This window comes from Mastigoproctus giganteus, chromosome 5 (assembly GCF_048544385.1).
Source record: "Mastigoproctus giganteus isolate SK-2022 chromosome 5, ASM4854438v1, whole genome shotgun sequence".
In the NCBI taxonomy this organism is placed as follows: domain Eukaryota; kingdom Metazoa; phylum Arthropoda; class Arachnida; order Uropygi; family Thelyphonidae; genus Mastigoproctus; species Mastigoproctus giganteus.
In genome coordinates this window covers 155,315,351-155,387,439 of record NC_143579.1, presented here as the reverse complement: position 1 = coordinate 155,387,439, position 72,089 = coordinate 155,315,351, and positions in this window count along the sequence as shown.

Sequence of the window (72,089 nt, the reverse complement as noted above, 5' to 3'; positions counted from 1 at the left end):
GAATCATTTTATTTCACCGATTTTAATAATAATTAAACAGTCAGTATTCTTCACATATTGGGAAAACTAATGGGATCGGGAATTATAGCCACCGACTAGTAGATAATGTAGGTCCCCAGTGGTTGACAAACACTAGTACTACTTGAGAAAAACGGAAAGAAATGTAGCTTAAGCCGTCCCAAAGCGCTTCCTACGATATGAGGAGACAAACAAGCTAAAAAAATATATAATAAATGAAAATATAATTGCATGAGAAAAAAAGTTTTTCCGGGGGATTTTAAGTTCCATAACTCCTGTTCGGAATGTTTTATTTACAACATTACAAAGTTTTTGAAGGCTGGCAGCAGCAAGAAACATTAGAGCAGGATCAATACAAGATGATACCCAGACAGGAAATGTTTGGTTTAAGGAAGAAACTGGCAAATAACACACGGACTGGGGAACAGCCATAAAATACAAAAGGTAGGAGAGCCATCACGAGAGTGATGGACACGAGTGCTTCCTGAAGTATGCAATCAATGAGATTGTAGGTAACTGGCATGCGGAAGTGAATGGATGAATTGTAGGGAATGAAGTTAGAAGACAATTAGGTACACGGACTGTTAAAACAACGCTGCAGCACGGGAAGTATTTGAGGTCACTGACTTGTTGAGAATTACTCTTCCGCCCCTGACAAAGAAATGGTTTTGTTTTCTGACTGTGGTCTTACACTTACTTTTTTATCCTTGTCTTTTATGCTGCATTTTCCCTCATCAGTGTCTTACGAAAAGGAAATGTTTGTTTCAACTGTGTGACGTCTCATCAGTCGAATAACAGGAGTGTTTTCCTTTTGCACCTGCTAGAAATGTCCTTGTTTTATTCGACCACGACCACCGGGTCAGAGAATTTACAATAAATCATGAATGCGATCCTTACTCGCATTTAGTAGTTTATGGGCTTAAACCACAGTCCACTCAAAGAGCGTATGCTCTTTGAGTGGACTAGGATCCATCCATCCTTTTTATTGATGGATTCCAGCTCACTGGAACCCATCAGTCCTTTTTATGCATGATTCATGGCGCCATCAATCCTTTTTTATCCATGATCCATAATACCATCAATCCTTTTTATCCCCGATCCATGATCTTAATCCAAGTCGTGGATATCGACTTTGTGTGTGAGATACCACCTTAAAGACTCAAATAAAAATACCACTACATTCAGGACTACAGAAATAGGAATGGGACCTCTTGCATGAAGATTATAGACTCTATAATTGTCTCCTCATGGCTTTAGCTACTTCGGCGCTTCAACAATCAAAGTCCAATTGATGAGAGACTTTCTGTCGGGTGTCGTGTTCAGTGAGAGAAGCGTGAACTAGGAGAAATTAAATTAAAGGCGCTTTTCCGTATCCCGTTCATATTCTGTGTGCTTTTATTGCAGATCTCCCTCTGCTTATCTGTTTCCTCATGGCTGAGCTAATTAACTGCCCCGCTAATATCAGAGTACATTCCGGAGTAACAGACATCTTGCAGAATAACGAGACACCAACAGGAGGAGACAAATAGTCAGCAATTCCACGAGGGAGTCGGTAATAAACGTGATATCTACCTGGGGTTGTTGCTCCGAGTATCTCAGTGCAAAATCCGGGAGGTTGGAAGTGGGGGGAGTTGCAATGACGAAGCAACTGCTGGTGTCTGATACGGCAAAGCGTCAAATTTTCCAGATGGTCTACTTTTAGCAAGCGGGCTTGCCTTGCCCGTCACGCGAGTGTTGCGGGTCTCCGAGAGAGTAATATTGCCGCTGATCTATTGCCCCGACGAACTGATTAGCCAGGTAATAAAGCAGCTAAATGACCTCTCGCTGCAGTTAAGAAACGACCTTCCGAGGCGTATTGTTTTAAATGACAATAACGAAATAGTGTCGAGCGCTCGAATTTCTTCAAGGATCACGCGAGACTCGCGGCTTAATTTGTCTCTCACGCGCTGCGATGACATCCCTGCTCCGTAGAATAATATACGCTGGGGTCGCCGAATAGAAAGAATGAATTTGCAGCAGCAGCAGCAGCAGGCCGCTCTCTGTAATTATCCGCTAATTCAGAAACACAGCTCGGCGGATTACATAATGAAACCTTTGAGAGTATTTTGGCCCAAGGTGCGACCACTACACCAGATAACCGAATTACCGATTCCTACTCTGCTGTCGGCCTGCTGGTACCGATACTTAGTCTAATTAGCACGCGCTGGATCCGCTGGCATAAGTAATAACATTAGGGCATTCGCTCTCAGGATGACATCTTACAGATAAGTAAATACAGCAGCCCTGTCTCTGCCAGTCCAGCTTAATTATCAGCACTAAGTGTGTATCCTGTACTCGCTATAAATCCCTTGCCTCTATATGTATATGCTTGTACACTGATTACCCAAAAAATTAGAGGCAGTTTCAGAGAAACTTTTAAATACTTTGAGAAAGCGCTCAAATGAATGCAATTTTGTAAAGTAGCAGCTCGGATGCAAAAGGGCTAATTGCTGTAAGGGTAATGGGGAAGGCGACTTTCCACTTGTCTGTGAAGGTCAGGCTGACCAATAGCAGGACTACGCTAGCCAAGAACCTGTGTGGCCAAAAGGGAAAAACCAAAAGTGCGCGACAGTGAGGTTTTCGGTGCTTAGTTGAGAGAAGCAACAGAAATGTGGTCATCAAAATGAGGCCTCGTAAACGTCTTGGGAGAAAGAGCCGAGTGGACCAATCAGGTAAAAGCACATTTACAATGCTTTTACTTGATTGTAAGCCATTTATAGATAGCCATGGGATTTTTTGTGGGAGGGAGAATAGGGTTTTGATTACGTATATATATATACAGGCATTCTGGATACTGAAAGAAAACTGGTTTCGTTTTGTATCATCCGTGTTTAACAAGAGCTCGTGAGGAAGACATAAATACAGCTTTAAAGGAATTCTCACCAACTGACCAGGCCTTTACTTCATTATCTTTAGCGCTCTGGTGTCCTGGTCATCTATAACCGAAGGACAGCACAGAGGACCAGACTTGCCTCGTCAACGTGTTGTCATGTTCAGCCATGTAGGCTGAGTAGACGTGGGTGTTGAGTGTCTTAACTGCTTGGTCAAAATACTGAATATACCGCAGTCGAGCCGCTCGCACATTTTCTCTCACAACACTTAAAAACGTCTTTGTGGTCTAGTGCTGTGTGATGTTCAAGCCATGGGCTGCAGAGCAGTGTGAAATCTGCAATGATGTGGTGTAGCTTGATAAATTACCCTTCACCATGTTTTCGACGAAAGGACACGCATGTGTGACATTGACTAACGGAACTCCTCCAGCTCTTGTGCCAGAAATTAGATGTTCATAATGATGGGGAGGCACATTTTTTAGCATGACTTGGGTGGCTTTAAGGATCATCGTGTTGTCTAAAGACAACACATATAATGTCATCTGTTGAGAGGATACGTCTTGTCATCAGATTTTCTCAATCACCCACCAAACTCCAATACCATGGAGAAATTTCGTAACTGTTGGGCAACATCTACCACATCAAATATAGAGGATTTCAATGTGTAAGAAAGGTGGCAGGAATTGAATTTGTAGAACACTTTTGGACTTTATCTGTCCCCTATACGATGTTGTATCCAATTTACTTTAGTTTGCTGCAATGTTTTATGCTGGTGTTGTCATTTTTATATTAACTACCTGTAGGTGCATGCGTAATTAGTTACATGTGTAATGAATGTTAATTAAATACTAGAGAGTAAGCGATTCATTCGCCATAAAGATTTAGGTGAAGGTCTTCAGGTTTCCAAGGTGTTCTATGAGGCCTTAACCTACTCTGACGTTAGTGAGCATCGTGACGTTAAAAGGTTCCTAATAGAGCATTTATCGCGAAATACTTTGCAAGGTTAAGAAGAAAAACTCAACTCAGAAGAATATCGATCGATGATCGATCTGTGAAAAACTAAATGGTACCAGCGTGGGGGATCCATGCCCAACAGTGCCATGAATGCTACAGTCTCTAGTGTAAGTTATTCCTACAGTTGTGCTTTTAATGTGCAGCCAGTTTCCAGTATGGAGAGTTCAAGCGTCAGAGCACATGTAGACATATATAGTGTCTTATGTAAGGCGCCTCTCAGACGCTAGTTCAACTCCGCCGTGGTACACTGCGATGTTACAAAAACTCTGCAGAAATGTGTGTGTAATGCTATGTTTGTACCGTGTATGTGTTTGTTATGTTGTTTCTGGCCGCTTTGCTATCAGGAAGCAACAAACACCAGGATGATGCGTCCTGATACCGGTCTACGCCGCGAGGAGGCGGGCCACAACTGAGCGCGAACTGCAGCAAACCTCGAGTATCACGTACTGAATGTCGAAATCATTCAAAGTATGAGCAAATAAAGTTAATTTTAACAATAAATTTAAAAAATAATAATAATAAAATAATAATAAGAAAAATTAAACATAAAAATAAATAAAAAATAATTAAATAAAATAAAAATAAATAAAAAATAATTAAATAAAATAAAAATAAAATTCAGTAAAAATAAAGATAAAAATAAGTTAATAAAATGGGAAAAAAATTATAAAAATAAATAAAAAAATCACCCTGCACCAGTGTAAGGATGGAGACCCCGCCTTAGGACCAGCCTGAGGTTTGCAGGAAACAGAAGTCAAGAAGACAGTGATGTCACTCGGCGTCATACACGTTTGTTAACCAACTGTCCAAGTCGAAGATGGCGGTGAAGATGGTACTTGAGTTTAAAAAAATGGTGGTATCACGAGATGGCGATGATAGAGATGCTGGTCTGGACTGGAGGTAGAGCTGGAATAGGAGTAGTTCCTGAAATTGGGGCACTACTGATTTGTTCACGTCGGGCAAAGGCTTTATGTGCAAAATCTTGCAGAAGATGAAATTTTTCTTTGGAGTCCAAGAGAGAAGACATTGCCTGGGGAGAATGGTTGACACAGAGTAGACAGAGGCTGATGAAGATCCAAGTAATATGGACAGGTGAAAAGAACATGCTGCCAGTCTTCTGGGCTGCCACAGTTACAGAGGGATGAATCAGACAGGTTAAACCTAGCAAGTTTAGCACGAAGGGAACCATCACCAGAAAAAGAGTGCGGAGACTCGGACTGAACCATTTTAGAATAGACTTTTGTAAGGCAAAGGACAAAGATGGAATAAATTTTCTTGTGACCATACCTTTTGAAAAAGACCACCGGTCTTGCCAGAGTTGAACCAGGTGGTTCCAGCAACGAGTTTTTTCGGTTTTAAGATTGCAGTGGATATTAACAGTGAAGTCTAAAAAGTCGACTGGAATGGCATGTCTAAGGTAATAGCAAAAACCTCGATAAGCGATTTGGAGATCCAGAGGTAGGCAATCGTTTAAAACCTGGAGCGCAGCTGTCGAGACAGTGCGACAGGTACGACTCATCATTAAGAGCATACGTCTTTGGATAGAGGAGTGTTTCTTTTGGATGGCAATCTTCTTAGTATACCAAAACCAGGCACCAGCGCCATAGGTACAAATCGGAACAAACACCACTTTGTACAAAAGATGAAGGGTATGATGGTTAATACACCAGGATTGATGCGAAAGACGGACGAGCATAGATGTATACTTGGCTATTTTATCATGAAGGTGCAAGAAAGTTTAATTTGCGATCTAGAATAATACCCAAAAATTTATGCGAGTCAACCGTGGAGAGAGAACGAACAAAAAGTTTATCAATAGGAGGCCTGAAAATGTTGAGGTTGCCCTTAAGATAAAGAAGCTTAATCTTGTTAGGAGAAATGGAAAGTTAATAATAGCGGACCAAGAGCACAGATCATTCATAATGCTACTGGCTGTACTTTCCAAATAAGCACGAGAATTACCAAGGACAAGAAGGGTTAGATCATCGGCATATTTTAGAAGCATTGGGAGTTGAACGTAGAAGCCACTCATCTAGAACCAAATCCCAGACGAGTGGACCAAGCACCGAACCTTGTGGGCATCCTCGAGAGACAGAACGACTAAGTTGCTCAGTTCCAGAAATGACTTGTACAGAACGGTTGCGAAAGTAGTTGCAGGTTAAGTTGTAGAGTTGTGAGGAGCATCGAGGAGCCCTTGAGCCTAATCGAAAAAATTTATTTCTTTATTTGTTGAAATTTTTCCATCCTTACAACCTTAAAAAGTTTTGACCAAACTGTGCACGCCATCCACAACAAGCTAGAAACCTTTGAACAAATCATTCTGTTTGAAATGGTGGATGTCTGATCGAAAAATGGCTAGGGCATGACCAAGAATTACTCTTCCATTGCATCTTCTAATCCAGGGCAGACAGTGGAAAAGGAGAAGAAGAAGAAGGCGTTATTGTTATATAAGTAAGAAATCATAGAGGATTCATGCTGAAAGCAGCCGTCAGTCACTCCACTGTTTGAAGCAGCAGTAATTGTCATCTAGTAGACATTTGGTCCATAAACATCCTCCTCCTCCTCCGCTTGGAGCGCTGAGACAATTAATGATGCGGTTTATTGGCTCATGAATCAGCTCAGCCCTTCGGCCACTTATCTGATATACGGTGACTTCAACCTACCTCCACAGCTCACCCATCTGCAGGCGTTTAGTAATAAATAATAAAATAAAATAAATTTTCTATTTAATCCGTGGGATGGCCATATAGGGCCAGATAGTTTACAAGATAGAATCCAAGAGAATTACAGTATTTACAAGAGACATGGGTTCGAATCAGGGTTATCTCAAACGCGCGCAATGTTGTACCCTCGCATTTAAACACCACTTGCTGCGTGTCATCCTTCTTCAGCTTTCAGCAGTTAATTTTGCATACCAAAGCGAACAGAGAAAAAAACTTCTGATCTCTCCCACATTCTCCTTTGACCTTGATAAATGCATAAAAGTAGCTGAATGTATACCCTGAAATATACTGGAATATGTGACCTGTAACTTACAGTCGAGCTGATAACTAGATTATTCTGTACTTCCAAAACGGTTACTATTTCTCCTAAATCAGGAATATACAACGTACGTCCCAGGGATCACACGTGGTCCGTCGATGTCTTTAGTTCATTTTTACTTTCTAGTTTTGCGAACAAATTTTCTTGGCATCTTGGGGCAGCACAGTTGGTATAATCAGTCTTTCCCACAACGGGAATAATAGACTTCAATTCAAATCCCGTCAATGACGTGAGGAATTTTTATGGGTTTTTTCACAATGTGGCTGAGTTAGCTAGAATAGCATGGTTTTCATTCATCAAACAACAAATCGACCGCAGATTTACAGACTTATTATTATACGGCGTAATATGGCCTAAGTTGCCGATGCGCCTAAAATCCTACAACAACCATCCAATTTCTTCTACTTAATATTTTATACTTTTAAAAAAGAGCAACGCTCAAAAACATGCAAAATGAGGAAGAACTAATTTAAATTATAAAATAATGCTTAGCTTATCTAAATTGTGGCCGGAAAGGCCAACCTCAGAATCAAGTTTGATCTCAACTGACTTTGAGTTGTGCACCATTCCTAGACAAAGGGCTTGACAGATCCTGGTACTTAACCAGAGCTTGACGCAGAAACAAGATACATAAATATGTATACAACTTCAACCTAAAACAATTGCTGTGCTTCTTTAAGGGCGTCTCCGTGGCCAGGTGGGAAGGAGCAGCAGTGCGTAGCACACGCTTCTTGATTAGACCGGGGTTCGAGCCCGTCACCACCAAATACCGAGGATGCGGGAAGGTCAGAGAATGACCACCGCATATCCCGGAGCAATATGGCCTTAGTTGCTAATGCTCCTAAAAACCAAATAACGTAACAAGCTTCTTTAAGGCTAAAACGATCTTCAGTAGATTCAAATCACTGGTAATAAAAGTTACAGGAATTCTACATTATTTTGACGCTTTATTGCGAAATATTCCGAAATCAGGGCTTCCTAGACATTCGTATGGGCCCCTCTTTACGAAAAAGTCAGTATCTGGGGTCTAATGTATTTTGATACTGCAACCCCCCCCCCCACCAGCTTTAAAAAGTTGAGGACTTGATTTAGAAAGTTAATATTGTAAGGTGTTTTGATAGAACATTGTATTTGTTTTCTGTGCATTGGCCAGTTAGTGGTATTCTCCTGCAGACGACAAAGATCTTTTAACAGACAAACCAAACGGCCCACGAAATTTGAGCTGGATCACGTGACTGGTTCTGTTCCATTAGATCTTTTCTAGAATTGACCATTCATGTATGAAATTGAAATGGCACGTAATCAGCCTTCTTCGTGTAATTAATCCCGCTCTCTAGAAGATCGTGCGAGAGAGTTAATCAGTTACAAATGCCCCACTAATAGGCACGCGGTCGTCTCGTGCTCTACTTCATTTCGATTTTTGCATTTGCAGCCGGACACCACGAGGGGCTTGCCGTTTCTGCTATAACCTCCGCGATGTAGTTATTGTCGCCCCCCCCCCATTCCTCTTCCAATGGGGAATGTCGTTCGAAAGAGAATAACATATCACGTCACCTCGCGTGCTGCTGGCAAATATGAACATCGTATTGTTGACAGTCATTAGTGTTAACGTGACGTCCCCGACAAAACACATGCGGCTCCAGACATCAATTGTTTTGTGGCATGACGTGTGTCTCTTCGCAGCACCGTTGAGGGATGTGTGAGCAACGACTTGTGGTGCGGTATGAGCGGACACAAACACGTCTCCGACATCGCTTACGTGTTTCGCCCTGCGGGGAAGCTACACAAGGTAAAAGCGCGTGCCACCTCCGTTCACCGAATCTTACACGTCCCGACATTCGTGTGTGTGTGTGTGTACACTGCATCCTTTGAGTGTGACGTGCTGCGCAGCCTCCAAGAACGGAGGGGACGGGTTGACGAGACTGTAAATGTATACGGCAAAACAACGTTTTCTATTTTCTGTGAGACTTCTGACTTTGCGCTGGTGATTGGCAGCCTCTAGCTGGTACCGGGCCTGATTGTCATTGGGCCACCTGCCGCAGACAGAATGATAACACTAGTAGCGGTCTGCGCGAGTATTTTATGTGAGGAGGGAACGAAATACTCCCGGAAGGATAGAAAATACGAATTTTGTTTCTTCTTTATGTATAGAATGATCATAAATTAACTTAACGTAGAAGCACGTAAATATTTTGACGTGTTAATCTTCGCAGATAATTAATCATTAAACACAACCAAAAAGTTTCGTTGCGGGGGCATCCATCAAAATGTCGTCCCTCTGAATCAGTACAACTCTTTGGGTATTGAAGTTATGAACAGCGGAAGATTTAGGGACGTGGTCATTATCTCTCTTTGGATAGATAATCAGGGTTCGAATCTGGGCTGGGAGGTGGTCATTTGGTTTCAAACTCTATCGATATTTCATCCACCGAAATTTTCCCTTTCTAATGTAGTAACTCTTCAAGGAATATACGAGATGTGTCTCGACCTGTTGAAAGGTCATTTGGTCCAATACTCTCTCTGTCTCAAATCCGGAATGAGAACATCTTTCTTCGGCAAGATGCTAATGGGTATCATTTCAGTAACGAAGTCTCCATTAAGTTCCTTCAAAAAAATACGTCATTATGAAAGCAAATTTGAACCGCTCCATACTGTTACCCCCTCTTCATATGATGGTTTGTGAGTTACCGCGTATGAGTTTTCTTTAGCCCACAACAGACACGCGTACTAACAACTCCTAAGAAGGAAAAAGTGGGCTTCGGGGGACCAAAAAACACAATGGCCATCGTTGGTCATATTCTTGGCCACAGATATCACTGGTGTGCGGAATTCAGACGGAGTTCGGGTCGAGGACAGCAACTCCGTTTTTGTACTTATCTGTCGATTATTCCACAAAAGGTTGTGTTACAGATTGACCAGTTCTAGCTCATAAATTCGATTCTTTGTTTAGATTTTTTAAATGTCTCGATCATTGCATCAGCCACTCCTTCAAACAATACAGATTCGTTTGAGATAATTAAACGTCATTACTATTATCGAGTACACTGGAAAGCGCCGAAAAAATTGTCTTTTCTTTACATTGAGAGTAAATCTTCACTCGTAAACTCCCCTTGTTCTTCTGATAACTTCGAAAGCATCACAAAAGACAATTTCTTTTCAAGGAGCTCGTCTGCCACTTCAAAAATATATCCTCTGCCGAACTTCCCGTTGGTAAAAAGATTTCTCCACCCTCTTCTCTCAACTTAGCGACGTGGCAAGTAGTTTAGTATCATGAGAGTTGAGTTTTCTCTGCGTTCGCGTCTTGAAAATATGCTCTTGCAGATGGAGTTTAAGACTCAACTTTGTTAGTGCTGATACTTCTTTTCAGAAAGTTATTCAGGCACTTGTTTTATAATACTCCTCTTGCATCCTTTGAAATCTAAATGCTTTACTGGAAACATAAAGATCAGACTTATTGCTTAAAGAAGTGATCATCCCGAAAAACCATGCCTTATCCCAACGTTTCGTCATTGGTATTAATTTTCAATCATATATGTCCACGCAGTTTTGACAATCCGTTGATATTTCAGACATTTATCATGTCTTAAATGATTTTCTGAACTTGTATCTGCATTCTTCTTTCCGTAAGAATAACTTCATTACCACACATATCTTCCCTTTTTTTACGGTTTTGCTTGGTGAAACAGATTGGGAACCTGAGTACACTGGGATGTAGACTACGAGCAGTGCGTTAAGAGACTCATGAGCCCCACGCACAGCTCGTTTTAGACTCCCATTCTAAACAGTTCTTTCATTTGATGGAGACTACGTGAATTTGGTTGGCTGCAGTCCTATCATGCGGATACTGGACTACAACCGGAATTGGTGGAAGAAATAATGGATTTTGTTAACCACGATCCAAGTAAGGAGACAGTGGCAGCACGTGTGGAAAGAACAGACTCTCTTATGTGAAGGACTTTACAAGAACAAAAGATCGATCGCTTTCATTTTCGAACACCAACTGTACTGCTGAATTTGAGTTCGAATCCCGTCAAAGGCGCGTGGAATTTTTATAGGCCTTTTCCACCGCTTTGCTGATGAGTTAGTTTAGTTGGTCTCAAGCGAAGTTAGCACGGGCTTTTCTCCAGAGGTAAATCGACCAAAGAACACAAGCAATTTACAGACATAATACATACGCCGCAATATGTTCTAAGTTCCAAGGGGCTCATTGCTGTTCCATTACATGGAACAGCAATGAGCCCCTTGGATGACGAGATCCACTTTATTACAAAAAGTGGGGGTTCACAACATCTAGGACCATTTTCAAATATCTGCGCCATCTTTCTACAGATAAAATGCATGTACAGTATCCAGCAAATCAGCAGGTACATCGCGTGTTTTAAATCGTATATTTTGGATCCGTGTCGATTGTGCCATCTGCGTTTTATGTTATACAGATAGACACTATATTCCAAAGTAATTATGTCATTTTGCACCTATTTCTCTGATTCAGAGAGAGAAATGGGCAAACATAAATATAATCTTAATGTAATGTCAATAGAGTATTTGAAAATATGTAGTTTGTATTTCTTTGAGATTAGCTAACAGTGCAGTGACGTCAGATTAATCGATTTGAATTAAACTGTGTTAATATTTTCTTTCGAAGAATTTTCATCAACCACTTCTCCTTAAATTTCAGCATAGTAGACCGTTGAAACTTGTTTGTTTTGCACGAATGCGAACCCATTAATGTTTTAAAATGTTCCGTTTTTCCCTTGAGTGGCCACTGATGCCCAATATTTTATTTAAGATTTTTTGTGCACAACTTTGCAAGAATGTAGACCAACCCATAAACAGCCACTTCAAACATTTTATGTGACTACGGACAGTAACGGTTATTTATACGAGCTGTTATCACTACAAAAAAAAAAAAGAAAAAAAAGAAGAAGAAGAGCATAGAAGAACTATTAAAAATAGCCATTGTTCTGTGTTAGGTGCAATATTTTGCTAAGAAATAAACCGAGACGTTTTCTCCCTCTGCTTTTCTGTTGTAGTTCGGAGGAAGAACTATGGAATACAAGGTTGGGCATGAGAATTGAAAGCAGAAGGACAGCTGCCCTTAAAAATGCTTCAAAGTTACAAAAACTGCAGCCAGTTTAAATGGATTTCCACGCAATCAAGCCGTTAAGGATTCTGGAGGCTTCTGGTAGTAACTTTGTTACCATAGTTACTGCATCTCTGGACAGTGTTTTCAACTAGGGAACACTAATGTCATTCACGTCACAATAAAGTTGTCCAGTGTCCTTGGTTACATAAAGGTGTTCTCTTCTTTCAGGAAGGTAATGCGAGAGAAGAGGAAGAAATTCCCATTAAGTCCTTAATTACTTGGCAGCACACACTTAGAGGTAATTAGTCCTCATCAGAATATAGAGCGGCTTTCGCAGAGAGCTTCCTTTTGTTATAAACAACTCCGTATCTTGTAGCAGGCTTTAGCTCGTGCACTTAGCTCACGTGTCTCGGCTTCCCTCCGACATCCCAGTGTTGTTAGACAGCAGATGCATCATCAAACTCCCGCAATGTTGCACGGAGGAGTGATGGTTGCTAGGACAACGGAACATTCTCCTCCCTTTCATGCGGTGTTTGGTATATCTTGCAGGTAAGACGAAAGCTCCGCCTTTAATCCGTTTACACTAACTTAACGTTGGACTAATGTCTGTCGTCAATTAATATTCAGCAGTAATCCGTCGGCGTGATGGAGGATTATTCTAATGCACGGCTCTAAACCTCAATTAGATGGCTCTGCAAAAAGTAATGGTTGCGTTACCAGTAATTAAGACCTGTCGATGGTACTATGCGTGCTGTCTCTGTCTGACCGTAATGGTCATGGCCACACCCCCTCGGCATCGTATTCCTGACTTGGATGCTTTTGAAATACGATCTCATTTATCTTTTTATTGTCCTCTGCTCCCACCCCCTCACTCCACCTTTCAGCCCTCGGTGGTACTTTTTGTTCAACAGCGTTTTCATTCACGTCGTTCTTACCTCGTTGTTGGAGCAACCGAACCCTTCTTAAATGGGTCAGCTGATAATATAAATACCAACGTTGGGCTTATGTATACGTAAGCCCCACCTTCGCGGCGCCGTTTATCCACAAGAAAATCCCTCGGTTCGCCAGTGACCTAAATGCCGGGGGTGGATGCTCCAGACCTCTCCTCTTAAACCAATTCTCCATTCTTCAGTTTTCTTGAAGGCAGATGCTATTGTCATAGGGAACACTCCAGACAGTCCCACAAACGCTCAATGAGATTGAGATCTGGTGTTTAAGAGGACCTAGAAAGATGGGTAATTTTGTTCAACTTATGGAATGGAGCTTGTGTTTTCTGCCGCTCTTCTGTTTTGCCTGAGTCGGAAATAATGCCCACGCATCCTTTTCGAGTACGTGCAATCATCCACTGCTACCAGTTCCTCATGACATTAGCAATTTCTTTGGACTTTGTCTACAAAAAAGAAAAAAGGAACCAACATTTGCATCCGTTGGAAGTCGTGAGCTTTCTCTTGAAGCCACAGAAGCTTCATATACCAAACTCGTTAGGCAATCTACAGATACAGAATTATTCAATTAAAATGCAGCCTAGTTTCCAATAAAAAAAAAGACTTTTTATTAAAACCTATTACCGAATTTAATTAAAACTCCGCATGCACTCATTCTTCATTGTGTGTTTGAGAAACTTGTAAGAAGAATGTAGTCATCAGTGGTGCGAATGCGATTTTAGTGTCTTTCTTCAGTTCATCCATAGTATGCGGGTTTGCTTAAGCCTTATTCTTGAGTGTAACCACAAGTAACATTGCAAAACGTTTTTCTTGGAATGAAGAAGAAGAAAAAGAAGAAGAAAAAGTGTTAAACACCGCAATAATTAATTCTGTAATTGCCTTCTGCCATCTGTCTCATAATAACTTACTCCATATCCGATTACTTGTTGATCTGTCCATAATTACCTTGGTATACTGAGGTAACTATGAACAGATCTGGGCTGGGCGGATAATGATAGTAATATATTTATTGGACAAGTTCACTGCCGGGAATTATTCATCTTCGAAACTACCCTTATTCACTAAGACTCCTAAAGACAACAGTCAGGCGCCTCCGTAGCCAGGTGGGAAGGAGCAGTAGTGCGTAGCACACGCTTCTTGATTAGACCGGGGTTCGAGCCCGTCACCACCAAATACGGAGGATGCGGAAAGGTCAGGGAATGACCACCGCACATTCCCAGAGCAATATGGCCTTAGTTGCTAATGCTCCTAAAAACCAAATAACAAACAAACAACAACAGACAACAGTCTTGTAAAATTTCAAACACTCTGTTCTTCTTCGAATTACCTCTTTGTATTCTATGTTCGCTTCTTTAACCGTTTTAAAGATTAATCTTGACAATTTCAAGCATTCACTGGCAGTTGATTCAAATACTTCTCTGCTCCCTCACAAGCAATCCAAGAACGAATATTGAAAGACTAAATCGAACAACGGGAACAGTTTTCCCATTGAGAAAAAATCAACCCATTAAACAAAATTTTAATTTAGATATCTATTTACAATCACGAGCGAAAACAGTATGATCACCTGCCTGATAACGTGTTAAACCACGTCTCACCTTGATAACCATTTGCATCTCCACGAAACTGCAGATGGTGTGCTCAGATATCCTGTACAGAAGAATTGCCTCGAAGTTCGGTAATGAAAGGCAGTGGTGTGGACTGGCGAATGCTGAGTTCCACCGCATCCCACAAATGTCCGGCGTTTTTGATAATGGGGGAATTTGGCGACCAGGGGTGCACACGAAATAGTTGGACATGATCCTCGAACTATTCCTGCACAATGCGGGCCTTGTCGCTCGGGACATTGTCTTCTTGAAAGAGCCCAGTGGCATCTGGATGCATTGTCACCGTGTGGAGCAAAAGTTGGTCGAGGGTGTGTTCGGTGGGAATGAGTACACCCAGTGATGTCCATGTAGAGTGTATGTAGAGTGTGTTTAGTGTCAAACGGCACCAGGGGTTTCCCCCATCTCCGCGTGCTATACATTGTGGGTGTGAAACAGAACACTGTCAACGCCAGAGGTTTAAAAGTGTATGGATTTTGTACATGTGTAGTGTCGTGTACCGTTGTTCCTCTGGTCATTTAGCCGCTGGGCCACTAATGGGACCCAACGTTGTCCACACTCTGCCTCGTGGAGGCAGACTAGGTACACCACTATTATAGTTATTTACTCTGGCAGGTCCTGTCACCTAATTTCCTTAGATTTCAGTGGCTAGGACCTTAATGTGATGTCCATGTAAAAATCTCCCAACCTATGATGATCCCACCACTGTCTGCGAGTTTCGTCCAACCGTACAGTCAGGTTGCAACTGTTTACGTACTCACCGTCGAATACGCATCGGTCCATCGGCATGATGGAGGTGAAACTTTAATTCATCAGACTAGGCTACTCTTTTGCAGTCGTCCAGTGCTATCGTGTCCACTGCATGCTGAGATGTCGTAAAAATCGTTCAACGTGGGAAAATGGCCAGGTCACCTACTCGGTAGGCCTATCCTCAAGAGCGTGACCGGATGGTATGCTCGGAAACGATTCTCTGCGTGCCCTGGTTATAGTGTTCCATTAATTGAGGAATCGTGGCTGTCTGTTGTCAAATGTCCAGGGCAGCATGTGCCAACAGCTGTTCGCCTTGACTGTCAGCTAGTAGTTGTCTTCCCGTCCCAGCACATTGTATGGTTGTGTCTCTCTCTTTGGATAATTCCCGCCACACCTTCACTATTGCATCCTGAGAGAATGAGACAATGGTTCCCGGTTGCTGAGATGCTGGCCCCTGTCTCTGTAAAGAAGAACCTGAACTCTGTCAGGTTCTTCCCTTTCTCCATTGCATGGGCTTCGTACTGACCAACTGACAGGCACTATCGTGCCGTCACTGTATATGCTTCGCCGGCCGGTGACGTCACTCACAGGTGGTGCGGGATGCGCCCACTCTTAGAGAGAAGAGAAGTCATAATGTTTTTATTCATGGGTTTATATATATACGTTACTTTTTATAACGATGAATACCTAAACAAAAAGCCAAACCCTAAAAATAAACAATATAGACCCGGGTGGGTGTGTTTTAATTTAAAAACATCATTGAACGTGCTGTATGTTTAGTTATAAACGGCAATATTTTATTTTAATGCTGTACTGATGTAATGCTATATTTTTAATATTATTAAAATATACGGTGTGTAATAAATAAAAACAATATAATTTTAATTTATAATAAAAATAGTCTTGGAACAGTCAAATAACTTACACGGATGGAAAACGAAGAAAGGTGTATGTGTGGGTGGAAAGGCTCAAAAGTGGCAGAACCAGGGTAGTTGATGAAGACCGAATGGTCTTCGTCTACTGCCCACTCGACTTTTCTCTGCTTGATACAGGTCTTCCCCGTACTAAGGTAACTTCGTCTTTGAATCCCGGATTGTTTTACTCCCGCAGACTACAAAAAATCTAAATTGCACATTTCTCAACAGTTGAAATTCTAAATCGGAGCCAATGTGTTTCAAGAATAGCAGCACTTAAACTTACTGCAACCCCGTGCCATTTGCAGCCGACAAACGGGTTTTAGCGGCAGCGAATATGTTTGTTGTCGTTCGAGGAAGTTCCATCCCTATTCTGGTAACCGAATTCAGCTTGATGGTTAGACAGATTTAAGTCGAGATTCAAGTCGTTGAGTTCCACTTGAGCATTCCAATGAGGTTCATTCTCTTGGATTGATATATTTGCTCATCGTTCACAAGACGATATATCTTCATCTAAAGTCCACGTTTGAGGTGGCCTAGAAATTGGCATGTCATCAGAATGAGTTACTGGCCGTATTGCGGAAGGCAGGCTGGAACGTTGACTCTTCTTCTTACTTAACCCAGCTGGTCGGAACATGGCAAGGCGTGTTGCAGCCAGTCACACAGAAACGTGTCATCTGCAGTCACCTAAAATCTAATGATTTAAAGTCAACCAACATGTATCGCCAGTTTTCAGGAAAATTAAATGTTGAAATGCAGTTGGAATTCATTTTCTATTTCAAAAAAATTGTATCTTTTATTATAAAATAATGAAATTTTTCAAAAATCAGGCGTAGTAGGAGCGTTTTGATCTCATGATCTGTCGAGTTACTTCAAAAGTGTTATCGAAATAAGCAAAAAAAATCGGAACACTTGGTCTGAGTGAGCAGGGGTTAAGACAGCACTCTTTCGAAGAGACTGCCGTCGATTCTTATATAAGAAACACGTGACAGAATGAATTTGGCAAAAGCAGGGATGATTCGGCTTGCCTTTTGTCTTGTCGCCATTCCCATCAGTCGAACTTTAAGTATATCAGACACAAAATAAATCAAATATCCAGCCCAGGGTTGCGTTGCTATAGTGACTGCCGAAGCTGCAGATGCTGCTTCTGGCTTCCCCATGGTTGTCATCACTTGGAACAGCTTTTATCGTGTGTGTCCAATTAGTCATCATCAGTGTGAAACAGCAACGCGCTGTGGACATTGACACGAATGATAGTTGATGTGGCCATAAATATTAGGACGACGAGTGATGCAGAGATGGAGTGTCTCCAACCATACCCAACAACACTGGATGAATACATGTGTGTTGTACAAAGCATTTTCATCCTGATGGTGGGATATTTGTTGTGGACCCCGGACTGATATCAAAATGATTATTTTTGTTGTATTCACTTGAGCATATTAGAGGATTTATTAATGTATAAACATGCGATCAGCCGCAATATTGAGTTACTTATCCCGAGTTCGATACCACAAAATAGGGTAATATACTTGTAGTGTGTTTCGCAATCTCCTCCTCCCTTCCCATATGTGGCTGTCCCAGAGTATGAAGGGATTTTTTTTTTCTTTCTTTCTTACTGTGGATAAGGGTGGTTTGACTTGGTCTTTTGTAATCGTCATTGGGAGTGTCTGGTGGATGTTGAACAGTCTTCAAACAGTGCACCTATTAGGATATTAATAGGGCCGATCGTTCTGTAACTGGACACTGTGCTAATGATTAGTCATCAGTAGTGAAAACTGGTGATGATGGACTGTTCGCACAACCAGATTAACCCATCATCAGTGTGAAATTCGGCTTTGATCCGCAACAGTTCCATAAGAATCGTTCTTGTCTATTTACAAGAACCTGATGAAGCTTTATCAAGGAACGCTCGACAGGAACATCACACCAAACAGTGACACTGACATCGTGCAAAGGGCGCTCGTGTAAGCTCAGGATTTTCTATGGCCCTTATATGGTGGTTCTGCCTCTTAACGTATCAGAGCGTAATTTTTTACATATGAATGTTCTTGGCAAATCTTCCAGTATTTCTTTTTTAAATAATAAATATATTACGAGGGTTTTTTTTTATCCGGTTTTTATATCCAGTTAAAAACAATGCTTCCACTGTATTAGGGAATATCTGACCCTTTGCTGCAAGTGATGGTAGCTGGGTTTCTCTGTCTTATAACTTCTCCACTATTGCTGGTGTTCCCCCAGGTTCAGTTCTTTTTTCCACTCTTTTACTCTTGTATATTAATGACCTTCTTCCACTGACTTCAAATCCTATCCATAGTTTCGCTAGTGACAGCACGTTAAATTCAACTTACTGTTTGAGAAACCATAGCCTGCACGGACAACTTCAACTTCTTGAATATCCAATACCAGTTCCTTAAATGCTGATCTCCAGGTCCAATGGGACAAAGATAATTTGGTTAATTTCAATCCCTCTAAAACTCAGCCCCGTGAGTTTCTCGCGAAAAGTATTCTTATGTCCCTATGCTTATCTTTGACGACATTCAGATTTCCTGACAAGATCAAGTATTTGTATCTGTATTAGGGATTACCTAATAACTAATAAAAAATAAATAAATAAAAGAAAGCAAAGAAAAGAAAAAATCATATGCAAAAGATAAAAAAAACTTTAAAAAAATAAAATACTTTTAAAATAAAAATAAAAATAAAAAATATTTTAAATAAAAATAAAAATATTTTAAAATAAAAATAAAATACTTTTATTAAAATTAAATTCTTTTAAAATAAAAATAAAATTAAAAATAAATTTATTTTAAAAAAATAAAAATTAAATTCTCTTAAAATAAAAATTAAATTCTTTTAAAGATAAAAGTATCTTTTCTTATCTCCATTAGAAAATGTAGAGTGTTATGAACACACTTCTTTGCACAACATGGGGACAGAAACAAACTACCGGAAAATGTAAGGTGGACCTGTTGAACACGGCAACCCACATACATTAAAAAACTTATCGGATAACAAAGGCGCATCAATTCCCGCGGATTATTCGTGCAGTGAATTTTGATTTTATTAAAAATTGCGCTGTGTATACACCCGCTCCATCCTACATTATGTGTAGCCATTGACTTTATCCCCAAACTAATCTAATAACTCCACTTAAAATGCAGAAATTCGAAAAAAGCAATAAAAAATAATGAAATATTTCCCCGAACGGCATATTACAACCTCCAGAGCGAAGCAGTGGAGGAAAATTATAAACATTATCTGGAACTCAATAAATATAAGTGAGCTTCAGTAACTTTGTTATCGTACATCGTTGCTTATGTCAGGAGCAGAGCCATTTTTCTATCCAACCGAGCAGTTCTTAGATAAAGTTTACCCATTCGTATCGTAAAAGTAGATTCATTTATAATATTCTCCTTTTATGGTGAATCGATCTGTTTAAGATTTTTCAATATGCTCCGCGTGTCACGCACATCACTTACTCACGTGTGTCTGTTATAAATCAGATCATTATTGCCACTACATTAAATAAATGTACATTTCAACAATCAGATATTTCACGTGGCACGCAGAAGGCGTTTCGCGATAAAATAACGGAAAATGTGAAGCAACAATAACGAATAAAAACAAAACTTGGCGTCTGATGTCTTCAATGCGGACTAGTATTTTATCACCAATTCTGTAATTAAATTTAACTTTCTTTCTTTCGTTTTTCGCTCAGTAATGGCGTTTAAGTTGTACAAATGTTATTTAACCCGCGGAGATATCGATTGAGTTTTCCATTTAGGCTTTGTTGCCATACTGGGAGTAGAAACTAACAAGAAGATGAAGGACCTTCCCAGTTGAAAATGGTATTTCCGGTAAAGTGCTCCTTTTCTTCTTCTCTGATCATTAAGTTTTAGCGATGTCTTGTTCCTTTCAGTTTTTTAAGGTCTTAAAGGTTCGTTTTTATTGTTAGCTGACACTGAATTGTTCTGTAACAAGAGAAAGTCCATCGAGGATTTTTTTTTTTTTTTTATCATCTTCACGGCTCGCATTGTACTGTATACTTTTTAATGAGGACTTCCTACTTATTTTTGTCTTTTCTTTGTCTACTGTTTCACAGTGTATGGAGTATAATTACTTATAGAGGCGCATTAAATGCCACCATAAAGCGCTTTCAGATGGAAAGCATATTACAGTAGTCCGAAGTACGATAAACACAGAAATATCGGCTTGTTCAGCTACTCTCGGCTAATCCACGTTGCTGTTAACACAAAATCAAAGACTTTACCTTTAATGAGCTGTTAGGGGGTGGAGGGGGGTTCTTACATACAATCAATGAATTCATTCGGTTATCACCGGCAATCGGTGACAGCATTAACTGCGCGTGCGCGCTCAGGGCAGTGGGCAGCGTGCGGGGGGGGGAGAATTTCCACTACAATAACGGGACTGGGTTTTCTTGCAGTGGAGGAAATTCATTTTATAAACGACATCGCAGAAGGAAAAGAAAAGTGGCGATAGCACAGTCTTTCGTTTCTCGTGGGGATGCCAGCAGGAGTAGCCTCTAAAGCAGCTTCGTTTTCTTTTTCTTAAGAGGAGTGCTGCTTCCGAAACTGTTCTTTCACCGATATGATGTTTACAAAGCATCGTTGAAAAGAACATCCGAGAAAGAAGTCCAAACATGGCTGAGGAATAGCTGCCAACTCTCACATAAAATAAAATAAACTTAATTTAAAGAATTAAGTTTATTATATATTTTTGTTTATTTAATGGACCATAGGAATATGGTCCTATGGCAGTATGCGTGTTCTAATCTTTACAATTAAAAAAATATAAATAAATTTTAAAAAAATGAATTTTTAGCTCTTTGCAAGGGTCCTTTTCCAAGAGAATTTCTTAATCTTGAGTGACAGAAGACACCATGCACTGCAAAGGTTTTGTGACTTAGTATCGTTTGCATCCGACAAATCAGATACAAATGACATGAAAAGCAGTACAGGAAAGCGATCTTTGACTCGTGCCATGTATAAACCTCGTAGAAGGATTGATGCAGTCCAGTGCTTGTAAACTCTCAACACTTTAAGGTAGAAATGCGTCCACAAAAAACATGCCGAAAAGGCAGTACTGATTTTGTGGACCTGTAACGCCCGTGTTTGCGAAACAGCGCTGATGAAGCTTGGGGCATTGATTGTCCCTGAGCTCTAACGGAAGAAGAAAAACTCTGAAGCGTCTTCCTATTTAAAAATAATTGGACTGCCACTCAGGACGTGATGGTACATCACCTCGAGAAGACATTTCAAGTGCGAGAAGCCACTGCACGAGTCAGCCGTGCTTTAACCAACCGATCTGCTGTTAGGAGGAAATTGAAACAAATGGTGATGCTCGTCAACACACCATTCGCATTCCTGAATGCCACGAGCCCACAATGAATACACATTAGATGGCCCTTGCAGCATTGTACATTACAGAAAAGAAAACATATTCAGTCAACGTTAACAACAGTCTAGTCTATGAATTTCTGTATGACATAATGACCTCAACAGTATTTTCGATAAAAATTGTTGTTGTTGTGAGTCACACAACATCAGTGCGCATGCTCGCAGAGTTGGGCGATTCAAAACCCAGACGATTGATCCGTCTGGATCCTTAAGAAAGCAGATACTTTCTCGATATTGTAGGTTTAGACTCAGGAAGTTGGCCAGGTGCCAATAATCACTCCCGTTGGCGATGGAACTCATCCTCTTCCACTGTACATCTCGTTTCGCGCTTGCATACACCTAAGAGACTCCTAGGGGAGTACAAAGAACGTGTGTACAGTTCTGATCCACTAGACAAAAAGCACCGTCTCATTGCTATAATAAAGGTTCTTGTAATAGCTATTCATTTAACCCCAATTACATCAATGTTAACATACAGCCCCGGCTATATTGCAGCCTTCATAATTACAGCTACTTAATTAAACTAGCCGTTCGGAGAATAAGATGCAATTCATAAATTAAGTTTTAATTAGCTGCCATGTTCTTCTCTGTAGCTTATCTAAGTGCAGTACATTAACTGGCTCCTTCTTGCCTGCAATTAATCACCCAGCCAAACAAGACTGCCTCGTTAAAAATTACTCCGCACACCCGCTACACAACGGAGCGTAAGGGGATTCCTGGCGTCCATTTTTCTTTAAAGTGCCACGTCGGATTCCACTTATGGCTTTCAACCCTATTAACAATAAGTAATAGTTAGAAAGTGATTTGGAATAAATATCGGAGTTTTCCATTTTAACTACAGACACTTCCTTCCCGTTACTCACGATTGATCTATGCAGAAAACAAGGTTGCTTGATGTCAATTGAGTCTCTGCGATAATTGGATGGGACAGTTTCAGTTTTGTTTTTCCTACTACAAGTAATATAGAATGAATGCAAATTATATTTACGATGTGTTCCTCGACTGTAATCGTTCGCCTCTTGTCATTCGTTTGGAAAATTCTAGTGTTGAATCCCATCGTCGATTGGAGGGATTTTTAAAGATCTCTTCAACCGGGGTCGTAGCCGATTTTTAGATTTTTCCATTCCACCAAAATACAAATCGACCTGTAAACACACCGGAACAAATAAGATAAAAGAGCATTTGAACCAACACAGCGGTTCTCAAACTTTAGTGATGGACATTGTCCAATGGGTCAGGTTCATTGACCACTGAAAGTATTCGGATGGACATTTAAAGAAATTTTGTGTTGGCTTTCCTATATATATATCCGGATATTCCTGTTTTTCGTTTCTGTCACCTGCGTAATGAGATCCCTCGAGGGTACGATCGCTGGTCTTCCATGCTATGTGGAAAAGGACTGGGTTCGAGCCTAGACGAGAGGAATCTTTATTTTAGCTAGTCATCTCGTTATGACAATTGCAAAATCTTTCTTTGCAGTTTACAGACCCAGTACACTTACACCTCATGGCCTTAGCTGCCTCTAATTCTGAAATAGTCCAACTCGCCACCGAAGACGATCGCTAAACATCAGTAAAAACAGTTAAAACTCTCGAAGGGCATGGAAAAAGATATGGTAAGCCTGTTGCAATAAATTACATTGACGTCATAATAGCAAATATAGCCTTTCTTTAACTGGAAGTGTTACATTATCTTCCTACACGTGTTGAACTGGCACGTGTAGGATGATAAAGCTGGGTCAGCTTCAATTACCAGCGTTGTCTCGAAAACGTCGCACACGGGGAGAAACCTTTCATTGGAGTTTCAATGTTGTTATTACGTGGCATTTTACTTCTAAAGATGTAAGCTCAAAAGCCTTCCGGCTGACAAGACTTCTAAAGAAAGACACGTTGCCATAGTAGCAGACCTAGTTCTGCAAACTGGCATCTTCTTACGTAGGAAAAGAGGAAAAAATAATAATAAATAGAACTCCCATTTATGTACTGTATCTGTTTGCCAATCTTGTCGTTAGGTAAATAAATCTGTATATCGACTTTAAGGATAATAACTTAAAAATAAACTGCTTCTTGTGAACAGACAAGAAAACGACGCTCATATTTCAGTCTTCAACTACTTTGCGATAGATTTTCATTTTCCTTCAGCAGTCAGCTTCGTTTTGTTGACATCACAGAACGTGATTGGCTCTTGCTTCTATAAATCAAAATTCCATCGAAAGCTGGCTGGAAATAAAGAAAATAAAAGATCTACCCGCTTAGCCCAGTGCCTTGACGGCTTTGGCTGCTTTTTACTGACATTATTACCCACCACACGGCACAAAAAAATAATAATAATAATAATAATTAATTAAAATAAAAATAAGCCATAAACGATCCTGTAAGGTCTATGAGAATAAACCGCGTCATGGGGTATGACATATATTTTAGACAAATAGGAGGATCGTTTTTATTAATCTCAATAGGACAAAGAGGGATTCAAGCAGCTACCATTATCCACAGTCTCTTCTCAGCTGTTGGCTACATCGTGGCCATAGTAGGGCCTTGTATAACTCACGATTAGACAACGCAAGCAGGGCAGTAATTCCTGATATTTACTGCAGTGTGGCAAAATACGGAATAATAGCGTCTATTTGGAACTTTCACGAATATTCATAGAGTCCAGAGATCGGGTAGACCTCTCCACTCGGCAACGTTAAACAGCAATTATGTACAATATTAACTGCAGTGATTGCCCAGCTACATATATGGGTAAGGCTGTCATATTCGTCCATCCTAATGTACCTGGAACAGAAGCGTGGAACATTTTATAGCCAATTATCACGTTCCTGTGAGTGTGGAACATTCGGAAAGATAACTCCAAACATTATTTCTACGAATGCCTATGTAATAAGTATAGGAGGACCATGGCATGCCAAAAAATGGGCAGAATCACCGGGAATTATAGAGTATGTGTTAAAAAAAGGTCTCCCTTTGGTTGAGAATGTTTGTTCACAAGCATACCAGTTGCTAAAAAGCATAGATTGAAGAAGAAAGTTGCTGAAGAAGTATAGATTGAATTGCTGCCATTCCTGCACGAACACACCAGACACAGCCTGTGACCCCATGTTCTTCCACCAATTAAATTAATGCAGAGATAACTCAGGCCATATGATGTTGGCGTATACCGAGTTTCTCGAGATTGTCCAGCCCAAAGAGAAAGGGATTGATGCTATTCCCGATTATATATAAAGAATAGTTCTGTCCTCCCAACACTGGGAAAAGGCTCGGGTTGGATTCCCGTCAATGACCTGAGGAAGTTTCACATGCTTTTTCACTCCGTACCAAGTTAGGCGGTCTCAGGTGTGAACAGCAAGGTCTCTTGCCAGCAACTAGGGAAAAAAACCCTGGGGGCGAGGACCTGAAAAAACGTTTTTTCGTCCAAGAACACATGCAATTTATGCACATATTATAGATGAGCTAGTTCTTTCTTGTGTGGTCCTAATATGACAGTTTTTTTTAAATATTCCGTTAGATGCAAGAATTCTTAAAGATCTCAGGCTGAGGAGGTGTGGTTTCTCTGCTCTTTCGGGTTCCCATTTCCATGCAACCTGCAAGTCGGCCCACAAACACACACTTTCACATACATAACACACAACGGCATGGATAAATACATCAAGCGGCTCGCGGTCACTCACTCACTGAGACTTCTATTCTATAGGGTTAGTACAGAGTACGGAAACTAAGGGAATGATATTGATGTTCCGTTAAACCAACAGTATCAACAAGCAATGTTTAGATACCATAATCGTATTTGGTGTAAATTTGACAACACATCCCGGAAAAGAAAGGCATGGTGACATTCTCGCCTCTCCTCCTCCTCCTCTGAAACATTAACTTCAGACAGATTAGCTGGTTATGAGAAAGCATTCATTTTAAAATTGATCAAAAATTATTGCCATCTTCTCAGTATTATTTATTTTTCCAATGAAGGCAGTTGTATGCATCCATCAGTAGAAGATCTAGAAATTGGTTCCACGTAATTGTCATTTTCGATTCTTCACTGTGCATGGTGTGCCTCACTCTGAACAGGCAGTTTCTGTTATTGATCGCCTTAATGTTTGGTTATTGGATTCCTCGTGTACAAGTAGTTGTGCTGTTGGTAGTTGTATTTTTATGTAACGTAGTAGCGGAACAGAGGAAATGGACGCTTCATCAGAAAACGATGTCATATTTAAGTGTTATTTTCAAGTAAGTTACCAAGCAAATGGTAGTTAAACGGCCATATAAGTTTTAATAATTGATTGATGAAGCTGCATTCTGTGCGGACACTAATAATATGCGTTTGAATTATTTAACTTGTCCTCATAGTTTTCGTTACTTTTTTTTTCTTCGACTTTTAAGTAGCATGGACCACACGAGGTTTTTCTTATATAACAGTAATTGATTTTTTGTTCTTTTGATTAATGGGTGTTGATAACTGTTTTGATTAAATGGGCTCGCGGGGGTCATAAATATAACGCTCATATATCTAAATCAGATAATGTATATGTACATATATACTATACACTACCCAAGAACTTATTAAATGCAATATTAAAAGGTAAGATGAAGGACTAACTCGTTTAGCAGATTATTCACCTTACCGCGATCCTCTTCGGAATTGAAGTGGATCCTTGATGTTAGTCCATATTAGCATTGTGGGTAGCTGTAATCGTTCATTGATGCCACTTTAATACTACTCTACTTTCTAAATAATCCCACAAGTTTGCTCTCGTGGGTAGCACAGTTGGTAGGATTGCCTTTCTCCCCACACCGGGTGGAAAAGATCTGATTTCGAGTCCTGTCCATGACGTGAGGAATTTTTATGGGTCTTTTTCACAACGTGGCTGAGTTAGTCGGTCTCAGGGAAGGGTAGTATGGTTTTTCTCCCGGAAGCTGGTTTTTTTTTTTTTTTTTTTACAGCAAACAGAAAATCGACCACAGAACACACGGCGGAATATGGCCTTAGTCGCCAATGCTCCTATAATCCTACAACAACAATCCCACACGGTCTCAATTAGATATGACCATGAAGGCCGAGGAAGGTGCCACATATTCTGACACCCTTTCAAAATGTCCTCCTCCAACACGCATACATAAACATCTTTCCCCTGCCCCAACACTCCTCCAGTAAAAGTCAGTCGAATTCTGTGTTTCCTACTGTACTGCCATCGCAGATCTTTCAGGTGTCCCAATGCAAAAAAACCAAATCTAATGAGACTGAGGTCTGGAAAGATTGGAGGGTATTCAAAAACTCCGCCTGCAATCTATCCATTATTCGTGAATTCCCTATCAGAATAGCCACGGACAGCATTATGAAAATGTGGAAATGAGCCATCCTGTTTAGAAAACACCATCGTATCTGAAAACATGTTTCTGCTAATGGGTACTGCTTAATTCTCTGACACTACTAGATGACCTTTCCCAGTAATGGTGCCATTGAATCGAAGGTCCGATAATCTCGCGAGAGGAGATTCTCATCCACACAGTTATCCCTGTCAGTGTAAATTCTTTCTGCAAGGTGATGGGGGGTGAGGATTTTACGGACCCAATAACACAGCTGTGACGATTGAAATATCCATTTAGATTGAACGTGGCTTTGTCTGACCACATATTCGCATCCTCAAAAGAGCCAATTCCACCATTTTTATGACAGTACCCCTCACAAAATTGTGTTCGTCGATCTGGATCAGATTCATATAATACTCGAATGACTCATTTGCAGTTCTCGCGAACACTATCTTGTTGACTTCTGTGGGGAACATTCAAATGCATTCGTGACAGTACCAAAACTTTCGATACTTCTTGATCACCTGTTCCTCCCACTGCTAGACATAATGATATCGTTTAGAGTTCCATTCCTCAAATTTATCACGCACGGGTTATTGTTAAAAGAGTTGGCGTCCTTGTTGGCGTCCTTGTTCCATAATGTCTTTTCTATGCACACTGAACCTCTACATTTTCAAATTTCCATTAACATTCAAGAATTGCTCTTCTCTCATCAAAACTTAATTGCACGTTCTCCATAATTTCTGAGTTTCAGTTAATCTGGGAAAAAAAAAATCAAATCGGTCATCTAATTCACGAATTATGACTTGTTAAGTCGTATATTCGAATATACAGTATACCCTGTATGTTCTAATACTCCTTAAATTATCCATGCATAGCCTTATTTTGTGAGCAGTGGATTTTACGTTCTAGAACATTCCATTTTCGTCTAGATACAACGTCAGCGATGCAGAGAGAACCTGGTTTATAAAAATAGGCGTTGACAGTGCCTTCAGGGATGAGAGAATCAGTGCTGGGTCATGAGAGTGACGTCCACACGAGAACTCCGACAGCAAGTTGGAGACAGAAAATATGATGCAGTTCGGATGCCCTCGTCGGTACAGTTGGTAGGATTGCTGTCTTTGTCATAACGAGTGGGAAAGACCTGAGTTCGAGTCCCATCAATGACGGGAGGAATTTTTATGAGTCTTTTTCAAAACTTGGCTGAGTTAGTTGGTGTCAGGCGAGGGTAGCATGGTTTTTTCTCCCGGAAACTCTGGTTTTTCATCCAGCAAGAAGAAAATCGACCTCAGAACACGCACTTTACAGACAATACATACGGAGCAGCATGGCCTTAGTCGCTGGTGTTCCTAAAAAACAAAATCGACAACAACACTTTGGATTCATTACTTCGTGATTGATTGTTGTAGGATTTTAGGCGCATCAAAAACTTTAAAACATATTGCGCCGTATATAATGTTTGTAAATTGCGTGTGTGTTATGTGGTCGATTTGCTGTTTGCTGGACAAAAAACCCGAGTTTCCTTGAGGCAAAAACTATGCTATCCTCGCCTGAAGCTGACTAACTCAGTCAAGTTATGAAAAAGATCCATAAAAATTCCTCCCGTCTTTTTCATCTGGTGTGGGGAGGACGGCGATTCTACCAACTGTGGTATTCACGAGGGCTCATTACTTCGTGTGGTACCCTCACCATCTGTATGCATCCACTAGAGATATTGTGAATGCTTCGTCGGACTATATTACACATTCCACTGCTCCAACAACCGATGTCACCCTTCACGATACCACCACCACACATACTGTAAACAGATTGGTCTGTTCCACTCAGCCTCTAGAGGCTTATAGAACGCAGCGTGTGGTGCTAGTTTATTTTTGATACCAGCACTAAAAATATCTATGATGTTAAGTTGATTTTGACTTTGGCTTTTGGCATGTCTTAATGGAACGAAGTCATTTGCCCACCATGGTCACTCCATTCGGCTTGTCCTGAATATGTACATGTAAAATTTATATATCTAGCTCCAATCGAGGATTACAGTATGTGTATAAATTGATATAAGGAATCTTTGTTGTCTGGTATGGTTCATCGCCTTTCTCTGAAGTTGATCTTTGCAAGCCGTTTCTCCTATACCGGAGATGCACGTCGTTTTTGTTGCAGACAAATAGGTTTTTAACACCTCAATCCGAAATTATGTAATAATCCGAATTTTCGCAAGTTTGGGAAGACTTCTCAAACATAAGTCAACGAAGAGGACATGTTGGAGAATTTGCCGAAGTTGTCCTCAAGTACAGCGGCTCTGAATCCATCACCTTGGACAGTTAAGAAGAAAGAAATTGTGGAACACAAGCAGCCTGAAATTGTACACTGCAATAGTTGTCATGGCTGGACAATACCAAATCGAAAACAGAACTCTTCTTTCGTTGAGTCGCGCAGTTTCGTGACAGATTCCTAAGAACGCATCTGTCTTTATTTAGGATCATTACCTAAGATCCGAGTGCATTAATCAAGTTTTCGCCATTTTTTTCTCTTCCTCAATTCCCTGTATATTGTATACGCACTGTACACGCAATAAATTACTCTCGTCTCCCCACGTGTCAGTCCACATAATAGAAGCATACTTCCTCCATGATTTATAATGTCAACTTGAATACTAATGCCATACGTCCATGTTTACTCTGCCATTTAGAGCCATATTATTCATCCGGTTGCTACAAATTCATATGAGCTCCACGTGCGTAAGGTGCTCGGGTATAAATCTTTACCTCCGCGAGGCAAGCTCACGTTCGTTCACTCGAGATGCATCTCATCTCTGATGCAAATCATAACAATGGTCATAAATCACTGGCGGTTGCTAGGCAACGGTTCGGTAAACTTCTGAATTTTGTGGAAAACAGAAGTATTAAGTAGACAATGCATTATAAATCAACTTTAATAAAAAAAATAAATAAAAATTCGATGTCTCTATTACTCGTTTCCATCTTGGGCTTTGCATCATAACGTGTAATGGCAGCACGGATGTCCTGATGGCGTGGAGATTAATTATTCGCTAATGAGAACGTTCCTGCCAATAGCTGCATGATCCCGCCCACCATTTGTGCTGCAGTGAACGAAATATTAACCCACTGAAGGGGGACGGGGAACGGACAAGTTCATATGAGTACAAAGTTCGTTATTGTTCAGTGAACTTGGATAGTTCAGTTACACAATCGGAATTGTGATGACTGAGAAGTGGTAAAAACGTGCATTTGCAAATTCTGATAACTTTTCTGATGCGAGATGTTTCTTTTTTAGATACGAAAGAGAGGTTACAAACTTTGAACGCATGTTAAATTTGAGCAGATTCTCAAAACAAGTATTTTCAGTGATGGATACAATCATTACAATTGAAAATGTGTTTGGACCAAGAGATATTAGTAAAGTTGAGCCATCTTGCTGTGAAATAAGAAGTATAACGATTTCTGAGAAGCGTTTGTCGGAAAGGTTACTGAGGCTGAGGTAAGTTTAAGCCTCAGGGGTGGACTGTATAACCAGTTATACTAAAATGGGCCACATCAGATTGTCTAGAGTCGTTAGTAATTTTAATGAAATCGTTAAACTCCGGGATGATCCTCTTGTACTGGAGAAGCACCAATGTTTCCCCATTCCATAGCGGAGACCCCAAAGAAGCGATGGGAAACTAATTGACCACTGAGTTTGATCTGTGGCGGCAAGATCATGAAGTCTTTGATTAAGGACACAACAGAATGGATCAATAAAAGGATCAGCATCCGTTCGTGTAGGGCAGCCCTTACCTAGCCAGTCGGATGAACTGCTGCGATGATATCATCTTCTATAAATTGCATAAAACTGATAATACAGATAAGATGATACGTGAGATTGGCTATTTGATACTCTCCATTCCTACTCTTATAGGCATCATAAGAATATTTCAAAGTATCTAACCAAATTGTCAGCATTCTGGAGTCCTTACAACAGCGGGGACATTAATTATGGCCAGTGAAATGCACCGATACCACCTATGCAACGAGGGGTGTACCTCAAGGTGGGGTGGGGTGATGTCGACAACCCTCGTTGCAATCCTAATTGAACCATTCCTCGCAAAAAATCCAAATTTTAGCTCCTTCGCTGGCGATCTAAAATTCTTTCTCATTTCAAAAGACCCCAAACAGATACAAGAAATTAATAATGAAACCTCCAAGCCAGTTGACCACTCGGCAACGGCCGGAACGCCTTTGAAGGTATACGGATTGCGAACTTGGAAATAGACACCTTAGAGGTACGCAGTAGTCTAATGTGAAACGTTCAAAAGTAACAACATATGTTAAGAAGGTCCTTTTTTTCTTTTCTTTTATGGACGCACACACAACAGGTTAATGCAGAAAGGACAGTTTGTTCCCGGTTGTTCTCAGAGCCCATGGTTCAACATTCAATTATTCTGTACACAAGGGTGTCCTTTGACGGCGTACCCAGTTAATATCCCGACTACGTGGGTGCGTTTCATTTACATTTCCGACTGTTGTTTGCCACTTTAATTTCTTCGCCGAACAAGAAATGGACCTGCACGAACAACGAGGAGGCAGTTTCGTTCCTAAGAAGGAATTTAATAAAAATATTTTCTCTGTAGTTTGTCTTCTGGAATATCCAAACTGGAGTGGCACGATAACCACTCCCAATTTATCAACTTTCTCCATCCCTCTCCTCATCCCCTTACAGCAGTGTAAAAACAAACAGGTCTAAAAGAGGAAGTCACCTTTACTTTCCACAATGCATTCGAGAGAAACTACTCCTTGACAACTAAGGTCTGGCGGCAATAACTCCTCCGGCTCCGTCACCATAGTAACACATCACGGAAATCCTTTGAGAATGCCACATCTCCTATTTCACTTACTAACTGGAATGGATGGGGACGGTAAATTAATAAAGATGGAGAAACGGAAGGAGTAGAGACTAGTGGTAAAAGATGGTACAGAAACGGGGGAGGGCAGAGACGAGTTTAGCCTGCGACCAACCCAAAGAACTTATTGTAATGAGGTCTTAATTTTGCTGTTTATTGAAAAGAGCTCCAATGATTGGTCGTTTTACAAAATAAAACAGAGATCAGAGTATTAACTTGCCCTCGAGACAGCACGTAATAACCCTTAAATCTGAGAACATATGCCGCCAGTTAATTTAATAGAAGTGCATTTATTTCCTGGAGGATTCAGAGGAGTCTAGTTTCTTACCGAGTGTTCCTTAAGACTTTCCTTCACCAAGGTATATTGTTAGGATTAACTTCACCTGAATGCAGCAGTCTGCTCTCTCTGATAAACCTGCCAGAATAATTTTAAAAAGCGAGTTTGGAGTTATAAATTAACTAAAATTTATGATGACAGAACGAAGAACGTTTTTGAAAGAACAAACCAGAAACCCGAATTCATCTGTTACAAAGTAAATTTACTGTAATTATTACCATGCTTAAAGATTTAAGTTTCTGTGGAAGATTTAGATTTCCAAAAGGGTTCTACTGCCAAAAAAAAGTTTGAAAAGAATAGCTTCCGGTTTCATAGTGCTGTGTACCATCAAATAACGTACAAATAAAAAAAAAAAAACATGGATTTAAACAAGTGTACAGCGCAGCTACATATGAGGGACTTTTTTTAAGTTGTAATTCTCTGTCTCTATGGAGATGTTTTTTTTTACGATTCGCGCTGTGACTCACCTAACACATCCTGACCGTGTGATAAGGCAAGATAAACTCGGTACTTGTAAGACAGTAAATGCCCCAGAAATCAATTTGGGGGTGGTATGAGGGGTAGGGAAGCTAAAGAAAAAAGAACTACAGCGAGTAAACAAATGGTTTGTCTCGAAACCCGTGATCTGATGTTTAATAAGAACAAAAAGTCTCTAATCATTAAAATAGCTTAGCCCTCCATAAGATAAACACCACCGACACTGATACAGTCTCGTGCGTGACGGTGACAAGCTGGCATTACGTTCAGGGAGGGAAAAAAAAAAGAAAGAAGAAAACACATAAAGAAAAGATCGACCAAGTCTCCTTCCCTGCCATGAGCCGTCCACTATTTGAATAAAGATCGTTTCATTAGCGTAGTTTTCTTTTTAATTTTCTCTATTTCCCTTCGTGTATGACAAGACAGTTTCATTTAGTGCCTGGCGGGGGGGCTCTCCTGTAGTGGCACGCAATTACGTAAAGAATCGTCGGAGGAAGGTAGAAAAAGAAGGGAAAATGCCATAATGAGTTTTCTTTGTTAAGCATTGGCTTCTTTAACAAACGGACTCGCACAGCCGCTGGGTACCCGCTGCAGACTTCCCTCAAGCTAACCGTTGAGAATATTAATTATTATATTCTGGGCCTTTTCAAGCTTCCAGTGGAGCAAATATAACGAAGTTAAAGGCGCACGGAAAGAGGCGAGCATCGTGAGGAGAAAATGGAGAATCTGTTGATGGCGGAAAATATGTGTAGTCGTAATTAAATAAGCAGCCACAAGAGGACTCTGGGAGGTGAAGGAGAAAATTTGTCAAATATGTCTTGGCCGAGGTGGAGGAGGACTTCGCCGGATGAAGGATATTATTGATTGCGCGAAAAGCTGTTAAGGATCATCGCTGAAAATGCTCGTGAGATATGACCTGACATCATCGCCGCCACGCAGCACGAGATTTGCTCAGAAGAGAATTTTCTTAAGGTTCAAAGGGTACTTTGTGTTCGATTAAACTGAAAGACAGTTCTTTGCAGTCGTAGGAGAACGATACTAATTGAAAGCTGTTGTTGGGATTAGAGTGGCTTTCGAGATACTCCTGTCTGTGTTGCTTGGCCAAAATGGCCGTTCCAGTAAATCAACAAACCGGAATGGCCATAGCGATTGCAAGTTTTGTAAAGTATGGTCAAGTCCAGTAGGACCTTGCCGATCCTACTGGACTTGACCATACTTTACAAAACTTGCAATCGATATGGCCATTCCGGTTTATTGATTTACTGGAACGGCCATTTTGGCTAAGCATTACATTACACGGGGATTACATCCTTGAAATGGTTGTTTTCTGGGGTCTTTAAAAGATAATACGCAACATTCATCTGCATTAATGGTAAAGTTGTTTTTATGTGTCCAGCTTATAATGTAGGATTATTTGTGAAGTCGGTCACTTACTTTAGTGGGAAAAGTGCAAAACAGAATAATATTTTACACTTATAGAGTGAAGTATCATTGAACGGTTGTAAATATAAATTTTAAACAGCAAAGGTCCTAGTGGAGATCCTTGGGAGACTACAGCGTTAATATGACTTCCCAAGAGTAGAACGTTATTTGTTATTTGGTTTTTAGGAGCATTAGCAACTAAGGCCATATTGCTCCGGGATATGCGGTGGTCATTCCCTGACCTTTCCGCATCCTCCGTATTTGGTAGTGACAGGCTCGAACCCCGGTCTAATCAAGAAGCGTGTGCTACGCACTGCTGCTCCTTCCCACCTGGCTACGGAAGCGCCGCCCAAGAGTAGAACCAATGTTTTTCTATTGACATTGGGTCTAATGGGGCATCCTTCTTTGTGAGCTTTTATATTGCTGAATAAGGCGAATAAGGTCGGTGGGTTCCAAAGTAAGTTTTTGAATAAGTTTTCTTTTCTGATTTTAGGCGCTTTAGTTTTATCTTCGTCTTATTAGCGATACGATGTAATCTACGACATTAATTACTATGACGGCGTCCCCTTTATCCGCTTTTTTAACACGTATGTTGCTGTTTGACCTTAGTTGGTTTTTCTGTGTAGGAAGCTGATTATTGTATTTTTTGAACTCGTGAGCATTCATAATTTGGAATGATGATGAGCATTTTGTTGCTTGTGTTTTTATGTTCTGGAAACTTTTATTCAGTTGGGAAAGAGAATCTAGATATTGATTTTTGTGGAGTTGGGTGCGAAATTAAGACCTAAGTTTAGGATTTCTAATTCGAGGTGGAAGAAATCCATTACTGCGGTTGATTACCTTAGGGGAATGGTTACTAATTATGGAATTGGAACCAGGAGAAATTGCCTGACTTGTAACCTCATAATCTTCTTTATATGGCTTTTGTTGATCACAGCTGATATGTGGGCCTCTTCTGAACCTTGGGATCGTTCTGGTTGTATTCGTTGGTCTGTGCTGTTGTAGTCTGAACTGGTTGGAAAACTGTCTGCGGGTGAGAAGGATGGTGGTTCTTCTCTGGAATAACTTTACGTTCTTAGGCGGGGTTGGCTGCTACTCTGTTGGTCCTAGAGTTTCAAAATTCCTTCTGCAGGTTTGTCGTATTGTAAGGACAGCATTATAGGAGTTCAACGAAGAAGTAGTACACGAAGTACTACGAAACATCTGTGGAGTAAAATAAGTCACATAACAATATGAGTTGGCAACTGACCGCAAAACCACCTACCGTAGAATTACGATCGTATCTAAAAATGCAATAATTCGGCATCAAGTCATTTAACTAGGTTTCCTTTACATGCGTCCAGTTATTATAAAGGTAATAAAAGTAGAATACGTTTATTATAAGTAAATTAACTTGAATTTTACTAAATTCATCTCTAAAACTCAAGTTATCTGTACTTTTAACCGATAAACATTCTTCAAAGCTGTTTGCCCTGGAATAATATAAAAATTTCTATAAAACGGTTTTTTAAATTTTTATTTTCAATGCGGCTGCCACTTTTAAATGCTTTGGGGCGACAAATTTGTAAATCCGTCTCTGTATATGTTGTATTGTATTTTAAAATAAAATAATATACAGAGAAAAGAGTAATTAAATTTAATTATTGGCAGTATACATCTGGAAATGGGAATTATTTGTAATGCAACACTAAGGCAACTCGTGGTAGTAATAGCGTATAGTGCAAGGAAGCCACAGCTTTTTGCTGCACTCGGGGGGGGGGGGGACGAGTAGATAAGAAAATACAAATTATTAGCTTGGTTCCTCACATAGGTAATTATCCAGTTGACCTTTCAATTTATTCAAACTGTCAACTTCAACGACTCGCTGGCTAAAAGAAAAACTTCCTACAATCTAGTCTAAACCTTTTCCCCTATAATTTTAATTTATGTCCCCCAAGTTCTGGAATTATCTAAAGCAGCGAAAATTCCACCTCGCTCTCAGAGCCTTATAAATCTCAGTCAGGTGCCTGGTTGCCAAGTAGGCGTACTGCTCATACAGGATAAATTATTTAGACACGAATATAATGATTCCTCATGGCTTAAGTTGCCTAGGTGCTTGCCATAACTTAACTCATGTGGCGTTGTTCGTGTAATGTAATATTATTGACCGCACTCGACTTTATTAAAGTAACACGCTCATAACAACAGGGTGATTCGCTTATAAACGTTATTTAATCTCGCTGTATTATTATTGGCATAATTGTGCATGGACGCAGATCAGGGGTTACTAATTGCATTAGCCAAGTTAGTGCACTTAATTTTCTGGCTCTTGTACAACGACGATGTTCGTTTTAGTTGCCGAGTGAACTACATTTAATGGTCAACAGCACTGCTCGAGGCTGGTGCTCGAAATGACCGTCGGAAATCCCCAATTTAGATCCCGTTAATTATCAACAAGGAACGAAATTGAATCGTGAAAGATTTGCTAATCACGAGATCACCGTGGATTTCTGTCATGTAATCTCTTGTTCTCTCGCAAGAACTACAAGAAAACTCGTTATCAGAAGGACTCGAAGCACTGCTGCACCAGCGCCCCCTTGCACTGATTTTCACACTAACGCCTTTGCTATCTGCGCCTACCCTGGAGTTATTTAAGGAATCGCTGTTGATTCTAATCACATGATGCCTGAAATGACACACAACCTGCAGATAACTCGCAAATTAACGACCTGAAGTTGTCGGAGAAATCCAGACTTCTATCAATATTGACTTCAAGTCGGTTAAAGTGCTCGCGGTGACAGTCTGCGTAATTCTTCAGATTAAACTGATTTAACACCGAACTCAGTTCTGAAAAGAAGCACTTCAGACGATTAACTATGAAGCGTGCTCTTTTTTTTTTCCTTCTTAGAACCCCATGATTAAGTAGTGCTATATGCAATTAGTACGATATTATTCGAATTGTCTTAATAAATGGTTATCACATCTTTTGCCATGCTGCAATATCGTCTCATTCCTCATAATCTTCTGATTATGAGGAATGAGACTTGATCTCATTTAATGTGAAACTTTGTTGAAAGTTTATTCTCCACGAAAAGGAGGCCTTTCATCCAGCAAACAGACCATATGATACGCGCAATTTGCTTCCTCGTGGCCTTAGCTTCCTTGGGGCAAAATCAAATACTAGTAATTCAGTCCTAACTGAGAAATTTCTGGGAGTTAAAGCTGGAGGCTTTTCATCCAGCAAACAGACCACAGGTTACACGCACTTGGCCGCCTCTTGGTCTTGGTTTCTTTGGTTCAAAATCAAATACTAGTAATTGAGCTTAAACTCAAAAGACTGAGGAATTTCAGGAAGTTAAGGCTGGTTGTATCTTATATAAAAAATATTCTGCTGGATCTCCATAGAACAACGGACTTTCTTTAAGGTATTTAGCTATCAAAATCATACTTTCACTTTCCAGAATTATTATAGGTTACTAAAGAGGGCAGTTACAGTTATATTTGCATGTCTGAATGTCCTTTGTGTTAAAGATATGAAAACGATATTACGTAGCAAACAGATCAATGGATGTTCAGCCGGATTTTCAGCTTATATATAGATTATATTTATCACTATTTAAGGTTATCAGTAAGCTTCTTTATATGGGTAATTACGGAAAGTAATCACTCCTACTGGGGATGCTTAATGTCTTCTATAAGGTTATTTTCCATCAGATGAGGTAGGGTAGTGTTGGCACATAGGATCTAGTACGGGGAGCATAAATGGATCTAAGAGATGACTTAAATTCCATAGCGGGAGTTAAGTAGCACACGCGTTTGATATTACCGTGGTTCGAACCAACGCGACTGCTAAATGCGGTTAATGATTGTATTTGTTGTCAGAATGATTTGTTGTAAATTCATCTGACTTATGTGCCCGTGTCGAAATATAAAGAGAAACCCCACACCCCCTTGATACACCCCATCCCTACATTTTCTTTAAATGTAGTAAAAATTCTTTAACAAAAGCATAATCAGTCTCTTCACCGTGGTCTGATTTGTACTGATCGAAGAAAAACTTACTCCAACAACTTTGTCTTGTTTTCCAGCATCTTTTCTTTGCGCAGTTATTCCCCACTGTTGAAATCACTCATCACAGCCACCTGGTCCTCAGTGTTTGTCTCCATGGAAACCTTTTCATAACTCTGTTCGCGTCTATCACCGTACGATGTCACGTGACAAAGGCAGGAAATTTTTCCTTTCCACAGTTGTCCACCGCATGACAATGGCAAAGCACGTACAGTCCCATCTCGTAGTCCACTTGGCCGCTCCCTACTACATAATGTATGCATGTTCGCTGAATAACTCAATCGAATTAATACAACGCATACACCAACCAGAATGACTTTGTTGTCACTTAGTCTGATAACAGGTAAATAAGCTCAAAATGCTGTGGAGATTGCGTATTTAGACATGAATTTGATTTTATTTGTTCTGATTTTATTTCTATTTGTAGACTGACATACGTTATTTATTTTAACAAACCGCTTTTTACCTTCTATTTTGGCTGATCTCTCAATCCTGAAGTTCGGAAGAGAATAAGTACTTTTTATTTTATTAAAAGCAGAAAAATGTTGGGGGTAGGGGGGGGGGAATTCTATTCTTTAAATCCCCGATAAATGTCAGCAAATACAAACGTTCTATTTATATACGCGCGCACTTTATTACAGAGATGTTATAAAAATGCTAATTCACTCATTTATTATGCAGATTTTATTAATAAAAGTGTCACATTTATTTTTACCAACACTTACATCTGCAATTAATTGAAGCCTGAAATATTCCTGTAGTCAAATCAGTTACTGTGCGCTTTAACGCGCCTTGTAATATAATTAATGTTAACACTTTTGTCTGTCAATAAATAAATTTATTGCAAATGTATGCCACGTGAGAGCCGTGCATTGCATAACGTAAACGTCGCTAAACTGCTGGAAACCTCCGTTAGTTTCGTGCACACAGGAGGCGTCGGTGTTGTAGCAAGACCGTTTTGGGTAGTTGCTATTTCTCATAGTTCTTGTTTAAATTTATACAAAATAGTTTTTATTTATGACGTGGTAATGTTTCGGTTACACCCATGATTTAATACAAAATATATCATAGAAATTAATTTCACAAAATTACTTAAATAAAATATACGGAATTACTGAAATAAGATTTAAAAATTGCATAAATTGAAACAAAACTTTTGTCTAGACACCCGATGTTAATCTCCTTCAGTTAAGCCCGGGAGACAAATTGCAACACATCTGTTCTCTTCAATTGCGTACAGAATTTAGACACACAGTTATTGCAATAAATGTCCATCTATATTACATTTGGCAGTGTGCCAACTTTTACACAAAAATAGGAACTCAACTGCCTGATGTTTAAACGTAGGTTGCTGTGACGTCATATCATGCGACATTCGAAGAGTGTTTCCTGATAGAGAAGCGTTTGCTTATAGCATGCAGCATTAATCGATACAGTGGTTCCAATATGCATTTTACTGCGAATGGATTTTTAAATAATTATTTCAAAGTATCAATGATGTATAACCCTAGCGGGTAGCACAGTGAATATAATCACTTTTTTTACCCCAAACTGGGTAGAAAATGCCTGGGTTCGAATCTTCTAGGAGATGCTGCCATCTACTGCAAAATTTGCAGTAGATGGCAGCATAATTGCAAAATTGTATTTATGATGGAATTTACTAATCCCTGAAAAGACGCAGTGCATTTCAACGAGATGTTAGAGTTCCACCGTTGTTATGCGTGAATTTCAAGCACCATTTAAAAAGAAGCCACCAAGTAGACTACAGTTCTACGGTGGTGTACGGAAAATTCATAATGGATGCCTGTTTTTGCATTCATCTCCACCGTGGTGGTAGCCGAACAAAAGTCAGTGTGGACGCAGTGGAACTGGTTTGAGAAAGTTTTACATGCCCCAGCTGCATTATAACAATGTTGGCGACTTGATTTTCCAACAAGATGGAGCTCTGGCACATCACCAATAAGTTCGTACATCCCTGGGTTCAATGTTTCCTGGGAACTAGACTCGAAGAGGGCTGATTTTGTAGCCCCCACTGTTCCTTGAAGTGACTGCTTTAGATTTTGCTTTCTAGGAATTCGTGAGTGCGCAGGTGTATGTTCCTGGAACCATTATGGAACTTAACGTATTTGTAAAGCAATCGGCCACGTTGGCATGGATATGCTATGCCAAATATGGGTGGGATTAGATTATAATTAGGACAAGTGCAGAGTAACTAAAGGTGCCCATATCGAACATTTAAAATTAAAACTTGACGATATCATCTATCTCCTGGACATGGATTTCAAGTTTGTATCATGTACCTAATTCGCACGATAGCGTTTTAGTTTTGTAAAGGTTTGTGGGCACCCTGTATTTAGGTGGAAGAGGGTGATTAATCCTTCGAAAAAAAAAAAAAGAAACGAGTTCGTTAATGTACGCAGTGCGTAGCATTTCAGCGCGTTCGGTCCCATCCCCCCAAATTAATTGTTTTATTTTTTTATTATTTTCTATGATTAATAGAAGCGAAAAGTAAACATAACTTATCTCTTAATCAATTAATTATATTAGCATTTTAAAGATTATAACTTTAGGGTGGTTGTTATGTTCTGCTATTACTGTTGATCGAGAAACTCTCTAAGGTGTTGAGGATTGCGACTTTTTGGAGATCCTTGTAGGTGTTTTCTGGCAGGTCTCTTGCTGCTAGGCTCTTGTGCCGACAGCTGTGTCGATCAGTTAGGTAAGCTTCTCCTTTTCACCGACGGTCATGTCCTGTTTGTTGTGCTGGATCGTCTTGTCCGTTAAAACTTATAAAACCTACTACAAAAATGACTCTTTTTAACCGGGAAATCTCATAAATCTTCTTGTTTTTTGTTTGTAGAGTTTTAGGAGCATCAGAGACTAAGGTCATATTGCTTCGTGTATGCAGTCTGTAAGTTGCGGCGTTCTGTGGTCGATTTTCTGTTTGCTGGATGAAAAGCCCGAATTTCAAGGAGGAAAAACCATGCTGCCCTAACCTGAGACCGACTAACTCAGCCACGTTGTGAAAAAGGCTTATAGAAATTCCTCACGTTATCGACGGGATCCGAAATAAGGTCTTTTCCACCCGGTGGCGATTCTACCAACTATGCTACCAAGAGATCCATAAATCCTGTAATTGTTCACTTAGCCTCAGTGGATAAAAGCTGCTAAATATCTCATTTCTATTAATGTGAAGTACAGATAGTGGCATTCATGGTTTCATGTCACATTCAATTAGTGAACACTGTGTTCGTATGAGGCTCGTACGTAGGCGTACTTTTTCAGGTGACCTTTGCACGTACAGTATTCTCTATATCGATTATGCACACGTGTGTATACTGTGGGATAATTGGATCTCTTATTTTAATTAAGTCGTCTCTAATTATTAGACATTGTAGGTTTAACTCCCCCGTTCCTCATCGGGGGAGGGAGAAGAGAATCAGATCTTCACGCCACGTGTGAGGCCATTGCTGCTGGATGTCACTTAACTGCTATACACAACGTTCTGGAAACGTTCAAATAACTAATCATTGATCTAATTACCGAGTTAATTAGGAAATTTAGCCATGACCAGCAAACTGAGAGTAAGCTTGAAGTGGGGCGACAGGTTTCACCAAGTCAAGAAACTGCACTATAAGATTAGGTGAAGTTTACAGTCCTGTCATGGAACGGCTAAATATTTAACAGCCCTATAGCGAGATGTCCCTCGTATTTTATTCTTAATCGTGTATTATTTAGCATCCCAGAATTCCTTAATTATAATCTTCACGCTTATATTCGCAACTAATTACGTTAATTGATTTGTTTACAACAAATATCGGAACTTACGATGAATATGTATATAATCATTGTTTTAAATAGTGTTAGCTTAAAGACAAACTTTAACACACGCCCTAAATTATGATTGGCAGTATACATTTTTCCTATCGTTGCGCGTGCAAGTGAAACAGCAGTGTTTTGAATTATGTTGCTGGTGGTATTCAATGCTCTTGAAAACAAATATTTGTTAAATTTATACAACAAGAAAAACGGGTGGAAAATCCTTCAAATGACTTAGTTTGATCTGAATTTTTTTTTGCCACTCACGTGAGAATACGCCTGCTGTGTGGAAACAACTACTGCTCAAAAGGCGTGAACACACCCAACAGTGATCAAAAAATTCTACCCTTATCGGTGGAAGAAGAAGAAGAAGAAATGGGGAGAAAAATCTCGATTTCTTGGAAGTTTCTTTAGCTAAGAGGAGACTAAATGAGGATCAACTGTCTCTATGGTACGTTTCAGACGAAATATAAACAAAACCGTTTGTTTCATCTTTGTATCGATCGTTCCTCCAGCGAAATGGAGAGAGCAGGAGGTTATGACAGCCGCTTCGCCCGCCGTACGAGGATTTTGACTATAAGCAATGTTTCTGAATGTATGCGGAACGGTTACCACATAACAATACACTGGAAAAGGTTTTTATTTCTTGATTTTTACATCAGCGTCTAAAATTCAGCCATCATTTTGGTGTCAGGATATTCTCACGGAATGTTTCTTGGCATAATTCAGTCTTTGCGCTCTGGTGAAGATTTCCATTGCAACTTTCTCCTTTGAATTAATAGCGAAAAATGTTACGATAAAATTAAACAAAGCTTTGTGATGTAATAACGCAAAACTCGCATTATAAAGCGTAATATTTAAATAATTGATTTAGTGTACAGTTTCATTACTCTTTTTTCATTTGCTTTTTTTTTTCTTTGTTTTAATAGCAGCGAATCTTGCCTGGTTATATTTTAAACCTTGCTTAAGTTAATCAGAGTTCTCCACAGAACTAAGTAAAAACGACTTTTACGAGAGATGAGTCCCATTTGACGAAAACCCGACTCTTCTAGTTTCAATTATCATCCCCTCTTTGGTGCGAATCCATCTACATAACGAATTATATAGCAGTGACTTTTGCCCAGGTCCTGTCAGATTACTGCAGTAATTTAAATAACGTTTTGCTCTCCATCGAAAATTATTCAAAGAAATCGTTCTCATCTTTAAGTTTTTTCTTAAGGTTTTGACTTATAAAAAGTCTCCTTATTGATCTCTCTCATTTCAGTTTTTTTTTTTTTCTTTGACGCTTAATTCTTGGAAAATTTTCCGTTAATTTTTTTCTTCCTACTTCACATTTTCCTTAGTCAGCAACACTTGCCGTTTTTACTTTCCAGTAATCCTGCGGTTCCCATTAAGAAGCTTAAAAAGTGTTCCCGATAATTTATCGGAAGCGGAATTTTCTCCTTAATGACCTTAACATTACATAGGTTTATTATTTTAACAAGACTCGTATGTGGGTAGCAACATAACTTGTATACTTAAGCCCAACTTCTCTGATCGCGTTAGTCTAAGATCAGTTTGGAAGAACATAACACCACACTCTTCCCGAAATTGCCTCGGTGTTTGAGCGTGACCCCTTTCCAGACAGTTGACAAGTGAGGCAACCTTCGTATGTACAATACGAGTCATCTGAAAGGAGCTTAAAAATGTTGAATTAAATAAATTTATATTTTCTGTTTATACTCTGGACTGACCGCGTTAAATTCTTTCAAGAATATGAATTTCATCGTGTTTGATGGCATTTTTGCCACCAAATTTGATTTATTTGAATAAATCCCGACAATAGATCAACTAGATCCCAGGTCTTGAGGCTCAATGAAGCTTCAGGACATTGACGAAAAAGGGCCTTCCTTCTGAACATGGAACCAGCCAGCCAATCTTTGAAAGTGCATAGATATTGGTATTGAAGTAAATACGGTGGAAGTGGGACACGTATCCCGAGGTGGGTAGGTTTGGAGTAATAAACACTGAGGCGAATAAGCCATAAAGCGTCAGTAAATAAGTTGCCAATCAACTTTTTGCATTCTGCAGCCGGTTTTCTTTTTTAGTGGATGAAAAAATTGGAATATACAGCGCGCGCACACACGAAAAAAACTTGACTCTTTCTCTTGAGACCCATTATCTCATCACTGTGTCGAGAACGCCATTAAAGTCCTTTCCTTTTAGACAGAATTTGAACTCTGACCCTTTCCGCGTTGAAAATTTGAAGCCACTGTGTTAGCCACAAAGTTGTTTCGTATGTACTGACAAGTGTCAAACCTGGAGAATAAATCAGAAAAAACTGCAAGAGGACCTGCAAGAGAAGTGTTTTCATAATGAATGTTTAATCTTTCTACTCAGATTAGGTCTAAGATATTCTGGATTCTTCGGATTCTGCTTAAAGTGCTTTGTATGACACGATTCAAAAGCAAATCTGAGATATTCGAGCCACCGCAAATGTATTATTGCTCGCACTAAAAAAAAATTGCATCATATAATCTTCAGAGTTTCACACCAACTACTGCACTTGCCATGCGCAGCTTAACTTTTTTCAAAGGTTCGTACCTTGACCTAGATAAAACACCAGTAGGAAGACGCCGTTTTTAATATAAGTTGTCTACATATTCAATAACTAACATGTGAAATTTCATTCCCGTAGGTGATCGTACAGCAGAGGTGGAGCCCGGAATCTGAGGAAGGACGCTGTGGTTGACAAAATGGCGTATCGAGCAGTGATCAAGTTCCTGCATTTGCAGGGCAAGAAAGCTCAGGAAATTGATGAAGAAATGAAAGCTGTGTATGGGCAGAAGTGTCCATCCTATGATACTGTAAGAAAAGTGGAAAGGGGAGTTCCACTGCGGTCGTACAACTCTCTTTGACGAGCCAAGAAAAGGAAGGCCATAAACATCCACAGACAGTAAGACGGTTGCAAAGGTTGAGCAGTGGTGCTGAGCGACAGACGTGTGACGATTCATTTAATCGCAAATGTAGCGGGAATTAGTTATGGGTCTGCCCACAGCATTTTACATGACATCTGCACATGGGTTCCAAGATTGGTACGCCTTTGCAGAAGCAATGTCGAATGCCATGTTCTCGCCAACCGTTGGATTTGTAATGTGGATGTTGAGAACTTTTTTGATCGGTGGTGACAAATGACGAATGCTGGGTGTACAATAAAGAAACCATTGCGTGGACGCCGCTTTGATTCGTCTCAGGAAGTCATCAATGAAGTGGATTCGTGGTTTCATGCAAAAAGTGCGGAATTCTATGATCAAGTCATTAAATAACTGATCCATAGATGGGAGAAATGTGTTACTAAACATGTAGAGTACATAGAAAAGGATTAAAGTTCCCTTGAAGTTTTACCTTTCTAGGGCTATTATTTCTAGGTAAGGGTACGAACCTTTTGAACCCCCTCGTGTATACTTCAATAAATTTAATCTCAAAGATTGAAATAAAATACGCTTCATATCTGGATTAGTAGGATAGTTTGTTCATATTTTGATAAAAAAAATGCTTCGTAAAAACAACACTTCTTCCCTAATAAAATAAGATACCCTACGAGCGCACCCCACTCTTTTTTTGGGAACTCTGGTCTATGGCTTTTGTCATGTGGCGTGCAAATTCCCAAAGCAAATCGTTCTTAAGCTTTAACAATTAGAGGAGAATCCTACACTACCTAACTGCCTATGACAAAATACAATTCTTTCCCTTATTAGGAAAAAATATAGAGAATTTCATTTGATAATTCTCAGGTTTCTGTCACAAAATATGAGGGGACTATTTAGCCACGTAGCCAGCCAGATGACAGATCTGGTAGTCGGAATGGGAGATTTAATTATACAGATGTTCAAAGTTGAATTATAACTACTTATAACTTTGTCTGCTAGATTGCCAGCTCTAGCTGGCTACTGAGATATTATATTAGAGTTAAAGTCATTTGATGCAGCTGGCTTTAGGCAACCAACTCTCTGCTACATCTGTAATAGGGATGTGTAAATTGTCTAACAAATGGACTGTTCCTGCGCTGGAGACCAACTATATAAGCTTTGCATCCAAAGGCCTATATAAATTCCTCTGATTTTCGACAGTACATGAATTCGGAGCTCTCCATCCGAATGACTTAACCACTAAACTTCCACGGAGGCATTATTACTCATATAAACAATAATTATGGGAAAGTTGCCATAGTTTAACCCTCAACTGCATGTTCGTAATTCCCATAAAAGCGATGAAAGTTCCTGAAAATTTATCATGCGAATCAGCACGCAGTTATGTTCGACATACAACCTAATGTGTACCTCATTAGAAAAGGTATTCATTGTCAGAATAATGTCTTTTAAGTGACATAATTTAGCTAACAGTCGATGTAGGAGTCTCCCTCCTAGATTGGAGTAGTGCGTTTCCTTCGCCTGTTAAATCATATAAGCAGTATAAAATTAAATTACAACAGAAATATTTAGAGATGAATTGCCAACGATTCATCTCTAAAGATTCAAATGCAAATTTCCCCCTCCAACAAACACTTAACTTTACAAAGAAATGAGGTTAAAAACTATGCGTTTTTGAAAGAGCTGTTATCTCGCTACAGTTCTGTAAAGAAAGCAACAGTTCTTCTTGTAGTCGTTTAGAGCCTTGCATTCCTTATCCTCCATTTGATGGTCCACTATACATTGGATTACATCTTGAATCCCACATTCCTCTTTCGTCTTTTTGTGGCATCACAATGGAGAAAGGACTGATACATTAAATCTCGTTCATTGGTAGTAGGTATAATCTTTCTACAGATCTGCGTTGTTAGGTGACCATTTGCTAACATTGTGAAGCCGACTGGAGAATCCTCCTTAAGTTAGAGGATTCAGTATTGCAAAAGGATAGAAATACATTCCTGTCAACTGGCCACACATCTGTTTTAGCAAATGATTAATTACTACTGTGAGGGAAGGAGCCATGGTATATGCTTCACTAAAGTCCTCTTTAACAATATATTAGTTTCGCAACGCGTTTGGAGACGTCTGGAATCGAATTCCTTGGAGACTGGAGGAATCCTTAACGTCCCTGTCAATCGGATCTGTAATTAAGCGATCTTTGGGGGAGGGAGCAGAATTTTTCAAATTCACAACATATAGATCTCTCGTGAACACACACACAAACTGGTACAAATGCAAAGAATGTAATGTGGTCTTGCTGTTAACGTTCTGTATACGGATACAGAACATTAGCAGAAGCAACTCAAAGTAAAGTAGTGAGGAAAACAACAGGCTGCTCAAGGTTAGTTATTTTGCTTCCCATTTCACACTAAGGCTATGGAAGAGAAGGCCTACTTAGTGACGTTGAGCCGCCTGTTTTTTTCCTCTCTAATATAGTACTTTCACCTTTCTTTCGACTTAAAATTCACGCCATCTGACACTTTTCCTTTTGAGCAAGAACTTTATGATTCTTCCTTTACACAATTAATAATTCTGTCTCATTACGATTAAAAAATATTATTGATGTCATAATTCTATTCTCATCAACTGTTTTCTCTAGCATACCAAAAAACTTGTTTATTTTTTCTCTGTTGAAGCCCAGGGCTCTCGAAATTGATGTATCTTCTGTCTGCTTTAAGATTTAATTATGAATATCTCCTAATAAACCCATATTAATAATTTTTCCCAGCTTTTGCTTCTTTGGCAAGGTTACTTCGTTTGCCATTTGGAAAACTAAAGTTAAATCTTCAGCGATCATACCAAATAAGTTCTTTTAGCTTCAGAACGTGCTCTAATAATTGCTGCTGTGTGTGACCAGATAAATCTTTCCTAATATTTCCTTCTCGATAGCGGAGTAGCTTGTTCCATTGAGGTGACGCTTTCCGGTTGCCTTGGAAATAATGTTTTTTCTGCTGAACTAAGGATGCTCTTGTCTCCAATTCTAGCAAGAGAACAGCACTAGAACTAGATACATTTTCCTTCTTCATTTGGCCTCTTTTATTAATTCTGAAAGATGTCAGAATAATTATCTCTTAGATAAAACTAAGAAACGCTGAATTTTGGAAATCCTAAAATTGTAAACCTGTTGTATGGTTACCTTAGATCGGCTTATTCTTTTGATTAATATGTTGAGTGGCTAACTCAAAAGATGACAAAGAAAGCAAGCGCCAACTCATAACCATATAAAAATATGTTGATGTTTTTTGAATTTTTTTTTTCATATCCTGTTAATTAGTTATCCGAAATAAAGATACTTTCTTGATTTTAAGATAGACCCTATAGAAAGCTAAGATTTCGCTCTCCACGTGTTCTCTTGAAAAGTTAACGTGGACACCCTCTCAAATATAGTTCACAGTTCCTTCTTAGCCTTATTTGGTAGAGGTCTGTTTACATATTTATTAATGAATGTCTCATGGCACTGCAACAATAATTTGAATGTGCAAGGTTGCTCTGGCCCATTGCATATAACTACCGTCCGCCCCACACAGGGTGGAAAAGACTCAGGTTCGAATGCTGTCAATAACGCGAGGAATTTTATGGACTTTTTTTTCCATAACGGGATTGAATTAGCCGATCTCAGGCTGGGGTTGCATGTTTTCTTCTGAAAAACCCAGTTTTTCAGAAGAAACTGGCAAATCCATCACAGAATATGCGTAGTTTACGAACAATGATATGTCTATACGAGAGGGGAGGGGTTGTAAAGTTTTTAACCCCATATATATCGCCAAGGTTTTTGTGAAAGACAGTACTGCCAATTTCTGCTGTAACTCTTCTTGTTGTGTGAGCAGAAAATTTTAGGTTTGTAACTATATTCTCCTTTACAGAGGGCGTTGAAGTGTGGAAGGTGAATTAAGATGGCGACTGTTGAAAGAATTAAGCGCCGTGCAGTCATTGAGTACAAAGAAATTCGTAAAGACAGGCTGCAAACATAGGGGAATCTTGTCCTTCATTACACTGTGTTCAAAAACTGGGTTGTAGAATTTCAGCGTGGACGAGATAGCGTTGAAGATGTACCCCGCAGTGGGAAGCCTGTTACCGTGTCGACATCTACCTGTAAATGTGGATGCCATTCGTGACCTGATCATGCGAGACCGCAGAATAACATTGAAGCACATTGAGGCAACATTCAACATCTCCCATGGACGAGCCCACGATATTGTGGTGATCGATTTAAGAATGAAGGTTTTTTCGAGGTGGGTACCTAAAGCACTGAATGCAGATCAGTAGCGGGGAAGAGTGAGGCGTTGACATGAGATTATGCAGCATTTCGAAGTTAATGCATCTCAGTTTTGGGGGACGTATATCACTATGAACGCACCACATGGGTGCACCACTTCGACCCAGAAACAAAGTATCCCTCTTCTTCCCTTTCTAAAACGTTTCGAATGCAGAAAGCCGACTAGGAAAGTCATGGCATCCGTCTTCTGAGATGCAGAAGGACTGATAATTTCCTGGAACGAAGTGCTGAGACGTTTTCCGCGAGGAATCGAAGCTCAAGAGGCGCGCAGGAAATTGGGCAAAGGAATCATCTCGCATCAAGACAAAGTGCCGAAACATTGTATTTTTGACTCGGGCAACACTGCGTGACTGGGGACTCGAGCTATTACAACCTCTGCCCTACTCATGGATTTGGCTCCATCGGACTATTTTCTGTTTCCAAGTCTCAAAAAGGAGTTAAAAGGATAGAAATTCGAAAGTGAGTATGCAGTGATGGATACAGACAACAACTGGTTTGAGTCAATATCTTCTGAATTTTATTTGAGCTAGTTACAAAAGCTAGTGGATCGTGCCAGAAAGTGTGTTGATTTAAGGGAACTATGTTGAAAAATAAATGGGTTTCACAACTTTCAAACATTCCTTCTATGACAGGCTAGAAATGTTTCAACCTCCCCTTGTATATATGGCGCAGTATTGTCTTAGTTGCCGATGAGCCTAAATCCCAAATAATATGTTCTCAAATAATCACATATGTCTTCTTGGGGCGGGGGGGGGGTGAGACCATTTTACGTAGTGGAATAATAAATGCTGTGCTGCTCTTCAAATACCACTGCTGTTAAAATGAAACTGACTTCTGCCACTTGTCTAAAAATATCTCGTTCTATATCCACTTGCATCATGTGTTCTTCTACCAGTTACCTCATTGGCATTGAATGATAAATGGATAACTCTGTGTATATGTTTCCTTCTAAATAATATGAACAGCGTGCAGTTACAGGGAGTAAAAACTATTTAAACAGAGACTTGCATTTATCTTTTATAAAATAAGCGTGTAGTTCACGATAAATGTGAAAGGGCAGACAAAAATCCTTTCGCTATCATCGATTTTATACGATCAGTTTGGAAATATTATTATAGGGATACATGGTGTCCAAACAAAGTAAAAAAAAATCGAGGTTTCTTTTTCATAACCAACCTTTCTTTTGACTTATTTCTGGTCCGAGGAAGTTTATACCAAAGGATGCCCGTGCTGCGAAAGTGTCTACATTTGCTGTTCCGAATGCTTTGAGAAACTGACACAAAATCCATGTTATGCCATCAGAGATGGAGTTTCACCTGGGAAACGGATCTGTAGCTACCTGATCTATCATCATAGAGTAGGTCACATTACTCAGTAATGTGATTGCTGTGTCACGTGCAGCGCGATGGAGGTGTACTTTTATTCCGTTAGCTACAGATGCCATCTCCTTCTCTCTCTCTCTCTCTCTCTCTCTCTCTCATACGCATTTCTCTTAGAATATACATCAAGCTACCGCCTTCAAACGCTTATAAGCAACTGCGCAGTTCGAACAGATAACACTCTCAATAAAGCTGTTTTTTTTTTAATTCAAGAACAAACCATGTCCATATGTTCCAGCATTCTCCATAAAAAAAAGCCAGACGGACACTAAGTTTTCAGAATATGCTCTTGTTGTCATTCAAAATGTTAGCATCGATTTCGATCCGATATCTCCGAGCAGTTCACCACCCATATAGAAATTTAAAATCAGTTTTGGACTTGAAACATTAATGGAGATTCATATTTCGAAACCAAAATAGCCTGTAAATGGTTGTTTCGGTTATATCTGTATAGAATTTACTCCTAAAGCTTAGTAAGAAACGCAGATTCTTTTATCCATAAAATCCTGAGTTGTACTTCTAAACTTGAAGACAAGTTTGAAAAGGTGGCTCAAACATATTTGTATGATCAGTTTAAACATGAATCTTAGGATTTCGGAAGCCATTCATTGATCGTGAACTTGAAAGTAAGTGCGCATGATGTTTCTTTGATAAAGGAGCAAAAGTACCATCTAATGGACTTAACTTTCTTCATCTCTATTTGGACGCTCTTGTAGGCGTTCATTATCAGCCCCTAACTGACAATGTTCCATACCAAAATCATCTCAAATTAAACTGGATGATGTCATCCGCGATTAAAATATTTTTATAAGCTTAGTAAAACTTACAGGATGTAGACTTCGAAATGGAATTTGCTGGCTCACTGAATTCGTTAAAAGTATTCATGGAGTCGTCAAAATTAATATTAAAAATAACTCAAGTATATCAAAAGTGCGAAATCCAAATTCAAGATCATTTATAAATTCTGAGATTACAGTCACCGTTCTTAGAATTTTGAAAATTGAATTACTTGTAAGAACAAACCTTTATAAGAAACTCGTATAAAGTGGTAGTCCAAACTGTCCAATTCAGCAAACGGTTGAATATTTCATTGGAGCTACTAGTGACAATTTGATCAAAAAAATCTTTTCGATCACAGTGGTTATAATACTACAAGCTTACAGAGACATGGCCATCCCACGTCAAAAATGGAATCTTCTGTCGTGGTGAATTTCATCATTGTCATCATGAAGCCGATGGCAAATATTTGTTTCTACGAAGAGTCACCATTTTGATTCTCTGGCTATGTCACATAAGTAGGCCCTATTTCATGCAACACTAGTCCCTTTCTCTTAAGTGGTTTATAGCGGATGATTTTCTCTCTGCTGTGTCGTCATTCGCTGAAATCGAGAATCTCACGAGCTCTGCATCAACTCTCGAAAAAAAGAAGAAGGAAAAAAAATGGTTGAATTACGTCCGCCTTTGCGCTCATATCGATTTTGTCTGGAAACGTTTTAAAAATTCTGTATCCTTACTAGAGATCATTGCTTCTTATGTAAAACCTTTAAGGGGTTTTGCTGTATTGTTTTTTTCTGATAACCTTAGCAGGGGCATCCGTGATAAACATGAAATATATCTCAGAAGAAGCAAACCCACTCGAAAAGCGAAGACGACAGACAAACATTGGGCAGTGTTCCAACGAGGAAATAGGGGAGCAGTCATTTGAAAAACTTTGTTTATCGCGCTAACAGAACACTGTTATCACCAAATATGAGTTAGTGGACATTTCCATTAGTCCCGGAGTCAGTTTTCCGGTAATCAAAACCAGTTTTTATAACTGTAAATTGCTGCATGTGGTCAAAGCCCATTTTCTCGATCTTTCAGTAATTCAGAGAAACAGAGACGAACAGGTTAGATAGGTATCAACCGGAACGAATTACAGCGTCTGCAGTTCGATGAAGCACGAAGATCGGAACGTATCAACCGCCCATCCATCCCAGAAAAAACGCGTATCAAACCCAAAGAAGCATATCTTGAAGAACTAAATCCATAATAGACATTGAGAAATTCACTGGGTAAAATCGTTTATAAAAACAAGATTACCACCTTCCATGTACTCGGATTAATCAGCTCAACCGGATCACAATGAATCTTAAAATGCTAGAAACATGGACATGGTTTGTTTGCAAATATATCCGACAGATGGCGCATGTTGCTGTAAAATTGAAAACAGTTTGGTTTTTATTTTTATACTTTGGAAAAAGTTTCAAGAAGAAGAACTCAGCGTGTAATTGGTCAAGGTGGGGGATGCTTACGGGTAGGTTTTGCCCATGGAAAAGCATGCAGCAGCGCAAAAGAAACATTTTTCTTCAAAAATATTTTTAACTACTTAAAACAAAACAACCGTCTTAAAACCTGAATATAAATTACTTATCGATTACTTATCTACCAGAGGGCGCTAGTGGCCCATGGACTTGTCAGCCAGCTTTATAACTAGTTCCTCGGCTCACTGTTAAAGACAACGAAGTTTGTGGAAAAGCAAAGACGAGCAGCAGAAAGAAAGAAGAAAAAAGTCGCTGTAAAAGAATGCTGTCTGAGACAGAATCAAGATCCTTACAAGGCCAAGTAGCGAAATATTTACTTGTGTCGTCTGAGAAAAGTGCAGTTGAATGAACTTTGTTTGCCTTCAGTAACAGACATTGGAAGAGTTCATTGAACTCAGTGTTGCAAGTTACAGCAAAGCCGCACTTCGTGGTTATACCGAATCGACGAAAAATATGCGTACAATAACCTTGCGCCGTTTGATTACCGGCCATTAACGAGACACCCTCAGACTAGACAAATTAATCGAGACTTCGTTATTATTCACGCAAACAAGTAGCGATGGTGGAGCCGCCAAGTGATAAATTTCGTGTAGCTTTGGTTAGAGCAGTTTCATTCTTGAAAAAAAGTGTCAAATACGTTACTTGATATCTGATAATCTCCTGGCCTGTCCACTATTTGTCACGGGATTACGTTACTTAGTTTTCAATAGCAGCGCTGACAGCAGTCAAAGATAACCTGACGCTTGCATCTAGAATGACGTACTATTAGTGTCAGGAGTCTTAAGTACATTAAGTAATGCTTTGGTTCTTGACCAATCTGAAAGAGCCGCTCAAACCAGATGCTTATTGATAATGACGTTGTTGAAGAGGGGCGAAAGGGGAAATTTCCTTCGTCCTGGACTTCATACATCACTTTGTGCTTTTTATTAGCCCGTCGACTTCATTACGTACATGTCCCCCCCTTCTTTTATCCACCTTTTCTGTTCTCTTTTGAGTGAACATGTTGTTATGACAACAGCATGTCCGAGAGTCTTTTAACTTCCATCGTTGAACAATTTTGTTTCTTGGTATGGTTCCTACTATCGACGACAGATGGCGGTATAAAATATTCATCTCATCACAGTTTCTGCATACTGATATAGGATTTTCTAATCAACAGAAAGACTTGGATTTCTGTCTGCGTCTTTAGATCACTGCCATCCTAACTCATCGCTTATACGAACTCTCCCTTTCCGTGTGAAATATTGCTCTATCGGATTTCTGTATGTCACATTAAGGGATTTATTTTGCGAAGCTCCTTCTATAAGAAATGGTCAGATTCTTCTCGAAAGGAAAATATGCTTTTTACTTGATTTATCAAAAGTTTATCCGCTGTTTCCAGTTTAAACCAGTGATATATGGCGCCCTCTCTTACTCCCATTACCGAGCATCTGAAAATGTCACAGATCTATCCAATAAATCAACTTTCTTAGAGATCAATGGAGGAGAAAGGAAGTCTGGAATAAAAAGCGAAGGTAAAATATGGTGGTATATTATTTTGTCCGGTCAGCGGTCAACTGTTGCTATGGCCAACCGTTCCCGTTAGACATCCATATAACTCTTCCTCGGTGCGTGCCGAACGAGACCGCTTAATAAATATTTCTCTCTTTTGCTTATGGTTGGAGAAACATAAAATTCTCTTGTCCACATAGCGAAACATAAATATCTCGGCTGGCAAAAGAAAAACTTTTTCAATAAAATACGTTGCAAAAGACAGTAATGGCCTTATTGGAATGAAAGTTTCAATTCCTCAACGTCTGTTAGAAACGATTTTTCAGCTTCATTATCTTCAGAATGGAGGGATAAAGAGAAGATAAGTTGCGTTCTTTATATGAGAAGTTGCCGAATCATTGCTGTTATGGCACACAGTCGTAACATGATAAGCAACAACCAATATGGCAACTCAGTTCTTTCAAAACGTGATTTGTATGTGGCTTGTTGTTGTGGCTAAGTGCCAATGGATATGATTTAGAGTACCAGCTCTCAAAGAGCTCTGTAAATATAATCCTGATTTCTTCTTAAACAATCGCAGTAATAGCAATCGGGATGTTTTTTATTATTATTTATTCACTCATGAAAGTTGCGCAACTATTCAAAGTTTGAAAGGTTTAATTTAAACAGTTCTCGTATGCTAAAAGAATATATTAGCAGTTCTATTCGAATATAGAGATGAGAGAATTGTGCCAGTAAATACGGTACTCTCATTTTCTCGAACCCAATTGCTCATTCTCGATGTTATTGTCACTACGATTAAGCATACACTTACCTTTACTTTTTTTTTTCTTCTTTTTTTTGGAAAAGGGGGTTATGGGAGGACGAGAAATTTTAATGCGCTATTCACGTTTTTACTTAATTTTCTTTCCTGCGCACAACGAATTTGTAGCGTGACAATGACCATGAGTCTGAGACCGCGTATGAGTTAATCACGTGATTAAACCTTGTGCACTCTCGAGTACCTGCACCCTTGTGCAGGTACTCAAGAAACAAAGTTGATTTGCTTCCAATAATACGCTTCGTCTTCTGGTCAGAATCTCTGCAGATTCGTCTGTGACCATTCTCGCCTAACAGTGGAGTGCGATAGAAAAGCAGGAGTGAAACAAACCAGGTCATCCCAGGGTGCAAAGACACCACGTGCTGCGCTTTGAACATAATGAAACGTAATCAGCAGGATATCTCGATATAACGACAGCAGTGCTGACAGAAACCATTAACTTCTGAAGTATCAATCTCCAACATTAAATGAATTGTCCAGCTTCTTAATGAAATGATTGTGCGAAGAGATAATTAGCGAGGGTCGCAATGCACTCTGACAGCGGGAACAATGGAGATAAACTAAAAGGTTATATTGCGTCAACGAGCATGCTTAATGCCAACATGATAGGGAGTACGCTACAAGGAAAAGTCGCTGACAACGTTCTGGTTGGTGTACGAATATCTCCTTGGAAGTGTACACTGCCCTGTTACTTAGCATAGCGTGCATGCTCAGCACGTACGGAAAATTCCATCTGATGCAATTAGAGTTGTGGAAATACCCTCTGACAGACTTGCGTCCATTCCTGTACTGCACGTGTATGAATGCCTAATTGCCTGATTTTGTGTGGGGAACTTAAGCTACTAGCGAGCTGAGGTGGGGAGAGGAAGATGCCTAGAAGCAGAACTCGAAGGCTGTGTTCTTACTCGAGATATAGGAGTTCCCCTATCACTTTAGAAAATGTCTGAGGTTTTTTGTTGTTGTTAGCTGCTACGTTTTCTTTTTTTATCATTATTACAGTTTACCGAATTCAGAGAGAGAGAGCGAGTGTATTAATATTTCGTATTAGTATAAACCAGTTCGTATCCCAGATAACAAAAAAAAAAAAAAAAAAAAAAAACCCTTTTTTTTTTTTTTTATTCTACTCTTCGCACCAGAAGGTACCGATCCGACCCTAAACCAGCAAGCAATTTATTTCAGTGGTTGAAAACATGCTGAAGTGCTCCCTGGGGTCCGTTCTTTTAGTTCCTCAATAGTTTGAAGTATTTATATCCTTGGTTTTGTGCCCCTCTTAAAGTTCTACCATCTTTCATTTTCTTTCTCCCCCACAGTATGGACTTTGCGCATCATGGCCTTAGTCACCCATGCGCCATAAAAAACACAAATCATTCAATCAACCTCCATAGTACCTCATATACCTTCAACAACACCCCTTCAGTCAATACTCAAGAAAACCGTGGAATACTCAAGAAAACCGTGGAATACAAGCCGCACCTATTTCTCACACTATAGATGCTTGGAAACAGAAATCCATAATATCCGGATCCATATCGACCCATCGCACTGCTCCCAATGGCAAGCAAATTGTTTGAAAGATAACTCCATGCGAGAGTTATAGAACACTATCAAGCTGCAGGCCTACATTCTGGAAACCAGTATTGGCTTCAGACCAGGATCCTCAGCTGTGGACGCACTGGGAAACTTGCCAAGGATATTCCAGGATTGTAGACGAAAGTATCTGCTGCTCATCTCTGTAGACTTTGCTGGGGCGTTTGATTCACTTTGGTGGCCAAGCGTCCTGGCGAGGTTGAGGGAGGTGGAGGTGCCTCTTAACCTGTACAAAGTAATTAAAAGCTATTTAACGCAAAGAAGAGTGGAAATCAACGTACACTATCAAAAAATAACAAGAGAGGTCCGCAGAAGATATCCGCAGGGGTCGGTGCTGGGGCCGGTCCTGTGGACAATGGTCCTCGATGAATTCCTGACTACGGACCTGGGTTCTGTGGGAGCGCACGCTTTCGCGGACGACTTGACATTGACGGTAGAGACGGACTCCAGGGCCCAATTGGAGACGCTGGCAAATCAGGCACTGCAGCGGCTGCAGCAATGGGCATCAAAGAACCAGCTGAAAACATCGTCAGACGAGACCTCGTCGATCCTCCTAAAGGGGACTCTACAACTACGACGACCACCGCAAATTAAAATCAACAATGCAACCATCAAATCTGTGAGCCAACTGAAGTATCTGGGCGTTATCCTATATAAAAACCTGACGTTCCATCCGCATCTAAAAGCATCAGAGATACATAAGAAAAATCAGAGGATACTCCGGACTGGTAATCAGAATCACAAGGGGACTCAAGAAAATAAACACTGGTGCTTTACTATAAAACAACCTTCCTACCAGCAATCACCTAAGCAGCAGCAGTCTGGTATCCAAAAACGACACTGGTAGTCAACAAAAGAAACCTAGAAATGACCCAAAGGACCGTAATGTTATCAACAACGCGTGCTTGCAGCACGGTAAGTACCCCAGCATTGCAGATACTTGCTGGAGCGCTCCCTCTAGACCATTGGGCATGCCCCACTGAAAACTGGGGCTATCTACTCTATTGGCCCCATATTTCTGTCTTTTTCCCCCATTCTGCGGTTTCTCTAACTTCATCATAGCGAAAGCCCCACACATCAAAAACTTAACATGATAAAATTACCTTACTCCCAAAACTCGGCCTAACAAACTGTAAGATGTAAAATCTTACATGTTAATATTTTAGAAATGAGTGAGATTTATTTAAAATAAAACTTAGGAAATAGCAAAATAGGACAGTAAACATTTCCAGTCACAAATATTATTCTAGGTCACTCACAAGGAATTAAAAATTAGACAAGGTTGAATTAGAGAAGGGAGCGGTAAGCTATTAGCAATTAGGGGTACATGTCAGTTCCCACCATGGCAGTGATTACCGGCGAGCAGGTGCGAATAACTATGGCCAGAAAGAACAAAAGGGCTGTAGACTGAACATTGTGGAACATCCCTTTGTCCGGTGACACCTAAAATATCGGCCAGGTAGTAAATACGAGTCAAATTACTCCGGCTAGCAATCACATTTGCGTCTGACTGTCGGCGATGGCAAGGTTGTTAGATGATGTAAAATAAATCTGCTAAGTTTAACGAGGGGTGGCGAAGGTGACGGCGAACTTCAAAGCAGCGGATTGCCTGGGAAAAATTTGGAAATTTATTAAAATGAGCTCTGAATATACAGCTTGAGAAATTTTAAAGGACGAATAGGAAATGATGAAAGTTGACAAAAATGAGAAGATTGGGTAAACTCAGAAAAAAGACGTACAGGAATTATGAGGGGCGTTGCTGAATTCAGAGTAACAAAAAGTCAGTGAGCAGGAGGAAACGAGGTCAGTTCCCTCAGTTGAGCGTTATGTGGGTGGTTATGAAAATGTGAGTTAAACACAGATCCAGCAGTTGAGCTTTATGTGGTGGTTATGAAGATGGGTTAGAAAAAATCAGATCCAGCAGTAGAAGAGAACAGTCGAGTAGTCCGTTATCGGAAGTCAAGGATAGTGGCCCGTATGCAAATAAGTTAGTCCGTCGTCGGAAGGCAAGGGTAGTGGCCCGTATGCAGATGAATGAAGTGTAAGGAGAATAAGCCTGTCCGTCGTCTAAAGGCAAGGGTAGTAGCCCGTATGCAAATGACTGAAGTGTATGGAGAGATAAACCTGTCCGTTATAGGAAGGTAGTGAAAGTGGCCAGCGTGAAAATAAGTAGTGTAAGGAGAAAAATAACCCTAGCCCATCATAAGAAGGTAGTGATAAAGGTCAAGGAAAGAAATAACCCTAGTCCATCATCTGAAGGCAGTGATAAAGGCAAGGCGCAGATAACTGAGCTGAGAAGATAAAGTTGTAATTCCTAGTCCGCCAGAATAGCTGAACCGAAGGTTAAGTAGCAGTATCGAAGACGAGCCCATAAATTCCTAAAAGACGCAATGATGCCCTATCCAGACGTAGACTACAGCCCATGGAGAAACTTGAAGTTCTGAGATGAATGCAGTTGGTAAACGATGATGCCATTCCCAGACAAGGAGCTGAAGGCCCCAAAACGGAGAAATCCGATTCGTAAAATTAAGTGAGTGACTAGTTATATAGTATTTCTCCCTCACAAATAAAAGGCTGTTGGAACTCTAATATCAGATTAGTATAATGTTTAGAAAGATGTTAAGGAAAGGATATACAAAGATATAAATACTGTATATGCATAAATATAGAGATAAATCAGATAGGGGTTTTGATTAATGTATAATTAGACATATGTAGAAAAGCAAAGGAGAGAAATTTGATATTTGTTATTAGTTATTGTCTAACATATAGGTATAATATATTTTGGAAGGGAAGGGTAGAGAATACAGAGAAAGAAATAGCCTTATGAATGTAGCTAACCCTTGGGACCAGCATTAGTCCAGAAATTGGTGTCAAATGTACTATCTGTCTTGATTAGAGAAAGTTGTGAATTTATATTCCCCAAGACAAAATGGGGTACTAATTAAACGGAAGTTAAGAGTGAAATTCCTAAATCAATTTATAAGGTAAGGATTTTATTTAAATAGGAGAAAGGGTGTACCTAATCCTCTTAAGTAATCATTGTTCATGTGTGAAGAAGAAGCTATAATAGCAGTTTTTGTAAAGATATTAAGTTTGTTGTGTATGAAGAAATAACCTTTCTAGTGTAAAACCAATGTATTTAATTGCCATATATAACTGATAATACATAGGCAAATTTGAAAAATAATAATATGTGCTTGAGAGTTGTTAATTTTTATATTGTGTATATAAGTGTAAATAAATGTTATGTTATATATTAATGTGTGTGTTTGTCATTCTTGAACACTCAGCCTGTCTGAAGGGAATTATAAATAATTGAGAAGTTCCCTTGAATCTGGAATTCTCCTGTAAAGTAAAGTCAGATGTGTAAGTAGGGAAATTAAATTAAGGTGGATAAACACTATAAGGGAACAAATAAAAACAAAATAATAATTAAAATAAAATAAAAATATATCATAATCATCATTCTTATTTAATTCCACCCCCCACAAAACCTAAGCGACATTACCCCTACGACAGCCCAGATTTTTTTTTATTTTTTATTTTATTTATTTATTTTATTTTTTATTTTTAGGTCCTAGCCGCGGAAATTAAACGGCAGGACCTGCCAGAGTGAATCTACAGCTACTGGGTTCCTGGTCTGTCTCCACGGGACGCAAGCGGGACAACGTTGGGTCTCAATAGGGGTCCAACGGCTAAATGACCAGATGAACAGCGGTACATGACACTATACATGAACAATTCCTACACACTTTTAAATCTCTGGGCTTCCCAGTGAACTGGTTCACCACAATGAAAACAACGCGGAGATGGGGGGAACTCCTGGTGCCGTATGACAACAACACACACTTACACTTACCCCTTCAGTCACACAGGATGCCCACACTATAACCAACATCATTCCCTTCCATGTTGACTATTGTTATTCATTGTCCTCCACCAGATGCCTCAGTTTTTATTTCCACCTCCAGTGCCCTCTTGTTCAGCACAGTGGTTATAAGTAGCGACTTCCCTACACCAGGTGGAAGAGTTACGAGTTTGAATCCCATCAATGACAAGAGGAATTTTTATGGGTCTTTTTCACATTGTGGCCGACTTAGTCGGCCTCGGGCGAGGGTGGCATGGTTTTTTCTCCTGGAAACTCGGGTTTTCGTCTAACAAAAAGGTATCTCGACCACAGAACAATTTACAGACATATTTATATACGACGCAGTATGATCTAATCGCTGATGATCCTAAAACCCAGCAACATGGAAACCAGTCGAGAATACGTTCAATTTAAGGGGAGATGATGTACTGATTCCTCACGACCTTAATTAGTTTCCCCTACTGGCAGTGAAATACGCTGTGCAGAGTTGTTTAACAAACCTTAAGCAACTCACTCCAGAATATCTCTCTGTGGGTAGTTCCTACAGTATTTCAGCTAATATTCTATGTCCGGTTTGGACATAGAACATTAGCTGACATGACTGTGGTCGTGGGGAAAACGTACGTGGTCCTCAGTACGCACGTTACGAGTTCAATGCTGCTGCTGGTTTTGTTGTTAGTGGAGGTGGTTTTAAGTGCATCAGCAACTTAGGCCATATCGCACCACTGTGTATTATACTTTGTATCTGTACTAGTGTGTGGTCATGGGCCGATTTGCATGTTGTGCTGCCAGAAAATCCCTACTCTCTCCACCTGAAATCACCCTGCTAAAGAGGACTTCAGGAATTCCCCAATCTGTGATGGGATTCGAACCCAGACTTCTCCAAACGATTGAAAAAATGGCACTGACACTCTTCTGATCGGAGGACAAAATCGAGCATTACGCAACGGTCGTATACTTGGCTGGGTTGGGGGGGGGGCATATACTTTATTGAAAGTCACCACGAGACATAGTCTATTTTAGGAGTAAATGGATGATGGGGTGGTGGTTAGCATACTTTGATTTCAAGATTAATTTTTTTACAAGAGTACTGTAATCTTATAAATGCATAAAAAATACTAATATAGAATCGATTCTATGCTCATTTCGGTTTTCCCTCCAAGTATGAATATGGAAGAGATATACATAGTGAATAACCTTGAGCTGCTTATTGTTTTTCTCCTTACGATAACATATGCAGAGATAGACAAGAACGAAAAGACTACGATGGATAACAGAACCTCCACCTAGTGTTTGAATTTCAGTTGCGAATAACCAGCACTTTTCTCTTTTTGGATTACTGCCACTTCAGCAGTATTACTCAGTCCATCAAGTGTAATTATTCACTAAGACGAGTGTATTTATGGATCAGTCTAATTATGTTTAAAAATCAGAAATTTCATGGACTTCGCCTGGAATTCTGTAGATGAGACTCTGAACTGCAAGGTGAGTGAGCGAACGCCCGTTAGATGTGGGATTATTTTTATATACAATAAAATGTCCGTTGTATAAATCTATTAAGATTTTCACTATCCCTAGCCAAGGCTGACATTCGGTCTTTGGCTATGGATCGTGAGTGAGTTTCACGCTTCCAGATATTTCAGCAGTTGCTGAAAGTAAGATTTGGGAGTCATGTTCCGTCGTATGAAACTGGTCGATGGTTGCATGGCACAATCAAGGTGCTCTGATGCTTGTAACACGTTTTAACCGTCAGGGGCTTGCAATTGATTCTTCCATGTCATTGCACATATTAATATTAGGATGGCTAAATTATTCAAGAAGGCGAAAAATATCATAAAATAAATAACTCTCAAATCACTCAAACTTTCCTCGTTACCAAAAATTGATTATTCGATTTGTTTTGAGTTTTATTAAACCTTCTGTCTCGGTCACCTTTCAGATGATTTATTCCTGATCTGAAGGTAAAACTGATGAGATGTAGCCTTCTGTTAACCCCTAGGATTTTATATTTGTGCTCCCCGGTTCTTGTCGCTCCCACCAGTCAGAAGAATATACGTACTCCCCTCGTTCATTTTACTGATCCCCTTCAGGGCCTTATATACCTCGATCATATCTTTTCCCCACCACCTCGCTTACCAAAAATGTCTAGTTACCACCTTTCCACTCCGTTCATATGAATAACGACTTTCTAAGTCGTTATTCATATGAACATCGATTAGCATCCCCTCACCCTTCTGGTTGCACTTCTTTCACCCTCTTTTGAAATTCTGTGCTAGTTTTTTAGATGCGGCCTCCAGACCTGGATATAATATTGTAAATGCAGTCTAATCCCCGTCTTACGCAGAGGGGGGGACGATGACATCTTTCTCCCAACTTGCAAAGGTTTGATAAATTAGACCTTTGCAAATAGGAAAAATGCTTTTCTAACCGCCTGTTTATAGTGCATGGTACATTTCATATCTGGTTGCATCATAAACCCCTAAGTCTTTTTCATTCCGAACTACTTTAAACTCCTCACTCTTCCCTAAAGACGCGTTTAGAACCTGTGGGGTGGGGGGGAGGAGAAGTCTTCAAATGTAGGGGAGAGGAATGAACCTCAAATTTTAAAGATCTTTGCAAAGTACATATTCAATTGCGTCTATCCACTTCTGCTTGGCTTTTCATGACTTCTCACTTTGATCAAGTGAGAGGGAATTAGACAAGAGTGTCTGATTCACTCTCTTCACTTTTTGGTTCACGTGCATTCACATACGAGCAGAACTCTTTTTTTCTCTGTTCTTGGCCCTCTGCTAGTGATTTCTTTGCTCGTTACTTATCTTTGGCCTGTCTTAACCCATCAGCAGTTTCATTACATATATGCTTATAACACTCATAAGTTAGTTAGTCTGCAACTGTCCGATTCCTTTGCTCATTTAAACCGTCACCCTCTCTCTCTTTATCCACTTCGGCATCTACCTTTTGCGGAATTTCTTCCTCCACTGGAACAAATGCGTTGTGGTTTCCATGATGAATTCATATGATTAAAGGTTCGTGATTAGCTTTCACTTGCATTGCGTTGAAAGTTGCCCGAACTGTCGTGGAGTTAGGGTTATCACCATTGGCATCGAATGGTTTGACTGTTTCTGTCCTGGGTTTGGGAGGTGCTGGCACATCTTCCTTACTTCTTCCCAGACCAATTCCATGTGATTACTTATTGTACTTTCGGATGAAGGGTTTGGAGACACCGGTTTGAATCTTCAGAGTCCATCAACACGGCTGTCAGAGGATGACTACGATTACAGTGGGGGGATTGGTCGTTTGCCTCATCGATAGAAGTGCGTTGGCCTTTGTACTTGAATTGAGTAGAGATAGATCCTCCATAACAACTTAGTCGACACGATATATTTCCGTCTTCCCCTTGTTTAGAGAGAGCTGGAGGAATTTATAAAGTTTGCTTCAATCGGGTACTTAGCCAGTCTCGGATGGAGGGAGCAGGGTTTCTCCTCGTGAGTTATTCTGGATTTTTTCCAGCTCGCAACATGCAAACTGCTCATATCTGTAGGTGTTCTATTATTTTTTATTATTATTATGATTTGATCAGGGGATAGATGCAGATTGTTGAGGTATATGATTTCCATTGATTGCTTGTCTGTAGTACGTCCTGATCAAATAGAGGAAATAAATTCTGAAATGTCACTCCTGTGGAAAAGTTGCATGTTAATGTAATTTTTTTAATTCCGAAATTTCGACATCTTGATTTTGATCAGATGAATCCAAATCTCAAGTCACATATTGCCAATAATCCACAAATTTGGAGAGGGCTGCTGATTACACTTATTGAAATATTTTAATGTGTTATCAGATGGTCAATCGACTACAGTTTCCACATAAAATCGTCCACAAACAGTTAATTTTAATTCAATATTATTTCTGCATTATTTTAACTTCTTGCTTGTATAATGGATAATTTTCATCTGCCAGAAAGAATTTCTTTTTCAGTTATTGGATGCCCGTGATAGAATTGTAATCAGTACATGGTATGAGACCGAACTCAGCATCATCCCTTAGTATGCCGAGGTCGCCCTTTCTGGCTTCACTGCATCAACATCAAAAGAGCGACATGAGAACTGAGAAATCCTCTTGGGCAGTACGAAGAGCCTCAACTGCAAACGTGTGTACGCAGAATCCTGAGAAACTTGTGATTTCGCAGCTGTCCTGCGACTTATCTGCACACCAAGCATGACAACAGCTTACGATGGCGATGTTGTCGCCAATTCTCCAATCACCGCACTGTTGCTGGGCTTCACTGCGGAAGACACAACGAATGTACGGGCTGTCCACTCCAGTGCAATGTCATTTCCGGATGAAATACCTTCGGGACTAATTAAAATTTTATCAGGAATCGTGCGGGTAATTGTTTGATCTGCACCTGATCAGATAAAGGGCAACAACCGGCGATAATAAACACCTCAATTGTTTTTACTCCAAATTTTCATAATTTATTCTTGTAATTAAAAGGGACCGCAGCTTCATTAAACGAACGTGGTAACAGAATGTGCTAATTACCTAAAGTTCTTCGGTTGCCTAGCAACGCGTGTGACGTGAAACAAAGTAACAGAACGTGACGTGTTCCCCCAACGCACTCACGCTGCCATTACTTTCACGCTGAGAGATCAAATTTTATCACGCGCCAAACAAAATCATTCTTCGAAGATTTCCCCTCTCTCTCTCTCTCTCTCTCTCTCTCTCTCTCTCTCTCTTTTTTAGCTGCAATGAATTTAATAAAGCCAAGCGCGTGCCAGAAGAACACTTTCTGTAGAAATGACAGCGACAAGCTTCGCTTATCACGTGCGTCCTGTTCCAGCATTATAGAAGTAATAGACACTTGGCACGAGCGTTAGGTGAGCGCCAAGGTTTCTTTTCATATTTGCGCTAAATTAAAACTGAGAACCGTTGAGGGGGACAAAAACCCCCCACCCCTAACGGTTATGCCTTCAAAAGGTAGCGATGTCTGCAACTAATACGACATGTTTTCTGACACCCTCCTGTAAGATCAGATCTTCTAATCTTAAAATCTCTTGGACTATTGGTAAGATTGGGTTGGACTGTCAAACTAATGATCTTCATTGAAAGGGTATTTAAGTTGACAACAACTCCCTTTCAGAAGCTAAGCAGTGTCAGGTTCGGTTAGATTTACTCCTGAGATTTCCTCCAAACTCAAGTTTTTCATTCAGCAAACAGGAACCAAGAGGTGTCATTGCTTTTTATTAATGTCCTGTAACTAAACTGCAGAATTCGTCAATCCAGTCCTCCCTTGGAATCAAAAAGCGAACCAAGAGACAGGAGTTTCTTTTCCGTATAACAGCGAAGCTTATTTACACGAAACAAACAGCTCTATACTTCTCTTCAAGAACAGCAGACCTCGGAACTTGTTTGGGACATAGAGGGCAAAAAGTAAATAAATTGCCACTGTGTAAAATATGTCTTTGCAATCAAGAAAAAGAAAGAGCAAATGAAGCAGATGAAAGGTGTTTTATCTGTTGAGAAATCGTCTGCTATTTTAGTGTAGGTGTATCGAGTTAAGGTTACTGAGGGAGGCTCGCATGTTTTTATTTGAGAGGGGTTTCCTTTTCGGCATCTGCACACGATGATCAACGATCCTGACAACCATATGTCAACAAGGGCATCTCTTTGAAACAAAAGATGAATAGAAAACCTCATTAATCACTTCCTTCAACTCTGACTGATCGTCAACGAAAGAGGAACTCGAATACGTGCTTGCTAGCTCCAGACCAGTATTAAAGAATGGACGGCCGCTCCGGTCATCACACTAGCGAAGGACTCATCTATTCTGCACTTGTAATCGCTCCCATTTTTATTAGAAAAGAATGTACACATTTTGTTTTTGCTCCAAAACAAAAGGAGTGAATAAAACAGTATTCATCACTACAGACGTGCTTATTTAAAAAGAAATTAATGGTGTGTAGCTTTTTAAAAGAACTGGGGTGGATCTTTAGAACAAATACTACGAATACTTAGATTAATACTCTCCAAGCACGTGCCAGAAGCTATGAAGTGCATTTCGAACGGAATTTCTTCAATAACAAGATGTGTGAAGCTCGGAAATCTTCAAATGCAAATTGAAGAAATGTGTAATTATTCTTGAAAGTCAACTAAAATAATTAGTTTTAATAATTTAAAAATGTCTTCTCAAATATCTATAAACAAGAAGCGGAGAAAAAATTATATACAAGCTGTAATAAATGGCAATAAAGTCATCAAAGTATCATACCACACGGATCTTGTTCTCACTTGGGATGAAAACCTTACTTTCCAGGACCATTTCATATACACAAAGAAAAATTTTATGAGGCCTTCTGGGCGATCCGTCAAGAGCTTGTTGGTTGTCAGAATACATCCCTCGTTTGCAAATACATTGAAAGGTGCCTCACGCCCATAGCTTTATACGCATCTGAGCTATGATTCTCGACCCCATCAAGTATTGCAAAGAAATTCCAGCCGATTGAATATTGGGTTCAGAGATGGTTGAATAGGATCTATGGTAACCCATTCACTATCTCTAGATCTATACTCGTACATGCAAACATGAATATGACACCATGGAAAATCAAAATTCTGGAAAAGAACTTCATCACTCTTGCCAAACTACTGATTAATAGGATAGGTTCTCCCAACTGAATTCATATAACAAGAAACCATCTCAGCATCTACTATCCATCCTAGAGAGCGACATAATCGATGTTATAGGACGACTCATGCCAACCTCGTCTGCCTTAGAGACATGTTCCCAGCAAATATTATTGAACATTTCAACCAGCTGCAAAATTGACCTCAATAAACTATTGGATGACAAGAAATACAAGAAGAATATCCTAGAAGACTTGCATCGAAGTCTTTGCCTACAGTGAATCCTGACACGATCGTGTCACTCTATCTACCAGTCCATCACGTGCCATCTGTGGACGCATACATTTAGAAACTCCTGTACTTGAAGACTTTGGCTCTCTTTTTAAAAGTGTAACTGAATTCATATTGCAAACTTAATTTTCTTGTGTATAAATGCTCAAACCTAAGTTATCTCTCTCATGTTAAGCCAACTCCAGTAAAGTGCATTGTCAGACACAGTCAATCGACCTTTTATTGTATATGTTTTTCTAATTATGTTTTTATAAATCTAAATATGTTTTTAAAACTCTATGTACACCCTTCTAGCCAACCAGCTGTACAAGGGGTAAAAGCAAACTTAATAAACTGAATTAATAACAATAATAATAATAATTCTCATAAAAGAATTTTAATTTTGCTAACAGCGCGTCTTCTGTTATTAAGCTTCACTGAACTTCGACTTAAACTGGTTACTCTCCAACTTACGTTCTTAGCCGACAGATTGCACCATTCCTTTTTAATTAATAGATCAACTTTACAGATACATTTCTCTGAGTGGGGTGTGGTAGGAAAACGATGGAATATACTTTGGCTTCTCTAAGTGGAAAATTGTAGTAGTTTTTATATCTTAATCGTTTGAATCCAAAACCTGTCGACGAGTTTTGACCTCCATTTCTAAGTTCATGGACTATAATTCGCTCAATGGCCATTCCACTATATCAGTACATCATTCAGCCATCAACAACTTCCGTCACTTCGGCAAAGGGTGCTTATCGCTCCAGAAAATAACGGAATGTCCACGAAGCGCTAAGAATTTACCGAGCCACACCAATAAATTCATCCCTCTGGTTCGTATCTCGCTCTGAGTTGTAGGTAAACATTTCAGACGTTGCTTTAACATCACGTCGCTATAGTGGCGGTACACTGCACCTGCTAGCGCGTTGTGTACTATAAAACTTTCTACTTTATGTGTAATGTTAACAGTGTAAAGCCATTAGTTTAACAAATCGTATTGAATTACTAACCTTGTCTACCATACGCCGTTTCTCGCAGTAACATTTACCAAACAACTTGACTGGATTTCGCAGTATAAGTAGTTGGGGATTGTTATTCGGTTTTAATGAGGTATCGACGTGTCAGGTAAGGCACTAATTTAAGTTATTCGAAGTAGAAATTTTTTGCATTTTAAGAGAAAAGTAATGATTCTTCTTGTGTCAATTTTTTGCTGTTCTTGTTTCGAGGAATTATTGAGTTGTTTAGAAGCCTCACCCATTGTGTAATGCTTAAACTTCTCTGCTGGGAAGAGATCCGAAGGAATTTGTGTTTGTGTGTTATAACCACCTACCTAATACCGTGTTGGGCCGCCTTTCTCATGGATAACAGCCGCTATTCGCCTAGGCATTAACTCCACTAGATATCTGAAGACGTCTGTAAGAATCCGTACCTGCAAGGCTTTCACAGTGTCGTAATAAGTGACGGTTGTGTCCATACGCCTCACTTCCCATTTCAAAACATCCTTCAGCTGTTCAGTTGGACTGAGGTTGGGCGAATTTGGAGGCCAATCAAGATGGGTGATAACTTCACTGTGTCCCTCGAACCACTCGTGCACCCGATGACATGCCTCATTATCTTCTTGGAAGATCCCGTTTCTTTGCTATAAAAAATGCAACATGGCAGGTGCACATGGAATCCTAAGTGCTGCCGGTAGACCATCACCAGTGAAACGTTGGTCCATACTCACCAGGGATCCTAGTTCTTGCTAGCAAAACGTGCCCCATATTAAGTAACCACCGACACCTGCCATAGTGCGAGATAGGTCCATGGGCTCGTGTTGCTTGCGCCAAAAACGAAAACGTCCATCGGTGGATTGTATTTGGACTATCAGGCCAGCAATCTCGTTTCCAAGTCCTTCAGTGTCCAACCAGCAAGTTGTTGATACCACAGCATTTGCCAACAATGATCAGCGGTGAGGAGAGAGGTGTCTCTTGGGTCGTCTGTTGTGGAAACCCCAAACGTCTCAGTGTGCGGTGCATCGTCCTTTGGGATATTGTTCTTGCATTTTACATATTTGTATTAAGATGTCCACTGTCGCATAGTGATATGCCATTGAGCTTGTAATGCGCTGCACGCTTGCTTACCACGATCATCCTTGAGTAATCGTTTACAGTGCTGTCGGCGGATGGAGGTTTGATTCGTTCGGCACCATTTTTTGTACCACTGTGCGCCGTGAACAACCGAATAAACCTGTCGTTTCCGATATGAAAGCACCCGACGCACAAGTTTCAACAATCATACCCTTTTGGAACTCCGTGATATCTTTACAACGTCCCATAATTGCTGCGTTATCACTTTGACTTGCACGACCAGATGCAAATTACCACTGCTCTGGCGTACGAAGCTGTTCGGCTTTTCATATTGCGAGCTATGCGACATAGTCCAGTACCGACGGGGGTTGTCACAATTCAGTGATCACTTTTTTTTGTTAGTTGTTGGCGCATCGGCTTCTGTGGCCATATTGTACCTCCCAAGATTTTTGCATTTTCTCCTCTGATCCAAGCCCGAGGCGGGATTCGAGCCCGCGACCTTTGGGTTGCGGGGCAAGCACTTTATCTACCCACCCGGCTAGCCCGATCGGCAAGTGATCACTGAGCATGTATACTGGTGTGTGTGTGTGTGTGTGTGTGTGTGTATATGGGAATTTGAGGCAAAAAAAAATATTAATTAGTTCATTCACAGAAGCTGAGCGTGTCAGTGTGGCTTTCATTACTGCTCCAAAATCCAAAAGGTGTTTAATTATATTTATATAGGACTGCTGCACTGTCCAATAAACACTTTGTTATGAAATAGGTGGGCCTTTTCTCATAATACCTAAAATTAAAGCAGGACGCATAAATCTGCAGCCATTATCAATCCACTGCGGGATGGAAGCCTCCTCAACAATACATGTTGAGGGAAGTGGACCATAATCTGCCACGCTGGTCCAATGCGAGTTGGCAGATCGACCGTATTTAGCAGAAAGGGGGTTGAACCCCGGTCTACTCAAAGAGCGTGTGCTACTGCACTCCTGCCCCTGACCACTCAGCTGCGGAGGCCATCTATCATCAAAGTTCTTTGTAGGCATAACATAGTCTTCTTTAAACCATTACTTAGGCTTATACCAATACCCAGCACATTGCGCCGGTTATTTGGCGTGATTCATTACTCCACATTACCCTCTGCCACTTCTGCAATGTCTGTTAACGTTTGTCCCACGAACCATCACAAGCATTAGATAGAGATATAGCAGTCTTTCTAATGATATTTACTTGTTTGCTGTCATCTCGGTAAGGGTGGGTTTTCGATTTCTTGTTGCAACTATCAACATCTGGGATAGCCAACGATCAACTCAAACGCTTATACCATTGTACCTTCGTATTTGACCACTTGGCTACCGCATTGCATACTGTGTTTGGAAATTTCTTTTTCGGCATCCCTGCATATTTAAATAAGTGAAACAAAAAAGTCCGTTTGTATAATCCGTAAGGATAAAGCAATTGTATCAATGCCTCGTGGCAGCGTACGATATCCATCAGCATGACAATACAACCGTTCGTGTTTTTACGAGGTTTCAGTGTCTCTCACAAACTACTTTACCATTTTTACATAATCATAATAGGGTGGATTAAGCAAGGTTCGTCTGTAATTAATATTTTATAAAATTTCGGCACCATCACGTCTTAAGCGTCACCGAGGCTTTTTGCCACTATTTCTCTTCGGATTGGATCGTGCGATGTTAACAACCCAAGTTTAATCAGATTTTGCGCTGTTTTCCACGAAAAGAAAACTCATTCGTTGACTGCTTGCGTCTAAAGTAAGATTAATGCGGTTTCGATTTAATTATAACTTCGGTATGGATTCCTATCTGCTGTAAACGTACCGTAACGATCCGAATAGGACAGCGCGCGCGCTTACCTACCAGCCTCACTCTAATGAAGTTACTTTCATCGCGGCGCTGATGCAAAGGAGAGAATTAATTTCCATCGAAAAACCTTCCTAAACAACTGATGCAGGAGCGCAGCAACTAGAACTTAATCTCTCCTTTTTAAATAACGTCTCGCGCAAATAAAAGCCCTCGATGAAAGGCTTTAACTTCCAATAACACACGGATTTCTCCTCCAATAAGTTTATTTTTCTTCGGCGAAGTGTCGCCTATTTATCAATTCGAAATCCCTTCACACCAGCATAATCTGTTATTTCGAGAGCTTTGTTCCCCTATCCCGCTTCTTTTCATTCTGAGCATGTCTAACAAATTCAAATCCCCCCATGTTAGAAAACATAATTCTTAGTCAAGAAGACAATCTAAGGGCTTTGACAACACCGTAACCAGATAAACACGCTCTTAATGCCATTACATCCAGAACTAGTCTGTGTGTTGGCAACAGAAATAAAATCTTGTCATTCACAACCCCCTCCCCCCTGGCTGGCAGCCACCAACATTTCCAGTGCAGGTGAGCGTCGCTTTTTCCCGGGGGCGATGATGTATGGTGTACAGCGTTTCGTATTAGCAGCTCGTCCAGAAAGGTTTTTTTTTT